Source organism: Camelina sativa, chromosome 9 (genome assembly GCF_030686135.1).
Source record: "Camelina sativa cultivar CO46 ecotype springtype chromosome 9, ASM3068613v1".
Taxonomy (NCBI): domain Eukaryota; kingdom Viridiplantae; phylum Streptophyta; class Magnoliopsida; order Brassicales; family Brassicaceae; genus Camelina; species Camelina sativa.
This window is the reverse complement of record NC_141888.1, coordinates 22779490-22851029: the sequence shown is the minus strand read 5'-3', so window position 1 is coordinate 22851029 and position 71540 is coordinate 22779490. Positions and strand designations below refer to the sequence as shown.

Here is a 71540-nt window from a genome sequence, read left to right as displayed (position 1 = left end):
CAAGGAATTATGCACCTCCAGTTCAGGGCCGTGAACCTTTCCCTTTGTCAACTCCACGGAAAAGTTGTAACTTGGCCAAAGTTGAAGGGTCAAGGACTTGTGCACCTCCTGTTCAGCACCAAGAGCTGCCCACGCTGCACAAGGAACCGGTCCAAAGAAGAGTTAGTGCCAAGGACAGACCAAGCCCGGAAGTGTCAAGAACGGGTCTTAGGCCGTGCAGCAAACTAGCTGAGGACGTCTCCTCGACGAAGCAATCTGAACATTAGTCGGATTATAAGGAGCACAACTATGGGGCAGGTGGTTTCGTAAAGACGCCAGCCAAGCCTCCCGATCACCAATCACATGCACTCGGAGGAGCTAGCATCTACCATTATGTGGACCAAGACCAAGTCATCATCCTTTCTGACCAAGGCCGACTTGACGTTCATCCACCACCCTCGGAGCAGGACGTGTTCAAAAGCCTTCTTTCAGAAGGCGTGACAACTCCCTAGGCGAGACCAAGGAAGAGTCAGGCCGCATGTTCAACTCCACAACCGGCGAAGGCTTGTTCAAACAAGTTGATATGATCGTGGCAAGCAAGGAGCCAGAGGCTGCAGAGCAACTGGAGGTGGTGGGAAGGATCACTCGTTCAAGAGCTAAGGAGAGGGCTAAGAAAGCTCATGCACTCATAGTGACGGGTCATTCAACCTACCAAGGATCCAAGTCTTCAACATATCCAACCTGAAGACTTCACCCGGTAATGATGACTAGGTAACTTAGGTGAGAAGTTTGTACTCTTTTTCCCATAGCTGAGTTTTGTCCCAATGTGTTTTCTCAGCATGGTTTTTAATGAGGCAAATGGATCACTACGTCGAGTTTTCTAGAAATCATTACCAAAGGGGGAATAATGTACAAGTCACCAGACTTCAGACTTTAGTCACCAGACTTCAGTATTGTGTCACCAGACTTCAGTATTGTGTCACCAGACTTCAGACTTTAGTCACCAGACTTCAGAATTAAGTCACCAGACTTCAGTATTAAGTCGCCAGACTTCAGTACCTGATGTTTTGCTGTTTTTCTTGTTTTCCTTAAAACGTCTTGTTGTTTTATTTTGAACTTCCTGTTGTTTGGAGTGTCAAGCCTAGGGTTAATTATAAAGCCCCATAGCCACGCCTCCTTGTTCTTTAGCGAAGAATGATGTTGTAACATGAATTGTTGATCTTTCTTCCTCAATTTGATTTCTTGAATGCGTTCTTGAATTCTGGGTTTCTAAACACTTTGTGATACAGAAACTCTTCACTTGTTTCGTTCCATACAACCACCTAAACATCTATCTCCATCAAACCATTGTTTTCTTCCTTCGATCTTCACACATCATCACCCAAAATCATCCGTTCATCATCACCTTCCATCCACATCACCTATCACTCGGTTATCAGCCTTCATCAGAGTTCAATCCTAGGGGAAATCCTATCATGTGGTATCAGAGCCAACTCTGTGCCAAGGCTAAGCGATTCTAAGAACCCTAATCTCTTGTGTGTTTTTTTTTTAATTTAGTTTGTTTAGTTTTAGGGTTTGAATTTTTGAGTTTCGTTTGTGTCTAGATCGAGTAGGGTTTACTTTATTGTTGATTCGTTTGAGTCTAGGTCAAGTTTTGTGAGTTTAGGATTTAGTTTTGTGTTGTTCAAAATTAGACTGCAAATTAGGGTTTGTTTATTTCGAGATTGTTCATTATAGGGTTGGTATTGATCGATTTCTCTTGTAGTTTTGTTCGATATTAGGTCTATATCCGTGAGTCTATTGTTTAAAATTCTGAGTCTTAGAGTTTATTTTCGTTTTTCTCATTCAAAGAACAAGTTACTGCGAGTTTCTTCTTTAATTTGCAGGTACAATGGAGCTTTCTCCAGAGGCTATGGAAGCTTTGAACCAAGCCATGTCTAAGCAGATAGATGAAGCAAACAAAACAATGTCTACTCAGTTTCAGCAACAGATGGAGCAGCTCAGTAACAAGTTTGAGAAACAGTTCAAGGACATAGCTCACGCATCTAGTGCTTCAGAACAGAGTTCTTCAGACCCACCAAGTCCGAATGAAGCTCTCCGCTTAGCTAAAGGAAAGGCACACGTGGGAGCTTCCTCCAAGCACACACAGATTAGAACAGTTAATACACTTACTGCAGGGAGAGAGACTTGTTTCAATCAGAGGAGAAGCACTCAAGGTACAGAAAGAGAGCATCGCAGAACGGGCAGAGATCACACACGCCCACGACGAGCTGAACAAGTAGTTGGGCATCAGATATACATTGATTCAGAGAGAGATTATTCTGAAGAAGAAGAAGTTTCAGATCATAGTCAAGAAACAATGAGGAGAAACCGAAACAGAGATCATGGTAGGGAATATGATCCTTTAAGGCAGCAGCTGAAACATCTCAAGATTCAGTATCCTTCTTTCCATGGAACCAATGATCCAGAAACTTATCTAGACTGGGAAAGGAAGATGGAATCCAACTTTCAGATTCAAGGTACTTATGAGTTGAATAAGGTGAAGATAGCCATATCCGAATTCAGTGGTTATGCTTTGTTGTGGTGGGAGCAGTTGGGACTTACTAGACATCGACAGAGAGAGCCTACTATCACTACATGGGAACAGCTAGTCACGCAGATGAGGAAGAAGTTTGTGCCTACATACTACCAGAGAGAGATTCTTAACAAGCTGAGGCGTCTCACTCAAGGCACTAAGTCTGTAAGAGACTACTATCAGGAGCTGGAAACACTTATGATCAGAGTTGATTTGAGAGAAAGTGAAGACATGGTTATGTCTAGGTTTCTTGGAGGTTTGAACAGAGAGATTCAAGACAAGATAGAGCTGCAGAACTATGAAGATGTGCAAGAAATGGTACATAAGGCAGAGCTGATTGAATCACAGATCAAGAGAAAGGGAGTGAGGTCTACATTTACGCCTGACCTGCCCAAGCCGAGAGAGTTCAGTAAACCCGCCTTCACCAAGGACAGCAAACCCGTGACAACCATAGTCAAAGAGGAAGTTAAAATCAATTCCAAGCCCAAGAGTAGCACCTCTACAAGTCATATCAGGTGTTTCAAATGCCAAGGAATGGGGCATTATTCCAGAGACTGTCCTAACAAGAATATGTTTCTTCTTCAAGATGGAGGAGAGATTGTGCTAGTAGACAGTTCAGAGAGTGAACCAGAGCCTGAACTAGATGAAGAAGGAGAATCCGCAGTCATGGGAGAGATGTTACTAGCACGCAGAGCTTTAAGTGTTCAGATGCATCCAGATGATAGAGGTCAGCGTGAGAACCTATTTCACACCAGGTGTAAGGTTCAAGACAAGGTCTGCACTTTGATTGTCGATGGTGGTAGCTGTACTAATGCAGCTAGTGAAGAGATGGTACAGAAGCTTAATCTCAACACTACTTCACATCCAAGACCTTATCAGCTACAGTGGTTGAACAACAAGGGTGCTTTGACAGTCACGCAGCAAGTGATGGTGAAACTAGCGATTGGGAAGTATAAGGATGAGCTGCTTTGTGATGTCATTCCAATGAAGTCAAGTCTTATCCTTTTGGGAAGACCATGGCAGTTCGACAGAAGAGTGTTTCAAGATGGTTACACCAACAAGCAGTCATTTGAGTTCAAAGGGTGCAAGGTCACTCTTCTACCACTTACACCCAGTGAAATCTACAAGGACCAGCTTCACATGCACCGCAAGGATACAGAGAAAGTGTCTCACAGCCTGTACATCAATCACTGCGAGTTCAACAAGCTATTTGAGCCAGAGATGACCACATTCAAGTTTGGGTATATAGAGACACTCACCAGCACTAAGCCAGCAGAAGAGCTTCCACGCGAGATCATAGAGGTTATAGAGGCGTACAAGGATGAGTTTCCAGAAGAGATATCTCCAGGCTCGCAGCCACTACGTGGGATAAAGCATCAGATCGAATTGGTACCAGGTTCAGCTCTATCGAACAGACCAGCTTACAGCACCAATCCAGTAGAAACTAAAGAGCTTCAGAAGCAAGAAGAAGAGCTGATGAGCAAGGGACACATTAAAGAGAACCTCAGTCCAAGTGCAGGTAAGGATAATGTAGTCACAGATGCATTATCCAGGAGATACACTCTCATTTCTACTTTATCTTCTAAGCTAGTAGGACTTTATGAGACTGACCTCGATTTTGCTGAGAGCTATGGCAAATGCCATAAGTTTGCTTTTGAAAATTACTATAGGCAGGATGGTATCTGTTCTTAAATGATAGAATGTGCATACCAAGAGGATCCATGAGAGAGATGCTGATCAGAGAAGCTCACGGAGGTGGACTAGCTGGACATTTCGGAGTGTCAAAGACTCTACTTGGACTGCAAGAACACTTCTATTGGCCTCAAATGCATAAAGACATTGAGAAGGTTTGTTCTAGGTGCCATATCTGCAAAATGGCGAAGGGTAAGGTACAGCCTCACGGCTTGTACACTCCTCTACCGAATCCTTCTCAACCTTGGACTCATATTTCTATGCATATTGTTCTTGGCTTACCTCGAACCAGAAATGGTAGAGATTCTATTTTTGTTGTGGTTGACAGGTTTAGCAAGTTGGCTCACTTCATTGCAAGTCACAAGACGGATGATGCTGTTATTGTAGCTAACTTGTTTTTCAGGGAAGTCATAAGGAGGATCAATGACAACGCATATCAGACTGATCTTCAAGGTAAGTATACCATATCATCAACAGTCAATGTTTCTGACTTGCTCTCTAACTATGCAGATTCCGATTTGAGGACAAATCCTTTTGAAGAGGGGAAGGATGATATGATCGTGGCAAGCAAGGAGCCAGAGGCTGCAGAGCAACTGGAGGTGGTGGGAAGGATCACTCGTTCAAGAGCTAAGGAGAGGGCCAAGAAAGCTCATGCACTCATAGTGACGGGTCATTCAACCTACCAAGGATCCAAGTCTTTAACATATCCAACCTGAAGACTTCACCCGGTAATGATGACTAGGTAACTTAGGTGAGAAGTTTGTACTCTTTTTCCCATAGCTGAGTTTTGTCCCAATGGGTTTTCTCAGCATGGTTTTTAATGAGGCAAATGGATCACTACGTCGAGTTATCTAGAAATCATTACCAAAGGGGGAATAATGTACAAGTCACCAGACTTCAGACTTTAGTCACCAGACTTCAGTATTGTGTCACCAGACTTCAGACTTTAGTCACCAGACTTCAGTATTGTGTCACCAGACTTCAGACTTTAGTCACCAGACTTCAGAATTAAGTCACCAGACTTCAGTATTAAGTCGCCAGACTTCAGTACCTGATGTTTTGCTGTTTTTCTTGTTTTCCTTAAAACGTCATGTTGTTTTATTTTGAACTTCCTGTTGTTTGGAGTGTCGAGCCTAGGGTTAATTATAAAGCCCCATAGCCACGCCTCCTTGTTTTTTAGCGAAGAATGATGTTGTAACATGAATTGTTGATCTTTCTTCCTCAATTTGATTTCTTGAATGCGTTCTTGAATTCTGGGTTTCTAAACACTTTGTGATATAGAAACTCTTCACTTGTTTCGTTCCATACAACCACCTAAACATCTATCTCCATCAAACAATTGTTTTTTTCCTTCGATCTTCACACATCATCACCCAAAATCATCTGTTCATCATCACCTTCCATCCACATCACCTATCACTCGGTTATCAGCGTTCATCAGAGTTCAATCCTAGGGGAAATCCTATCACAAGTTGAGCCAATAAAGACGACCATCGAAGGGAATCTCCACTCAGCCTCTTCCGTGACTACATCGAGGACGCGAGCAGAACGACAATCAGGTAAAGAAGGGGACGTCTATAGAGCTGGAGAGACAACAGAAAAGCCAGCCAAGCCGCCTGACCACCAAGCTTGCATGTCCGGAGATACAAGCCCCAACCAGAGCGCGGATCAAGGCCAAGTCGTGACAGCCAACGATCAAGACCGAACCAATTCACGACCGCCGCGTCCAGAGCCAACCATGGTACATGTTTCCACAACTGATACGCGTACTAAGAAATTAGGCGAGGCCAAGGAAGAATCTTCCCGCGCAAATGAAGTCATATACGGTGTTCCCTTGTTAATGGGGAGTTTCAAGCTCAAGGAGCCACCGGAGATGGCCATTGAAGGATGTTCGCACTCGGTAATGTTCATGACTACCTCAAGTAGTAAGCTCCAGCTGCGAGTCGCCTACACCGAGCCATCCTTCCCCACTCGTCGCGCCAAGGCCGTTACCGTACAAAATCCTATGGCGACGTGTTCTTTCGGCTTTGGTGCGGACCAAACCTTTGTGTGGCATCCAGGAGAGTCTCAGCAAGCAACCACGTTCACAAGGGGATCACAGCTCTCAACGCCACTGGTCTTACCGGGGAAGTCTTATCCTTTTCCCTCAAGACCTTACTGTTTCCTTTTGATCCCGGTAAATTAAATCGGGGATGAACTTTTGATGCTGCTGATTTTTTGGTTTTTCCTTGTTGATCCAGGTTATGAGCACAGCTTTGAGGACAAAACTTCTATAAGAGGGAGGGAATAATGTGATCACGGGATCGGTCCTTCGGCCAAGAACACTCGCAGCCCTCAGACACTACCCGGCTACCACTCGGACGCCTCTCAAACTCTCGGACAACCTGCACTGGCGACCAGGAGCTAGCGTAGGCGACCAAAGAGGCATCATTCAACCCCCAAAGATCATCAAGGCAGAGCAAGACAAGCCACCAATGGACATTTTAACCCAAGCTCACCCCCCCCCCAATGGCTCATGGTTAGCATCACCAATGAAGAGCCTTGAGTCTTGACCAGCTTTGGGAAGCTTGATTCGCGTGTCTTCACCGTCACACTAGTGTGAAGACACCCCTAAGCCATTAGAAGGAGCTGTACTCTTTTTCCTACTTTGGGTTTGTCCCAATGGGTTTACCATAGAGGTTTTAACGAGGCAGCAAACTCTAGTGCATCTCCACTTCGATCCCACTTGGCTCACGATTTGGAAACATATTGACATGCTTAGGAGCCAAGGAAGTGAAGATTCAATCACCACGTCTCAACCAATGACGTGGCGACCCTACCCCCCTTCCTTCTTTTGAATTTAGTCTAGACTCTTCTATGACCGTTGTTTGGTCATTGCCTTGTTTTATCTTTTGCTTTTACTTTTGTTGACAAGTGTATGGTTTAGATCATGGCCACGTCTCTAGGGTTTTAGAGTCTCCTTATGTAAGCCTTACTATATAAAGGCATAGACCCTCATTTGTAAAGGCAGACTTGAAAGAAATAGAAATTTCACAAAGAGAGATTCTTTGTTCTTGTCTCACCTCTCTCCTTAGCCCAAGTCCGGGACTTGGCTCATGAGAAACCCTAAGAGATTCTCGAACCGGGTTCGTAATCTCTTAGTTGACCGTATCAAGAGGAGAGCCAGCCCTCTTGTGTCGTCGCATCAATCCATCTCTATTCCATCTTTTCATCTCTTTCGTTCCACCTTCATAACCTCGAGCTCTCTTCCACAAGCTCTCGAGTTTATCATCAAGCCCACTTCAACAACCTCGAGTTCTTAACCATCAGTCCTCGAGACTCCATCACTTCTGCATTGCCGAGAGCCGTTTCCGCAGTTTACCTTCAAACTCCGGAAACCGATTTCCGCATTGTTCGTACCGTTCCATCCTTCACCAACCTCGAGTTCTCTGCTATCAGTCCTCGAGTCCTCATCTTCCATCTCATATCATTCCACCTCATCAGCCATTGGCCGTATCCGTTCAGCCGCATCCGTACACTCCGAGAAGGCTTCACGACCATAACAACGAACCGTTCGTTGGAATCACCTCATCTCTCGTTTCTGTTGATTGAATCCTCCTTGGATTCGTCTCATTGAAGCTTGGCCGAGGAAACTCCCACCGATTCTAACTTGACCGAAGACTCACTCCTCCATCGATCCATAGCCGCGTCCGCGGGTCACATCACTCAGCCTCCAGAGACATAAGCATTATTTTCTGAGACTATTTTTGTATTGAGAGCTGGGGGAGAAGATCTCTAATCCTTATTGACACTTTGGAGATGATTTCTAAACCCTATTTTCTATTCTTTTGCAATTCAATTATGTTATCTTCATCATTGATTTGTTGTTTCTGTTTCTCTATGGCTGAGTAATTTCACAGTTGGGTTTAGGGTTTCAGAAAGGGTTTTTATGATTTATTGATGCTAGATTTGTTAGATTAGGGATTGATCTTATTGTTCTTCATCTATTGTTGTTCTTAATGCTTAAGCTAGACTGATCACCTAGATTAAGATCTTAGGTTTAATTCATCGTGGCACCAAAAGTGTTGTTGAGTTGCTAGAAAAGAACATAGGTGAGCAAGGTGGACCTTAGCCAACGAAAGTTGAACTTGAGGCATCTTGTGAACTAATCAAACCTGAACTTGTTATTGCTTGCTTGGTTTGCTAGATCCAAACGATGGTTTAGGGTTTAGTGAATTCATTGCATAGATAGTTAATGCTGCGAAAGTAGGTTAGCTTTACAACCGTGATTTGAGTTCAAGAATTGTGTTTAATGCATCCCTATCTAATCATCTAAATTCGTGATCATAATCCCTAATGATTCCTTGCACCCAATATTTCTTTTTTGATTTAAAACAACTTATTTACTTTCCGTTTTTGATTTGTTACTTGTTTCACAAACTTCCTATTTTTGCCTTAGCTATATTCGGTCTTCATAATTTCATAGTGCATTGTTTGGTCTCTGTGGATTTGATCCTGAAGTGTTACAACGATACCACTAGATCGTGGTGGAGTACACATTATGTTTTAATTGACCTGTTGATCAAGAAATAAGGGAGTTCTGAATCTTCTCTGAAGGAGTCTTGATTCTTCTCTCCTAAAGCTCTCTAAAAATCTCTTAGGATTTTGCCAAAGTAAAGCTTAGGTCTAAACAATAACCTAAAAATCATATATATATATATATATATATATATATATATAATGTAAAATAGGATCTTAATTGCAAATAAGAAAAACTTCTGGGCCGAATTTGGAAATGTTCTGAACTTCAAAAAGATGGGATTTTTAATTCCCGTCAGAATGACACGTCACTCGACACAGAGTCTGCATCAAAACTTAAAAAAGTTAAAAAAACCTTTCAAAACTTTTTTAGAAACCTTTATTTTTTTTTTAATCTTGTAATTACAAACTTCTAAAAATCTTTTAAAAACTTGTAAAAGATGTAAAACGTATTTTAAAAGGTTAAGAAGAAATTATTCTTAATCCAAGTCTGATCAACCTTTAGATTTTATATTTTATCCTAAGGATTTTGAAAAAATTTTCTCATAAACAGTTTGCTATCTAAGGCCATCCTTAGTGGGGCAACACTTCATGTGTTCTAAGCCCGTTTAAAATATAAAAAAAATGGAATAGTGGACTAAGATCAATATTTTGGGTCTTAAACTAGAACAGTTTTAAGCCCAGTTCTGGCTTACGTGTCAAGACGTGAGTTGTCGTGTTTTTTTGGTGTTGAGACATTTTTTCATTTCTCTTCCTCTTCCATATACTCGACTAGGGTTTGCGAAAGACAGAGAGAAAACGACAAGAGCTTCGTTTCCTTCATCCTCACCGTATAAACACGAAAATCTTCCGATTAAAACACCCAAATCGAGAGGTCTAGTCAGTTGAAATCGATCTTTGCAAAGGTTTCCCGACGAATCCGTTTAACTTTTCATTTATGTCGATTGATATGTCCGGCGAATCGAAATCTTCTTCCTGATCCGTTGTGTCGTCGTCTCCTTTCTCTGGCATAGATCATCTCCGGCGATATAGAGGTAGTCCCGTAGTTTACTCTTTTAGTCATTGTTTGTCGGATGTTTCATCGATTTAGGGCAAAATTGAAATCTGTGAATTAGGTTTTGGTTAAGTAAGATGGTATAGGGTTTGTCTCATCTATCAATTAACGGTTTTGATTAATCAATCATGGATTTTAGTGAGCTTTTTCTTATGACTGAATTCCGAGTTTTCTTATAACAGTTTTGAAATCGACCTTAACACTGATTAAGTTTATTTGTTTTTGCTTTGTTGCGGAGGCTTTTAGGTGAGGCTATCCAGGGAAAATTAAATCAAGGACCATCAACAAACCTGCATTTGCTCGAAATTAAAAGGTAAGTCACATTGTTAAGTGATTTGGTATGAGTTTTTTTGGATGGTCTCGGATGTTTGTGTAGTATTGTTGTGGTTTGTTAAGTGTTGTGGTTTGTGTATTGTTGTTGTCATTAGACTGTAGTGTTCTGGTTTGTTAAGTGTTGTGGTTTGTAAAGTGATTTGGTTTGAGTGGTTTATGATGGTCTCAGATGTTTGTGTAGTAGTGTTGTGGTTTGTTAAGTGTTGTGGTTTGAGTGGTTTTTGATGGTCTCGGATGTTTGTGTAGTAGTGTTGTGGTCATGTTCATGTTTGATGTATGATGGTCATGTTTGATGGTCTTGTTCGCATATGGTCATGTTCTAGTATTAATTGTTGTGATTGTAGTTTTGTTGTTTTAGGTGTGAGTTGTCTCAAAACTTTAAAAACTTATTTAAAACTCGAAAATTTTAAAACTTTTGAAACTCTTGAAACTTTTAGTTAAATAAAACTCAATGACCCTTAGTTACTTCTGATTTGACTGAAGTAGGTGATGGTTATTGAGAATTAAAAGTCACCAAACTTTTGATTTAATGATCTCCTAACTTCTCTTTCATATATCCGAGTATTCTATCAATCTCTCACACTCTCTCATTACTTCTCTTCTATCATCCTTGTTTGCGTCTTTCTTGCAATCTCTTAGAAATCTCATTACTTCTCTTCTATCAGCCTTGTTTGCTTCTTCTTTCTCAAATTCTGATTGCTATGGAATCAAACAAAACCCCTAACAGTCAGTCTCAACCCTACTTTAGCCTTCTTAACTTCCCATATGACAGCTTTTTTCCCAATGTAAACATTGGGAGCTCTCAAATCCCTCCTTTTAGTTCACAACCCTCTTCACAGCCGAGTCAACCTCCTAGTCAATCAGAAGAGACAGCAGAGCAGCGTAGGGAGAGACGGTTATGGTAGACACAAGATGACTTAGTCCTAATAAGCGGGTGGTTAAACACTTCGAAGGATGCAATAGTTGGGAATGGGCAAAAGGCAGGGTCCTTTTGGATTCGTGTAGGAGACTACTATGAAACAAGTAGTCATGTCCGTGGTGGTGCTGAGCCTAGGCGTCCTGACCATTGTAGACAAAGATGGCAAAAAATTAGTAAGGAAGTGAGCAGGTTGTGTGGAGCGTTTGCAGAGGGAGAGAGTGAGAGAGCTAGTGGGATGAACGATCTAGATGTTTTACAAAATGCTCGCCAAATCTACACTAACTTGTACAAGAAGAAGTTCGGTATGGAGTATGCTTGGAATGTGCAACGCTATGAACAGAAATGGACAAGTCTTGAGGCTATGAACCCCACTCCGAAGACAACCAGTTCTAACAAGAGAAAAGCTGATGATGCTGCACCATCTACGGGTTCTGTCATTGGTGAGCACGAGAGCAGACCGCGGGCATCAAGGCAACGAAAAGAGTAAGGAACAAAGGCAACGAGAAGGCTGCACCATCTGCGGAGTTTAGTCACATGTGGGAGATAAAACAAAAGGATTTAGAGGGCATGAAACAACTCCAAAAGATGTCCATTCTTGACACTCTCATTGCCAAGAATGAAACCCTAGACGAAGATGAAAAAGCATTGAAGAAGAAGCTAATGGCGGAACTGCTTTAACTATGTTTTTTTAAACTATGTATGCAGATGTTTGTTGTTTGTCCCATCTTGTTTGTTGTTTTTTGTTTAGAATGAATCTCGGATATTTGAATCCATGTTTAACTATGTATGGTCTCTATGTTTTTCATGAATCCCATCTTGTTTGTTGTTCAATGTTTAGAATGAATCTATGCTCTATGTTTTTCATTAATGTGGATGTTTTATATTTGTTGGGAACTTATATATGTGTTTCGGTTTCAGGTTGAAGAAGTCATGGACCGTGAATACGACTATGGTATAAACAGCCCATTAGACTATAGTACTGAGTCAGAAGAAGAGGAGGCTGAGACCTGTTACTATCCTCCGGAACCAGCTCCTGCGATTGGATTCACAAGTCTTCGGAACCAGGTCCGTGAAGCTCAACGACCAAATGATCCAGCTCAACTGAACCAGCTCAACGAACAAGTGATCCAGCTCAACGACCAAATGATCCAGCTCAAGGTACTTGTGATCCAGCTCAAGGATCAAGTGATCCAGCTGTCGGACCGAGTGATCCAGCTGACTGACCAAGTGAACCAGCTCAAGTAATGATCAACCCGTGATGTGTGGATGTTGTTGTTTGATTTTGGATGTTGTTTGCTTTCGGATGTTGTTGTTTGCTTTCGTATGATCATGGCATGATGTGTGGTTGTTGTTATTTCTTTTCGAATGTTCACTCCGTGATGATTTGTTTGGATTTTTGTTTAGGCTAGTTTGATAGCTTTGTGAACCCGTGATGTTTGCTATGTACTCGTGAATGAACCTGTGATGTTTGCTATGTACTCGTGAATGAACTCGTGAATGAACTCGTGAATGAACCCGTGAACCAATTTTTCCAAGAGCAATTTAATAATCAATTTGAAGCTGCTGAAGAGGAAATTCCGGAGGAAAAGAATACACGTATTTTTTGTATTCACGAGGCACCGGTAAACCAACAATTGTTTTGGAGGCGGTAGCTTCACAAGATCTCTGGATATGGCATGCATTTTTTGGAGCTCCAGGTACTTGTAACGATTTAAATGTTCTTGATCAATCACCAGTATTTAATGACATTATTTACGGTCGAGCTCCCGAAGTTACGTACTATGTCAACGGAAATGAGTATAATTTGGCTTACTATCTGACGGATGGTATTTACCCGGAATGGGCAACATTTGTTAAATCCATCCCACAACCACAACATCCGAAGCATCGTTTGTTTGCAGAAAAACAAGAAGGTGCACGAAAAGATGTTGAGCGTGCATTTGGAGTCCTGCAATCTAGATTCGCAATGATTAAAAATCCATCTCTTTTATGGTCAAAGGGTAAGATTGCATATATTATGAGAGCATGTTTCATACTCCATAATATGATTGTCGAGGATGAACGAGATTCATACACACTCTATGACGAACAAGAATTCCAACAAGAGGATGGAACCAGAATTACTCCGGATCTTTCGTTTTCAGTATATATGTCTACAAATCTTCAGGGTTTAGGTGATGGTCATAAAATAATTCGTGATAAACAAGCACATCAGAAATTAAAGGAGGATTTGATAGAGCATATATGAAATAAATTTGGACATTAAACTATGTATTCATTAAATAAGATGTTTATCTGCTATAAATAATTAAGTAATATGTTTTTTTTTTTTTACATTTTATTTACAAGTGTATAAGTAAGCAATTTAAATGTTATTTTATAAGTTTTTATAATTTGTAAAATATTTATGAATATTATATTATTAAATGTTATGATCTTAAATATGTTCTCCCAAAAACTAGCTTTTTAACATAAGATCTTAACTACTGATCTTACATTATTTCACTATATCTTTATTCTAAGAACACCATAATTAGTTCCCCCATTTTTTTTACCTATGATCTTAACAACTGATCTTACATTATTTTCACTATATATTTAATCTAAGAACACAAAAAAAAGTTCTCCCATTAATGATGCCCTAATATGGAATGTAATGAAAAAAAATGCAATGGATGAAAGTACGATTGGAGACTACCCTGGACGTGAATTGAATTGATCCATTTCTTTTGGCAAGGAGACTGCAAAGCGTGTTGAAGAAGTGAATTGATCCGTTTCTTTTGTTCCTTTGTGCTCATGTATCTTAATAGTTTCTAAAGTTAGAAAAGAGGTTATGGTAACTTTAGCTCAGTTCCGGGCCTACCCCCTTTTTCACAGAAGATTTAAGCTTCTCTTTTTAAAGAAGGGCTCTCTCCTACATCCCAGCACCTTTGTCGTCCACGATCAACCTCTTCACAGCGCTCTCAACCTCTCCTCTATCCACTTTACCTTCAAGTAAAGTGTTTTCACATGTTGGAATCATTGGAGATACATGTCCTTGCGCCACACAACCTTTCTCCTCGCCTGCTTTTTTAATACCTCAATGTATTAGTTATTGGTTCTAGTTTGATTCAATGTTAGGAACAACTAAGAAATAGTCTTCTCAGCTCCATGCTCTGCGATTTTGTGTTACTCTTGTCCTCAGCATCTATGAGATTCATACAAAGAAGGATATTTCTGATATAAATAAATGCCATAAGAGTTCTTACTTGTGGACACTAGTTCATCCGTATTGGTATGTTTAGTTAGCTCTCTTCACATGTGACATGTAGTAGATGGTGTATGCGAGTAGTTACATCGATCTCTTTATCTTGTTAGAGAGTAATCAAAGACAAAAGAAAAGATGTTTTTGTCCTCGTCTTTTTTCTGATGCAACAATTCTATATTGAGAAAACTGCAAAGAGGGAACTATAAGGAAAACATAATTCAAGCTGTAAACCCAACATCGAATACAACTTTTATTTGCATAAAAAAAACCACACACTTCTAAATTTTGCAAGATCAAGCTTGATCTATACAATTCAAGTGTCTTTAACAATACATGAAGATGAACAGTTTCACATTGTCTTCAAGTACTTGACAAGCTCATCAAAAGCGTTGTATGAGGTACCCCCACTTTTCATAGAGGCTTTGAGCTTCTCTTTTAGAACAAGGGCTCTCTCCTGCATCTCGGCTCCTTCTTCGTCCACCATCAACCTCTTCACAGCTCTCTCAACCTCTCCTCTATCCACTTTACTCCCTTCCACCTGAAACCCTATCCTCCAAACACTTTCTATATACATAGCGTTCAACTTCTGCTCGCCATGAAAAGGCCTACAAATCATTGGAACTCCTTCTGCAATGCTCTCGAGTGTTGAGTTCCATCCACAGTGGGTCCAGAATCCTCCCACCGCAAGATGTCCAAGTACTTCTATCTGCGGTGCCCGTTTCACAATGTATCCTCTTTCTGAAATCATCTTACTGACTTCTTTTGGCAATGACTCTATCCCATTGAAGCCAGGGCACGAACGTGGTCGGATGACCCATAAAAATGGTTGGTTGCTGTTACACAATCCCCAAGCCATCTCCAGAACTTCCTTGGTTTCCATTTGAACTACAGTTCCCATGCTTACGTATATCACTGACCTTGGTTTCTGCCTGTTCAGCCAATCAATGCAGCTCCTGTCATCTTCAAGTAAACTAGAAGGTGCTGAATCTGTCATATTGTGAAGAGGGCCTATAGCGTACATCGGAATTCCAATTTTTTGTTCCAACCATGACAGAGACGAGTTCTCTAGACAGCTCACCGTGTTGATGATAACAGCGGAAGCTGTTCTTTTGTTAGCTACTTCCCTACATAGCTCAAAAAGGTCTTCTAGTGGCCCGAATCCTGAAGTCGGTAGGTCTTTGTATCGTAATGGTGGATACAAATTTTCCACCATCTTTTCTTGCATTCCAGGATCTGCAAAACAAACAAAAAAAGAAATTTTTTTACAAAGTTTAAGTGAAACGAATGGTTTTCGGATGTGTTATTAATAATGTTTTGGGCACCTTCCATATCAACCGAGAACTTGTCAGCATTGAGTTTACTTAGTACACAGCATGAAACGTAATTTGTAGCACTTTCGGTGCTGAAGATGACACTGGGAAGGTTGAACTCCTTGGCTGCAGCTCCACAGAAGTACATGAACTCGTCGTAGATGATACAAGCAATATCACTGCCTTGTTGTAGCAGCAACTGAACTATACAGTCCTTGAAGCTTGCCTCACTGGTTTTGTTGAGCTTTATCATAAACCCGATTCCTCCTTGATCAGACTCTCGTAAGCTTTCTTTAATGGTGACAAACTGAAAGCCAGGGAAGTGTTGAGAAGATGAGCTAACTTGATTGAAGTGTCCCTCAACAACTGTAATTGAGAAGCCCTTGGAGTAAAGGGCTTTCCCAAGTTGCAGCATTGGAGTAACATGACCTTGTGCTGATATTGGAACTAACACTATTCTTCTCCTGGCTTCCCTTTTCTCCATTGCTTATTTGCTTATTACCCTCTTTCTCTCTTGTCATCATCTCTCAATGCGGAACACATCTAAATAATTGATCCAAATAATTATTAAAATCCCATTTGCATTGAAAAGTTTTTGCAATCGTCCAAATATGCCATATTATATAGTAAAGTCTTCCTCGTGTGGCACAAACTCTTTCTAAACCTCTCTACACGTTAAGGTGACATTTATAATAGTGACATTAACTCCAAGAATAACATGTTGGTTGTTTTGGAGTTTTAAATAATAATTAAGATGTCACGAGTGTCTTTACTTTTATAGTAGTATCCAGATATAACAAAATTTCCTCAGAAGTGTTTCACCGAATTTGGTGCAATTATTCCAACAAAGTCCAAAGAGTTGGTACGTAATAACAATATATATATATATTTTTTTAAAGTAGCTACACGTTAATGTGACATTTATAATAGTGACATTAACTCCAAGAATAACATGTTGGTTGTTTTGGAGTTTTAAATAATAATTAAGATGTCACGAGTCTCTTTACTTTTATAGTAGTATCTAGATATAACAAAATTTCCTCAGAAGTGGTTCACCGAATTTGGTGCAATTAGTCCAACAAAGTCCAAAGAGTTGGTACATAATAACAATATATATTTTTTTTAAAGTAGCTACAGGTTAATGTGACATTTATAATAGTGACATTAACTCCAAGAATAACATGTTGGTTGTTTTGGAGTTTTAGATAATAATTAAGATGTCATGAGTCTCTTTACTTTTATACTAGTATCCAGATATAACAAAATATCCTCATAAGTGGTTCACCGTATTTGGTGCAATTTTGTTTTAAAAATCTCCGGTTAACACCGATTACGTCCCGCAAAATCGCTAGATCCACTTTCTTTGTCTCGATTAATGACTAATTTCCGCCTAGAATCAATTATCTAATTATACCTGTCTAATTTGATTATAACCCGTCTAATCCGATTACTTCCCGCTTAATTGTTATTTAAACATTTAAATTAAGAGTTTATGATGTTTTACAATAACTAATATACAAACTTTTAATGAAAATCATAAATTTTCTTTTAAAATTACGTTTTTATGTGTTTACCGTAATTTTAAAGACAATGCTATAGTTTTATATTTTATTTGATATTTTTATTTTAACATAAACAGAATTAATACATATACTTAATAATATATATCTTTATTTTATTAGTAATTTAATAAAAATAATCCTAAAACTAGACCCCGATTAATTTCCGTTTAATCCCCGATTTTCTTGCTAGGCGCTAGGCCCACCCCAACCGCCCAACTAACGCCTAGCGATTTCTAAAATAAGGGTGTAATTAGTCCAACAAAGTCCAAAGAGTTGGTACATAATAAAAATATATTCTTTTTAAAAGTAGCTACACATATGGTTCTCCAATCAGTGGCGGATGCAGAATTATTTTATGTATGGGGCATAATATATATTTTAATAACATTATTGTATGTTTTGAAATATATATATATATATATTGTATTTTAATAGATTAAACTGAAAATAAGCCAAATTTTTAAAAGTACTGTTTACATTGTTTATAAATATACTTAATTACATTACATATACTATAGATATGTTTAATTTATTAATTAGAAAAATAAACATTTATAAACTTACAATTCACTATAAAATATAAATACATACATTTAAATTTATTTATCTAACCATCTCACACAAATTTTTATTTTAAAAAATTAATAAATTAACTATAAAAGTGATAATATATATAGTTTAATTTTACTAATTTAATAGATTTACTTACAGTTTTCAGTAAGCTATATGTATACTATACAATATAAATATATGAATTTAAATTTGTTAAAGTTAAGCTGGAAATAGGAAAATAAAATATAGCTGGAAAGCCCATAATTTTATTTAAGAAAAAAAGTGACAAAAAATAAAGAAAATGTGGAATGTAATAAGTTTAAGTGTTCAACGACATATTCGAACCTACAATCAAAAGGTTGCATAAGGTGTTAATTATCCAACTGAGACAAAGAGTCTAATTGAACATACATACTAGCAAAATTTTAAAACTCAGTTGAGACTTCTCTATAATCGCAAGACCACTAACAAGGTTACTGTGCAATGAGAGAGAGTTCAACTTTGACGAAGATTGTTTGAAGGCTTTCAACGAGATCAAGGCAGCCCTGATTACAACTCCAATTGTTCAAGCTCTAGATTGGGATTACCCACTGATGATTATTCACTCTACCTTACTCGCTTGGACCTATGTCTTTTGATAGGTGTCTGTGTGATCTTGGCGCTTCAGTTAGTTTTATGCCACTCTTTGTGGCTAAGCAGTTGGGTTTTACAAGGTTTAAAGCCTGCAATATATCTCTCATCCTCGCAGACAGAACAGTGAGGCTTTCACATGGTATGTTAGAAGACTTACCTGTCATGATTGGAGATGTAGAAGTGCCAACCAAAAACATCCTCTGATCTTAGGAAGACCACTCCTGGCGACTGCTGGAGCCATCAATAATGTCAGAAATGGCAAGATTGATCTTAATCTAGGCAAGGAATTCACTATAAAATTTGACATCAAACATACCAGAGTCAAAAGAAAAAGTGGAGACAAAAAGTACTATGCATATCCCCTCATCACTTACCACTCCTTTATCTTTTCTTTCTTTACTTCTCCTCCACAAAATTATCTCTCTCTCTTCTTATCTACTCTTATCCTATCCTCTCTTGCTCCCTCTCACCAAACACAACACTCTCTCTTTCTTTCCCATCATCTATCCACCATCCCTATCTTCACTATCCCCTCTCTTTTTAAACGATCTTTAATTCCACTCCTTCACTCCTCACTCTTTAATCTCTTTTTCTCTTTGGTTAATTTTCACAACTCTTTGACCAAGGACGAAGGCGCTGCGACTCGACCTGGAGAGCTCAACCACTGCCACTCGACCGACGAAGGTGCTGCAACTCGACCTAGAGAGCTCAACCACCGCCACTCGACTGATGAAGGCTCTCACATGACTCGACCCGCTTTTCTCACTACGGGTCGTCTCGTTTTGCTATAACTCGAGCACTCGCTGTTCCACTCGATCCGTCAACTAGATCCGTGCGACTCGACCGCCGGCGCTTCCATTCAACTCGAGTTGACACGTTCCGACTCGACCGCCGGAGATGCTTCTCATTTGATCCGTTCAGTTACGTCCAGCTGACTCGAGCCTTGGGAGCTGTTCTCTCGTCATCACCCATGACCCAGTTCAACTCGACCGGAGCAACTGTGTCCCTCGAGTCACTGCACTGCCACTCGACCGCCATCCATCCTCATCGTCCTGCCAAGCTTACCGTCTGATGTGTGTGGAATTTCACTCCAAATCTTTTACCTGAAAAGACCATACGACGACTGAAAGTACACAGTTAATCAATGTAGTATTTTAGGATCGATCCCACAGAGAGTAATAGCTAACACAAATTGAATTATAAGAGAAAGACGTATGGCTATGACTAAATAAGAATTGGGGTTTTGGTTTTCCTAATATCTATTGCAAATAAAAAAAGCTTAAATAAAAACGGTTTAAAAATATAAGACTATGGGGTTGGGCATTTTGGGAGTCATCTTAGGGTTTTCATGGTTCTAAGCAATATTAAGTGCCAAGATCTAACAAGTAAGTACTAATTTTGGTCTAGGTTCTCAACTACGAAACACTAATGAACTAACAAGATATTGTCATAGAATGAAAGTCTAAAGTCTTCATACTCCGTTACTCAACTCACGCAGGCAACGACGCATGTCAACCAGCTAGTAAAACAAGTTTGATACATTCACCAAACTCCGCAACTCAACTTACACAGGTTACGAAGTGAGGTTTCGGTATAACACTAGTTCTTGGTGATCAATACAAGCACATGCGTTAAGATAAAGATGTCCCAAAAGAACTCTAATATAGAACCGAAAATAAGATCTAACAACCTAATTGTAGCGAACCATGAATTCCCCTTGAATCACCCCATAAAACCCAACAAAGAAAACTACTTGCTCATGATGCAAAGAAACGACATTGATATTATAAAGTATAGCATCAAAAACAAATCAAATAACAAAAAGGGTTCAAAGGAAACTTCTATATTTGTCACAAAAGTAACTTGATCCCAAAAGCAATGAAAGTATGAAAGAGATTAGAAAGAGTAGAGATTGGTTACTTTGGCGATGGCTTCTAAGAGGAGCAGAGAGAAGACAAGCTTCTACGGCTGCGGAGGAGTCTCTGTTCGTCTCCGCGACTGCTGCTGGAGGCGTGGATGATGAACTAAGAGGTACAAAGGAATCACTTGAAGTCACACTTTGAAACCCTATGTTTTTGAAAAGTATTTATAGAGTTTTGTCTTGGATTAATGTTTTGTAAGGGTAGAAACGTCTTTTACTTTATTCTTGAGTGCAGGACAAGGGGCAGCGGGAGAGGCTTCTGGACCGTGGTAAAGGGTTGGACTGGGCCGCCGTGATGTTCGCTGGACAGGCCTTCAATAAAAGCCCATCGGCTGGATGGTTCTCCTTACGTCGGTTTATAACACATCTCGGTAAATCGGGCATATCTTCCGGATGACTGAACGGATTGACTTGGTTCCACTTCGAGGAGAAAGATGACTCTTTCCGCTTTCCATAGACACCAAGCACGTCAAAATATAAGTTCTGGATGTTCTTCAAAAGTGGACCGTACTGAAGAGCTCTGAATCTGTCTTGAAACATGTTTTCCTTGTCTTTTGGTCCTTTTTGCTATAAAACCTGTAAAACCTTCTTGAAACCTGAAATACTTGATAATATACCTTTTATACATGAAATCTCATCAAACTCTTCCTAAATACATATGAAAACTATAGCTAATATGGGTAAAATAATGATGTTATCACCGTGTCACTCGACCGGTCGACTTGATCAGTGCTTGTCGTGTTAGTCATCCGACGTTTGTTCTTACTAGATCCGCTTCCCTTCACGCGTCATCGTCTCACTCAGACACCGCCATCGTCTTTGGCCATCAACGCATCTCACTTGACCACCGGAGCTGTCCCACTCAAGTCGACCTGCTACCACTTGATCCCTGCGACTCGACCGGCTGCCGCTATGTCTCCCGATTCGAGGTCAATCCACTCGACCCATCAAGCGTGCGACTTGATCACCGTCTCAACCGGAGCACTCGAGTCAAGGTCTGATAACTTAATATACCTGCATGCACCATCTATATCCGCTACCATAGTTATCGTATGGTTGTAGGGCTGGAGAACGCTCATCGCCTAAGTCTATGGAAAAACGATTTTTGGAAATGAAGAACTTGGTAGGAGAAGCTGTTGAGGGTTTAGCACAGTTACACGATCAGGATGTGGGGTCGAGTAGAGCAGTCAAGCAATCAGCCAAGAATAAGAGTCGTGGAAAGAAACCAATACAAGTTCCTGAGTTGAGAGATGAGGATAATGATTACGAGATGGAGGAGTCTCAGCTGCGTTAAGAGAAAGCGCCTAGGAAATCAGTGAGAAGAAGAGCAGTTGAGGTGAGGCTGACTCCCAAGGAGTACTATGATCTGTTTCAGCAGCTTGAGTTCATTGATACGAGGTATCCCCATGCTGAGACACTGGAGAAACTCGGGATAGCTGAGGATTTGCAGTATCTGTTTAGGCAATGTCACCTAGGGAGGCTTATGAACACTCCCAAGCATGGATACAGAAAGGAAACCATCCAATTCCTCTCTACTCTCCAGTTTTCATTTTGTTGGCTTAGTTTCGTTGTATCTTATTTTTCATTATGTATTTTCATTGAGGTTGTAACGATTATGACATTTTATGATTAATAAGATGAGTATTTATTTATTTGACTGGTGTTGTCATGGAAAAAGAAATAGCTCAGAGTTTCTATAAATGAAAAGTTTCCATAAATAAAAAGTTTCTAAAAATAGAAAGTTTAATGGGAGTTAGAACCTTGCTATGTTTGGAAAGTGTTGTGATATTTGTGGTGATCATTCGGGATGTTTACATGGATGGCAGTCTTAGTGACGTTAGTACCCTGACAAGGGTCTTGGTGATGCTGTCAGTGGTAGTGGTGTGGGTTACGCTGGATACATTGGTGGTGGTCCTTGTGATGTAGGATACCATGGTGGCGTTCATCCTGTTGACGTTTGTTTTGCCTTGGTGGCGGTCTTGTTGGACATTGTTTGGCCTTGGTGGACGTCCTTTTTGACATTTGTTTGGCCTTGCTGGCGGTCCTTATGGACATTTGTGTGGCCTTGGTGGTGGTCATGCGGGATATTTCTATGGTCTTTGTGACGTTTTTGTAGCCTTGGTGGCAACCCTTGTGACAATTGTTGGTCGTAGGACATTACGATATTTCTGCGTGAGCCTTAAAGGTAATTCTGTTCAGTGTGGTACTCGGTCGAGCTCAGAATTATTGCTCTAGAGATATGATATCTCAAACAACTCATGAGGAGATGGTTAGGTTCGTGTGTACCGTTATCTCGAAGGACTTTAGGAACTGAGGGTATAATTGGTATATCAACTTCGGGTGACGATCCGAAAGCATGGTGTAAGGTGATAACCCGAGAGCAAGATTAAACTTCCTGGATACCGTAGCTTGAAGGTCGAGACCTGAGAGCAGAGGAGATGCAAGATTTGAGAGCGATTAATATTGGAGTTGCGGACTATTGGCCAGATAGAGTTCTCATGGATTAGTCGGAGGATGTGCGGGCCATAGTGTTGGTTGCACGGAATATCCTTGACCATTGGTCATTGTGCTAGATTCGAAGACGAATCTATGATAGTGGGGTAGAATTGTAATACCCGTGATCCATTTTTGGGATCCTGGAGTGGGTGTCAATCGACACCAGCATTTCCCATAGCGGACCAACTTAAGTTAAGTGCACGTTTTGTTGTGTTTTGGGTTTTGGAAACCGTATGGGTCGAATATAAAAGGGTTATTTCGACGCCCTTGGTCGTGTTTAGTCACTTTTACTTGTGCAAAGAGAAAAAATTCATGAGAGGTTTATGTGAGTATCCTGTGGAGTTTGTGCCTATTCTTGAGAGATATGTGCTTGTGGCTGGAGATCTGAGGCTAAAGACGTGAAAGGAGCTTGCTGTGGTGCTTTTCTGGTCGTTGGTTGGTCGAATCTCTCTGTGTTGCAAAGGTGAGTGCATAACCATGCATGGCTTATCTAAGCTAAGATCTCTGTTTATATGACTTTGTTTGTTGGGTGATTGATTTCTTTGGATGTTTCTTTGTGTTTCGTAACTCATGTGGCTTGGATTCACTTCTGGGAATGCCTTGGACGCGTGTAAGGTGTTTGGATCTGTGTTTTTTTTTTTAAGAGAAGATATAGAAACTAGAGATCATCTCTTCTACTCTTGCAACTATTCAACGTAAATATAGTCAATCCTCACTGAAGGTATACTCCGAAGCATATTCACAACAGTTTGGAGTTCACTTGTTTCTGTACAGACTATACAGAGCCGTGCCTCAATAGAAACAAAAGAAACTTTGGCCTACGACCACATATTTTTAAAAAATCAATGAATTTAGTTTTCTTAATTAAGCCCTTAATGTTTACTTCAACCTCATAGTTTCTAATTGTTATGCTCACATAATAGCCACGTTCAATTTAAAGAATAAGTCAATTAAAAAAAAACTGAATAAATATTATAAAATTAGAGTAAACATACTTTTTCTACATGCAGTTTTTTCTAAATTGATCACACGAAACAGAACAATCCTCATCTCTCTCGCTCTCTCATTGAGTTGAGTGCTGTTACTATTTCTATACATGAAGTCTACAGAAGCACCTGGTTAATGATTGATTTTAAAAATTTGGTTAATGATTTTTTTAGGGAAGAAGGGAAGAAAAATTTCAGTTTAGACTTTTTTTTTTGTTTTTAAAGTTTGTTGTTTCTTTTGTTATATGACTAGAATTTACCGTTCTTGACACTAAATTTTTTTATGAATCGGAACAATTTTTTTTTACCGCCTCCGGCCACAGTTTACGTTTGCACGGTTCTGAGACTATACTCCTTGATTCCTCTTAACACTGTGTTCAAAAATTCACTCTAGTTTTATGTCTTCCAACTCACAATCACTGGCGGACCTATTAAGGTAGAAGGGGGTTCAATTGACCCACCATTAGCAATGAAACTTTAAGTTTACAATTTGACAGAGGTTAAAGGATTTTCTGGATCCGCCAATGCTCACAATTCATACATAGTTTGTGGCTGGAATAAAATGGTAGATGGCATAGAGATCTTCCAATGTCGGCAAAGAACATATCGACGAGGGGATACGAAACAAATTCAGTTTGTTTAAAAAAAAAAAGAGTTTATCCAACTATAAAAATAGCTTTCGTTATTGGTTTCATATTCGAGCCATTAATACCAACTAATTAATGTAATTTCCTTCATTCTCTATCAAATTCTCCTAATTCTTTTTGTTGTCTTTAATTGTAAAACCATTTTTTAAATGGCAATTGACAAAAATAGCACACATTTAGATTTTTGTTCCAAAGTTAGCACATAGTCTAATATTTTGCAGAAGTAGCATACGGGATACAACATTAATTTCAGAGAAATAATTAAAATAGGAAAATATTGATAAAATTAATAAAATCAGAAATGGAGACTTTTAAGATCCAATTTTCACGGGGACGAGCTCTAATCAGAGAGCGATAGAGCAGTTTCACAAGCTAAATAAGCTCGAAACGAGACGAACAAATGATTCCCATGAGCCAATCGAGCCCTTACTCTCCTAAGATCTTGAAGCATCCCAGATCTCTTTCCAATCGATTTCTCATCTTCGATATGTCATCATGATAGTCGTGTTCTCGCCGACGTGTTTGCTTAGTCGTGTTCTCGCCGCCGTGTTTGCTTAGTCGTATTCTCGTCGCCGATCTGTCCTCACCTTGCTGATTTCGTCGCCTGGCCTATTTTAACTTTTGTGAATTAGATGAGATACGATGGAGTCTTTCTCATTCTTGCTAAAATCAAAGACTTCCAGTTTGGCTTGCTAAGGTATTTGGCAAGTGCTCTCTCTTTCTCTCTCTATGTTGGCCTTCATTACGATTTGATTCATGATCATGATTTTGTTTTTAAAATGGTCTTCCACATACTGCTACTATGTAAATTCATTAAGATGGTTTCAGTGTATTTGAGGATTGACAAATAACTCTATTTTCTGGATGCAGATTTTAAGGTGCTTATAGTGTGAAGCAAGAAGTAGCAGACAAGGGGGCATAAGAATGCTAGGTTCTAGTAACAATTTGAACAGGGGTACCACATGATTGTCATCTGATACCCCGAATTTTTCTCAAGTCTTGACTTTGGAACCGATTAGATAGGCAATCAAATCTATACTTGTTCAAGAGAGCTTAGAATGGTTCTTGGTGTCCCTTGTAGGGCTTTGTTAGAAGGTAATTCTTTTGGATGTCCCATCCTAGACCTTCTCCAGCGGTACCAACTGAGGAGCTGAAACACTTTAAAGAGAGTGTGCTAGATATTTTTCGTTTGTGATTATGCCTTTCGAAGAGGCTGGATATGTATTTTATTGCTTTCTTTCTTACTTGGATTAAACAAGTAAGAGAGTGTGCTCATTTTTGTTGCAAAAAAATTATTTAGGAAGGATCTTTTAAATTCATGATGGTTTTCATAAAAAACATTAAAAAGTGAGTTTTTTTGGCATATGTCAAGATTAGAACCTTATGCCTTTAGGAATTTTATAAGGGAGTGTAACAAATAAGCCAAGTTGTTCATTCATGAAAAGTATAACAATTAACATTAGGTAAAACACCAGGCTGGATGCAAACAAAACTATTTCAAGAAAGAGTGAATGATATTTAGGAAGATTATTTAAAATTCAGGATGGTGTTCATAAAAAAAAAAAATGTGAGCAGTTTGTCATATGTCAAGATTCAAACCCAAAAACTTTACAAAATGTCTTAGAGAACGTAACCAAACCAAGTTGTTCATTCATTGGAAGTTTAACAATTAACACTACTATCTTATTGTTACGTAGTATCTCTTATGTTTAGAGTATTAGATTTGTTTGAAGTGCTCTTAACAAGAACCTTTAATCTGTTTTTCCTTTTGTTTAAGTTCTCTGTTTTTTAGAACTTCTTCTTCTGTTCTTGCAACTTGAAACACCAAAACCTAACATCCAGCACTCCTTGAAATTCCAGGAAGGATTTCAGGAAATTCAGGAAAACTTTTTTAAACTTCAGGATAACCTTCATTAAAAATTTAGATTTTAGGATGACCTTCATAAAAATTCTAGATATTAGTAAACACCCAGATATGCACAAAAATTGATATCATTACCCTTCACTTATAGAGTAATCTTTACATATTGAGGCAAAACATCAAAAAGAGATTTAGAAACACATTTATTTCAATTTTGGAAATATGAGATAATGTTTATGAAGGAAACATTAAACTTCAGGATAGCCTTCATAAAATATTTATAAAGACACAAAATCAAATTATTACTCTTCTATATCTAGATAAAATATCAAGAAATGCACAAAAAAAAAATCAAATCTCTCACTAAAAATAGAGTATGTGATACATTATGGCAAAAATAAATTCAAAATTCAAAAACTCATTTTTTTAGATTTATGAAAAAATTCATAATATTTAGCAAAACATCCTTATAATTTAGGAAGCTATTCATAAAAAAATCAGAAATCTAAAAAATGGTGATTACCAAAACCAGAAAATCTTCCCCCACTGTACTCTGCCTCATCAACACTACTACCCAACTCCGACGAAGTACAAGTCGAAGAGCACATCACCATGATGCACCAAGATTAAGAGGAAAAATAAATGAGTAATCATTGAGAAATAGATGATGTAAGAAGAAAACATTAATCCAAGCTGCAATTTTGTTCTGAAGGAGGTCACTGAAACAGTTCTCATGACAATAGTAGAGAACATCAAAAAGTCCAATTGCAGTGGTTCTGTATAAATTACAGAGTTGTAAGGCATTTTGAAGAGTGAGAGCAATTGAGATTCCAACAAAACCACCTCTATGAAAATCACCAATGAGGACCTTGTCTTCACCGTTTCGCTAGCTGAAAAACAGTTAGCTATCACACACACAACAAACACAAATCAACGACCATTCAAATCAAATAAACTAACAATTAAAATTATACCTTCACCACTATCCCTAGAAAATCTTAATACTTGATTTCTTTACCTGGAGTTTGACCAACTGTGAAAGATTTCTTACTCTGCTCCTCCTCATCCGTCTCTGTTTCATTTCTTCATCTCTAACGCCTTCTTCACTTTACTCGCAGTTGTATGAAGTCAAAGATCTATGAAGCTTGTGACCTTGGACAGGAGCATCACCGTTGTTGCCTTGGACATGAGCATCGTCGGATCCAGATACATTGATGGCCTTGGAACGGCTATTGTTGTTGATCTCGATCTGTAACTGGACAGATTCATCAACATCGAAACTTCGGGAATTCTTAGATCTGATGGATGATTGGTGATTGAAGAGTTTGTCTCCGCTGTTAGAACTCACCGGAGAAAATTAGAACAACGTCGGATATTGTTGTTTCAATTAAAATCATAAGCTTATATTAAATTTTGAGATAAAATAATAATAATATACTAATGCTAGTTTTGGAACATTCCAGCGTGCGTGCTAGTTTTGGAACAAAAACTCAAATGTGTGCCATTCTAGGTATTTCTCTTTTTTATAAACAAAATTTTACATTTATACGAAAAAATATCTTTAAGTTTACGAAAAAATTTATAAAAAGCTTTTAATTCACTGATTTACTATTTGTTTGTGGATATGTGAAAATATTTAATGTGTGAAAATGGTTACCGTATAATTAAACATCAATCCCCTACTTTTTTTAATAAATACCACAACTTAAAGTATATTGTTTATAATATTATAAATATCTATACATCATTTTCTTATAAGCAGATGCACATCTTAACAAATTTCTAACCAAATCATTTTTTTTATACCTAATTATTTTCACAATATTAACAAATTTAATAAAATAAAAATATACAGAATAACATAAAAAAAATCTGGATATATCCATTAAATTAACAAGGTAATAATCAGTTATACCAAATCGACATACATAAACATATTTTCATGATATATAATAAAAATAACAATTTAAAACTTATAACAATATATATGATATATATATTTAAAATTTTCAAAAAATACAATAAACATACCAGCCCGTGATCTAGCACGTATCTTATTCTAGTTATTTTATAATTTGTGTCAAAATATGACTTACTTACCGTTATATAACTGAATTTACTATTGGTTCATCGTTATTTTTTTACCAGTCGAAATACTTAAATCGTGTACCAACCCTTTGATCGAATAAGTGCACCAAGATTGGAGAACCATACGTGTTGCTACTTTTAAAGGAAAAATATTGTACTTGTATACCAACTCTTTGGACTTTGATGAAATAATTGCACCAAGTTTGGAGAACCACTTCTGAGAAAATTTTGTTATATATTTGGATACTACGTACTACAAGTCAAGCCTCATGACATCTTAATTATTATTTAAATCTTCAAAACAGTACCTAATGTGGCTAAAAACCACCAAGGCACCAACTCTTATGTGAGCCAAACAAACCAACCAACAATGTTATTCTTGGGAGTTAATGTCACTTTAACGTGTAGAAAGGTTTAGAACGAGTAGTTGCCACACGAGGACGACTTAACTATATAATATGGAATTTTTGGAAGATTGCGGAAAATTTTCAATGCAAATGGGATTATACTAATAATCTGGCTCAATTATTTAGATATGTTCCTCAGTGAGAGATGAGACAAGAGAGAAAGAGGCTAAGCAATGGAGAAAAGGGAAGGCAAGAGAAGGATAGTGTATTCCAATTCCAGCACAAGGTCATGTTACCCAATGATGCAACTTGGGAAAGCCCTTTTAATAAGAGACGATATACACAAATATTAGGAGGATTAGGATTACTAATATTTGTTAGATTTGATCTTATCTCTTTACTTAAGGCTCAAGCAATTGCTAGCCTATATATATTGTACTCTTCACAATTGATAAGCAATACGAAAACATTCAGAGCAATTCTCTACTTTGACATGGTATCAGAGTCTACCTTTGACCTTTACTAAAAGTTTTGCTCTCGAAAAAAAAACAAAAAAACAAACCAAAAACAAAGAAATTTTTCCTAATCCTCGACGAACATGTCAGGCGATGATACAAAGAAAGAACCTGTCTTGATCTCACCTTACCTGATTCAACCCGGTGAACACAGCGGTTAGATTTTAACCGCAGTGTTGTTGAATGGAGAAAATTATGAGCGATGGTCGAAGTTCATGATGAACGCTTTCCGTACAAAGAGAAAACTGGGTTTCATCAATGGAACCTTGAAACGACCTGAAGATGGTAGCAAAGATGCAAAACGATGGGATATGGCGAATTCCCTAATCATTGGCTGGATCATGGCTAGTATAGAAGAAAAACTGCATTCATCTATCTCTATTGTTGATGATGTTTCTGTCATGTGGGAGAACATCAAAACGAGATTCTCGGTGAACGATGGCACTCGTGAACATCAACTTCATGATGATATACGAAAGACTAAACAAGACGGACAATCCGTGGAGGAATACTACGGCAAGTTAAAGATGCTTTGGGATGATCTTGCTGCTTTTGATAGAGGATTTTCCTGCTGCTGTAAGAAGTCAAGCTGTACTTCAATGGTGCAGTTTAACAAGAAACAAGAAGCGATTCGTATCCATCAATTCTTGATGGGTTTGGATGGTCGTAAATTTGGAACTACTCGTTCGAATTTGCTAGCACATTTACCTGATCTGGACATATGGCAAGTGTGCTCGCAAATTGTATAAGAAGAACGTCATCTTACAGTGACAAGGGAAGAGGAGATGCCAAGCACAGCAATCGGCTTGTCGGTTTCTGTTTCCAAACAATCTCTTCTGTGCACTCACTATAGGCATGTTGGTCATGAGAAACAAAAATGCTTTAAACTTGTTGGTTATCCCGAATGGTGGCCTGATCAAACGGCTTCAAACAAAGGGACTGGTGTTGGTTCTGGCCATGGGAAGAACTCAACACGCAGGGAGACAAAGGACGTGGTTCACAAGCAATTGCTAATCAAGTCAGAACAACACCTCCTGCTGGCATCCCATCCCTAACTCCGGCTCAATGGACCTCGTTTTGATTTGATCATCAACTCTGGTGCGAGTCATCATATGACTGGCGACATTACGTCGCTCAGTGACCTTACTTCTATTGCTGTGTGTCCTATCAAACTGCCGAATAATGGTCTCACGTGGGCTACACGTCGAGGCATCTTAAACCTTGGTGGAAAGATGATTCTCCGAAACGTGTTCTATGCTCCTGATCTACATATTACTCTAATATCAGTCTCTCACTTACTTGATGACATTGCTAGCTCTATGATATTTACCAAATAGTTTTGTTTGATTCAGGGCCAAACTTCAAGGACTTTGATTGGTGCGGGTGAAGCACGGGACGGGGTTTATCATCTGACTGGTGCGGTTATTCCTCAAGCAAGCTGGATTGGAAAGATAGATACTCGTGATTTGTGGCACAGGAGAATGGGACATCCCTCTTCTAAAGTTCTTACTTTATTATCGGGTTTTGGCAATTTTTCAACTGGTGTTAGTGATTTAGAAGCAACTTGTGATATTTGTTGTCGAGCAAAACAGACTCGTTTCTCGTTTTCTGAAAGTTCTAATAAAGCTGAGTATTTGTTTAGTTTGATTCATTGTGATGTTTGGGGTCCATATAAAACGAAATCTACTTGTGGTTCTACATATTTTCTCACCATTGTTGATGACTTCTCTCGTGCGGTATGGACACATTTGTTGCGTGAAAAATCAGCAGTCACAACTGTGCTCAAAAAATTTGTCTCACGAGTCGAACGTCAATTTGGGAAGCAGGTTAAGACGGTTCATTCGGATAATGGCACTGAGTTCCTACCTTTGCGTTTGTATTTCACATAACATGGTATAACTCATCACACTTCCTGCGTTTATACGCCACAACAAAATGGAAGGGTGGAAAGGAAACATAGACATATACTCAATATAGCACGAGCTCTGTTATTTCAATAACATCTTCCTATCAAGTATTGGGGAGAAAGTATTCAGGCTGCGTGTTTTCTCATCAATCGGACGCCTTCTCTGCTCCTTGATGGCAAGTCTCCATATGAAATTTTATATCAACGACCTCCTGATTACACTACTCTTTATATTTTTGGTTGTCTCTGTTATGCAACTCGGACACCTAAAGCTTGTAATAAGTTTGAAGAACGGAGCTCTCGCTGTGTATTTCTTGGTTACCCTTTTGGTAAAAAGGGATGGCTTGTTCTTGATCTAAATACACATGCTGTCTTTGTTTCTCGAGATGTTCAGTTCTATGAAAATGTGTTTCCGTTTGAAGTCTCACACTCTTCTCTGACAGTGACACTTTGGGCCGTGAAAACACTACGGTGATCTCTCCTGATCAGTGTTTCATTGACGTTCCTGCTGTGGACGCTATTCTTGAGGGGGCGTCTACTTCTCCTGCTGAGGACGCTATTCTTGAGGGGGAGTCTACTTCTCTTGATCTGCTGCCACCTCAACCCCCAATATTGCCTGATCCGGCACCGGTTTTAATTGATACTGTCCCGGCAACGCAGACACCACCTGCTGTCGTAGACGAACCACTTGGTCGTGGACACCGCGTTAAACGTCCGTCAGTTTGACTTGAACCGTATGTCACCAACACGGTTGCTGTCAATGATAAACCTCCTCCCTGCGCTTCTCCTACAGTCACTAAGTCTTCAAGTAAGTGTCTCTATCCTTTGTCAGCTTTTATGACTCTTGATAGATTCTCTGCTTTGCAGAAAGCTTTTTTGGCTGTTGTTGATGCATATACAGAACCGAGAACTTTTAAGGAAGCTATGCAACATGAGCATTGGCGCTTATCTTCCAAGGATGAGATTACTGCTTTGGAACAACTTTGAAAGTGGGATGTTGTTGATTGGCCTCCAGGTAAAAAGGCCATTGATTGCAAATGGGTTTTCGAAGTTAAACTCAAATCTGATGGCACCATCGAAAGACATAAATCACGTTTGGTTATCTGTGGGAATCGACAAAAAGAAGGCTCGGACTATGCGTGTCTTTCTCAAATGTTCTGCTGCTAATGACTGGGAATTATACCAAATGGATGTTCATAATGACTTCCTTCATGGCGATCTCAAGGAAGAGGTGTAAATGAAACTTCCTCCTGGGTATACTTCCAGTGATACGAACAAAGTTTGTCGTCTGCGTAAATCTCTTTATGGTCTCAAGCAGGCTCCGCGATGTTGGTTTGCCAAACTCTCTGATTCTTTGCTCCAGTTTGGTTTTGTTCAAAACAAGAAGGATTACTCTTTGTTCTCTTATCATCGTGGTTCGTCATGCATCTACGTTATCGTTTATGTCGACGATTTGATTATTGGTGGTAATGATTCCGCTCTTATCTCGAAATTTAAGGCATATCTTAGTGACTGTTTCCTTATGAAGGATCTCGGTGTACTCAAATATTTTCTTGGCTTGGAAATCTCTCGCAATAACGATGGTATTTATGTTTGTCAAAGGAAATATTCCTTGGATATTGTCACTGAGTGTGGACTGACTGGTTGTTGTCCTTATGATACTCCGTTGGAACAAAATCATAATCTTGCTCGCGACAATGGTCCGTTGTTTGATAATCCCTCTCGTTATCACCGCTTAGTAGGATGCCTTGTTTATTTATCGGTTACTCGTCCAGACTTGAGTTACGCTGTTCATCTCTTTGCTCAGTGTCTTGCTAAACCACGTGCACGCCATTGGATTGCTGCACTTCGTGTTATCAAATACCTTAAGGGTACTCTTGGTCAGGGCTTTTTTCTCAGTTCCGGTAAGGAGCTTCATGTCAATGCTTATTGTGACACAGCTTACTCGGCGTGTCCACTCACTAGGCGCTCTATCACCGGCTATGTTGTTCTTTTGGGCGATTCTCCGGTGTCCTGGAAAACTAAGAAACAGAAGACTGTTTCTCGTTCCTCTGCTGAATCTGAGTACAGAGCAATGTCTTTCACCTACTCGGAGATTCAGTGGCTCATGGAATTGCTTCCTGTCTTTAACATTGTTCATAAGGAACCTGTTTCCTTTTACTGCGACAATGAATCAGCCATCAAGATTTTGAAGAATCCGGTTTTTCACGAACGCACAAAGCACATAGAAAATGACTGTCATATTATCCGTGATGCATTTCAGGCTGGTGAGCTTACTCTGGTGTCTATCTCCACTAAAGAACAAGTGGCCGACTTCTTGACGAAAGCACTAGGACGGGCACAATTCATATATCTACTTGGCAAGATGGGAGTTTGAGATATCCACTCGCCATCTTGAAGGGGAGTAATAAAAGACTATATACACAAATATTAGGAGGATTAGGATTACTAATATTTGTTAGATTTGATATTATCTCTTTACTTAAGGCTCAAAAAATTGCTAGCCTATATATATTATACTCTTCACAATTGATAAGCAATACGAAAACATTCATTGCAATTCTCTACTTTGACACCTTTACTCCAAAAGCTTCTCGATTACGGTTATTGAGGGACACTTCAATCGAATCACTCTAATCATAATTTACATCAATTACACACTAACACCAAAAAATTATAATATAACTAATTAAATAAATAAGAAATAAAATTTTAAAAACTTTATCAATGAGTGCCAGCACGGGTTATCAATCTACTTTGGTTTACAAAACAATTGGTTTACTTTGTAAGCAAACGAAATTTAAAAATCAAATACGTGGTTTGCTCAAGATAGAATTGTTGCATCACAAAAGAAAGAAAAAGACAATTATTTTTGTTTTTGGACCTCTAATTAAATGATAGAAGAGACGGACCAAGAAGACTTGAAGGAACTTTCGTCCGTTGCTGGTTACTTTCTAACAAGATAATTAAATCACCATATTGTACGCGCTTTCGCATCTACCACAAGAGTTAGCGTCCACAAGTCTGATAATCTAATATTTATTTCAGAAAGATACTTCTTTGTATAAATCTCATATAGACATTCAAAGAAACTGGACCAGGGTAACCAAAACTCGCAAAGCCAGCACGTAACTGAGACACTGTTGACAAAAAAAAAAAAAAAAAACTGAGACAGAGTAAAGTTGATAAACACGTGACATAGTAGATGAAGCTTTGATTTTTGTATAGATCTAGCTTGATCTTGAAAAGTTTACAAACTACCTGGGTTATTATGCCAATAAAAAACCATTCAAATCAAATACAAGTATTCTTTATGCAGTTCTGTGAAGACAAAAAATGACCTCTTATGAAAAAAAAAAATGACCTCTTATGGCATTTTTGGTGTTAAACATTTCCATTTAATAATTTAGAGATGAAAGAGATAGGGAGAGAGTAAAACAACATTTATGGTAGTATTTTTTCCAAGATGGGGATGCAAAGGTGGTGCCTAGACATTGCTCTCACGTCTAACATATATAAGTGTTTCTTTGTAAATTGCAAAATAATATATTTTCAAAACTTAATTAGATTTTTAGTACATTTATTATTTATAATTAGAAAAATGGATGAGTTTTATTAATTTGCGTAATAAAAGAATGTGAGATAGATGAGAAATGAGGTAGAGTGTAGTAGTGTGAAATTACAAAAAGGTAGTTCCACAAATTGGCATATGTACAACTCATTTTGTGTAAAGAAATATAAATATTTCATCCATATTTATTGGAGATTTATTGTACTCTATATCAGCTTAATTTGATAAAAGTTTTACAAAAGTTGAAGTAGGTTAATTTGTAACTTTTATAAAATTTAATAACTTAAAAAATATTATTAATAATTATTCAATATTGTTAATCATTAAAGTATTTATTTTAGCTATTTTAATCATAGATATAAGAAAAATTAAAAGGTTAGGGATTACTTTGCAAATAAAAAAGTTCAACTATATTAGACGAAAAAATAAAGTTCCTCTGTATATATAGAACAAAAAAATAACAATTTCTTCTATTTTAGATGTGGATATAGAATAGAGGTGGACTGGAGTAGATTTTTCTATAAAATAGAGTTTAGAGGCAAATATAGAGGTGAGTTATAGATGCTCTAAATGTCAATATAATTTGGATACCTTATATATAGATGGTCCGCGTTGCACGACATGAAAGGATAGAGAGAAAAAGAGAAAGACGTGAAGCAATGGAGAAAAGGGAAGAAAAGAGAAGGATAGTGTTAGTTCCAATTCCAGCACAAGGTCATGTAACACCAATGATGCTGTAATTTTGTGATTTTGTGTGATTTTGTGATTTTGTGATTTTGTGTTTCATGTGGCCTGGTGAGACTCATGTGTGATCTTTGATTGGGGTTGGTGCGATTGGGACAGGAGATCTAGCATGGAGCTTCAAGGAAAAGGATGCTTGGCATCAGTGTCGGTTGACATCAGGAGGGTGTCGGTCGACACCAATGCGAGGACGGCGCGAAAAACCTAATAAGTATTGATTTCACACCTTGTGGAGGTATCGGTCGACACAAACTAGGGTTTTCGGGGGATGTCGAGCAGGTCTTGGTCGACACCAGGAGGGTGTCTGTCGACACCAACCTTCGCCAGGTGTCAGTGTCGATCGACACCAACCTTGAACATCGGCTGAACTTTGTTTATTGCCTGGTTTGATTGTGTTATTTGTTGTTTGTTGATTGGAGATCTCAATTGCTTATGTGTATATAGCCTAGTAGATGGAAGGATTGCCTCACTGAGTATTTGTGATAATGCTCACGCATCTCAATTGTTGTTTCTCGTGCACGTAAAGGCAAAGTATGATCATGGAATCAAGGCAATGAAGAGGAGGATGTTCTAGTGGCCCGACTTGGTTATTGTCTGGCTTATGTTATATTGCTAGAGTTGAGTCGTTGGAATCTTGCTAGGTTACTGGTTTAATGCTTACTGACTTTATTGGATAATCTGTTATTGGTTTATTAGTTATTGGATTAACTGAAGTATTTCTCGTTTAATGTTGTTATTTAATTCCGCTGTTGAATTGATTGGGGTTAGGATGTTATTGAGTATGAGATCACTAGTTAATTATGGTATTAAAAAGAAAATACTTAGGTTCACTCCTAGGGTGAACCTTCTTGTTCACTTCTTCCTTTTCAACCAATCAGAATCTTCTATACATTACTTTATTTAAAAGAATAAATCAAAATTAAATTCAAAAGCAAAACAGATTAAGGAAACAAATTCTGTATAATTTTTTTAAGGAAAGTTAAATATTGGCTTGGTTTAGATTTTACAATTAGAATAAAATGATGTATCGGTTTGGGTTTACAAATAAGGTTATTAGGGTTTAGATTTTACAATTCAAACAAAATTATATGTCGGTTTGGGTTTACAAATAAAGTGGTTAGGGTTTAGATTTTACAATTAAAACAAAACTATATGTCGGTTGGGTTTACAAATGAAGTGGTCAGGGTTTAGATTTTACAATTAAAATGAAATTATATGTCGGTTTGGGTTTACAAATGAGATGGCTAGGGTTTAGATTTTATAATTAGAATAAAATTATATGTCGGCTTGAGTTTACAAAATGATCTGGTTAGGGTTTAGATTTTACAATTAGAATGAAATTATATGTCGGTTTGGGTTTACAAATGAGATGGTTAGGGTTTAGATTTTACAATTAGAATGAAATTACATATCGGTTTAGGTTTATAAATAAGCGGTTTAAGTTTTTAATTTTACTGATTTTGTTTCCTTATTTTATAAGAAGGTGAATGATTAAGTTCTTAAATTCATTATGACATGTCAGATTTTCATTGACTGGGATGTTATTGGATGGGTGATTTCTAAATCCATATGAAATTGTAAATTCTAGAAATCAAAATACATGGATTTTAAAATAACATGTTTTATCCTTGGATTTGAATCCTTCTATTTTACACTTTCAAATCCATACAAATCCATTTAAAACATAATGTGGATTTTGAAATCTAAAAACAAATCATAAAATGAATAACATGGGGTTTTAACAAGTATTTGTAAATCATAGAACCAATAACACATCATTTTGATAAGTATTTTAAAATCAACGATTGAATCCATTAAAATCATAGAACCATTAACCCCCTCTAAAATAATGAGAAGTGAACAAAGGGGTTCACCTTAGGAGTTAACCCAAGAATTGTTCAAAAAGAAAAAAGTCGGATCGTTTTAAATGCAACTTGGGAAAGCCCTATACTCCAAGGGCTTCTCAATTACAGTTTTTGAGGGACACTTCAATCAAGTAAGCTCTTCTTCTCAACACTTCCCTAGTTTTCATTTTGTCACCATAAATGAAAGCTTACCAGAGTCTGACAAACTAGGACAAATGGAGTTGCTCATAAAGGTCAACAAAACCAGTGAGGTAAGCTTCACGGATTGTATAGCTCGGTTGTTGCTGCAACAAGACAATGATATTGCATGTATCATCTACGACGATTACATGTACTTTTGTGGAGCTGCAACTAAGGAGTTCAACCTTCCCAGCTTAAAATAACCCATTCTGAAATCACTCCTTTCACTTAACCTTGGATTTTTATTTTTTACTTTGTAGATCATGAAATGCAAGAACAAGTGGTGGAAAATTTGTATCCATTACGATACAAAGACCTACTTGCTTCAGGATTTGGGCCTATAGATCGATTCTTCAAGTTCTGTAGGGAAGTAGCCAGAAAAAGAACAGCTTCTGCTGCTATCATCAACACTGTGAGCTGTCTAGAGAGCTCGGATTTGTCATGGCTGGAACAAAACATTGGAATTCCGATGTATCCTATAGGTCCTCTTCACATGCCAGCTTCCCCATTTTCTAGTTTACTTGACGAGGACAAGAGGTGCATCGAATGGCTAAACAAGCAGAAACCAAGGTCAGTGATATACATAAGCTTGGGAAGCATAATTGACATGGGAACTAAAGAACTTTCGGAGATGGCTTGGGGGTTATGTGATAGTAACCAACCTTTCTTATGTGTCATCAGACATGGCTCCGAGTCAATACTAGAGGAAGTCAATACGATGGTCTCAGAAAGATTAGGATACATTGTGAAATGGGCACCGCAGATTAAAGTACTTGGACATCCTGCAGCGGGAGGCTTATGGAGCCACTGTGGATGGAACTCAATACTTGAGAGCATAGCGGAAGGAGTTTTGTATCCATGCATTACAAGAACAAGTGGCAGAAGATTTGTATCCATTACGATAGAAAGACATACTAACTTCATGGTTGGGGCCTTTAGATCGATTATTCGAGTTCTGTAGGGAAGTAGCCAACACAAAAACAGCTTCCGCTGCTATAATCAACACTGTAAGCTGTCTTGAGAGCTCGTCTCTGTCATGGCTGGAACAAAAAGATGGAATTCTGATGTACCCTATAGGTCCTTTTCACATGACAGCTTCCCCAACTTCTTGTTTATTTGAAGAGGACACGGGCTGCATTGAGTGGCTGAACCAGCAGAAACCAAGGTCAGTCATACACATAAGCGTGGGAACCGTAGTTCAAATTGAAAACAAGGAAGTGTTGGAGATGGCTTGGGGGTTGTGTAATATAGCAACCAACTTTTTTTATGGGTTATCCGAGGAGGTTACATCATTGGCAATAACATGATAGACTCATTTCCAGATGAAGTCAATAAGATGATCTCCCAAAGAGGATACATAGTGAAACGGGCACTGCATATAGAAGTACTTGGACACCTTGCAGTGGGAGGTTTCTGGAGTCAGTGTGGATGGAACTCAATACTCAAAAGCATAAGACCTTCTCCAATGGAAGGTTGTTATTTTGAGGATGTTATAATTTTTTAACAATAAATTTTGTACTTTTTAATATAAGAACCTTAATAAGTTTAATTAAAATTATCTCTCTCCAATGGTAAAACTTTTATTGGAGTTCTTATTGAGCAAAAAATATGCAGCCTGCAAATGAAATAAGAAGAACTCAAAGTCTTCACTAATTCTGTTTTGCCATTCACTCAACACATATTCACTTGCTTTGTATAATATACAATAGCTTCTGTACCATGTTCCTTCAAGCTTTATCTATTTACCGTGTACCATACAGGCGATTTTGGTCTCAGGCTCAGCGAAGGGTTACCATCTGATGTCTTCTTCTTTTTGTTGTCCTCTTCTTCTTCTTCTTTAGATCTCCATTAACCCTCAACAAAAACAGTAGAACAAATCAAATTGATGAAAAAAGCGTAGAAAATTGAAACAGAACATAATACAAACCGATCCAAGCTTTCATCAAAGAACTTAACAGAACAGAAACGGATCAAAGAACAAAGCATAACAATGATAAAAACAGAACATAACACAAATCGATCCAAGCTTTCATCAAAGAACATAACATAACAGAAACGGATCAAAGAACAAAGCATAACATTAATAAAGAACAAAACATAGCACAAACCGATCCAAGCTTTCATCAAAGAACAAAACAGTAGAATGGAGAATCAGACTATAAAACCTTAGAACTCTGAAATTAATCACAGAGAGGGAGAACAAAACTTTGCACAGACTTATGAAACAACACCAAATTATGTAGTTGTACTACTTAAGGTGTCAATCCAAATGGTATGTTGCTAGCAATCAATATGCAATAAAAAAATCACAAGTCAAGCCAATTCAAAAAGAGTGTTTGTCTAACAATCCTAGAATGATCAGAATGCAAAACGGAAATGAGCTACAAAACTAGAAACGAAAATGTATGATAAGAAGTAAGCGTGAGTAAAAATGAAATCGAATCTAAGCAAGAATTAAATAGCAAGATGAAAAACGGTTTCATGAATGCAATATCAATCAAAAGATAGAAGTCCTAAGGATGGGAGTAATTGATGTTGGTGGGGTATCCTAGTCTACAGAGTGTTTAACATGCCACAAGTAAACTATCCCTAAACAATGAACATCACTGACTTAGCTAATCCAATCTCTTGACAAAAGCTACTCAGACTCAACCACTTCCAAACCTAGCTCTCGCTAGAGAAACATGATCAAGCAGGCATGACAAACAAGTTCATTCACGTCAACGAACATTCTAGACAACTAATCTCTTAGGCTAGGAATGTAAGTCTCTGGCACTAGTTGGTCAGACATTTCATTAAACACCTTTTGGATGCAGAAATGTCTAAGACCTAGTTTCAGTTGATCAGAGAGAAACTAGTATTTCTAACTCTAGTCCAGAAGAGAATCATACAAATCAAAGCTTAAACACCCTACATCCTAAGATACTCCACCTAATCTATCACATCCTCAAGAACTCTAACACTACTCAGATCCAGAAATCAACATCAAGGAGACAAACTCAGAAAACATTGAATCAAGCATCATTAGATAGATAAAAATGGGAAGAAAAACTTTGTAGAAGAAATCAAATGCAAAAACTGAATAAACTCAAAGATATCGGAATACAAAGTCTGAGAACGTTTTTGGTGGCTAGGTAAAACCTTAAGGAAAAATAACAAAAACGAGATAAAAGATGTCTCAAGCCAAGACTTAACAAAATGTATTTATAGTAAAAACATCCCTAAAACTTAAAACAACAAGATAGAGCGTCGGTTCGGGAATCGGGTTGTCCAAGTCGAGTGTCGTTAGTCCTGGGAGTGCGTCGGTCGAGCTGGGTCGAGTGGAGGGGTGTTGGCTCGACCCAGAGTGGTATTGACTCGACCCAGAGTGGTGTTGGCTCGACCCAGAGTGCTGTTGGCTCAACCCCGAGTGGTTTTGGCTCGATCCAGAGTGGTGTTGGCTCGACCCCGAGTGTTTTTGGCTCGATAGTCATCAATACAGCATCATCAGTTTCTGTTTGCAAAGAAGTAGGTTCTCCAGAAATATTTCCCCTCGAATTTACTTTTAGAACATTGAGCCACAAATGCTTTGGTTTCTTTATGTATGGGTACGAAATACAAAAAACTTGATGGGCTTGAGATGCTGTTTTGCAATCAACGTGGAAAGGTTACACATATTATATATGAAGGTGATAGTGACAATATATACTTAATGTGGACAATTATATACATACCTAGAATAAATGGTTTGTATTTATTGTACTTTCTGGATGAAAAAACGTCTACAACGCCACCATTACTTATGTGAGTGCCTCTACCAATAACAAGGTCATACCACTTGCGCTTTAATAGTGTGATCTTCAACCCAAGCATCCCCTCATACTCAAGTTCTATGATATCAGTTAATGTCCCGTAGAAATCTGCAGCATCAGATGCTTTCGCATAATTTTCACCTTTAACAGAGACCCCATAGTGACATGTCTTTCGTCCAACACCGTGATTCTTTGTATAAAACAAATAACCTCTTGTAAAATACATTGGCCATGTTTTAGCATTGTTCAAAGGTCCATGCACAATCTCTTGAACCCAAGTAAGAAATGGATTTGAGGCGTTCCAATAACTAACATGCATATATATAAGTTCCGTTATGTTAAATAATAACAATAAGTACAATATGTATATCACAAAAAATGGTTTAACATACATATTCTTTAACCCAAGAATGATATTCGTCAGCTCTTTTCGCGGAGAGTTCTTTCTCGGTAAGTCCTGGATATTTTGCCGAAATATAATCCTCAAACATACTAAATATAGAAAGACCAGATCACCACAAATGTATATGAGAAAATATGGTGGAATTAGATATCTTAAAATGTAACTAATTTGTGACATATAACTAATTATATACCTCTCAATTGGTTGAAAATAGTCACAATTCCGTAAAACATATGTGTTTGCGCAATGATAGTTATCACCTGAAAGCCATATTTCATTCATTTCTCCACTGGGACGGCCAACTTGAGTAAATATAGAGGGTACTCCACGGACATGATATTCAGACGCTTCACCTTCATCAAATCTTGTTAATCTGACCATAAAATTAAAAAGTAATTATTATGACTATTAAATTAAATATCACTTTAAAAATATTTACTCTTAATTTCTCACCTTGATTTTGTTTGTATGTTCGCAGCAAAGTAGTGCTCAGAGAAATAAGCAATCTCGTCATTGATATATGATTCAACAATTGATCCTGCCACATATCTTTTGTTCTTTGCTTTTCCTTTCAATTTTTTGAAAAACCTTTCAAAAGGATACATCCACCTATATTGGACAGGGCCTCCCAGTTCAGCTTCGTAGGGAAGATGTATAGGCAGGTGCTCCATGACATCAAAAAAGGATGGTGGAAATATTTTTTCCAAATTGCAAAGGATTAAAAAAATGTTCTGTTTTAGAATTTGAAGTCGACTTGTTTGCAAAGTTCTCGAGCATAAGTCCCGCAAAAATGCTCCAACCCCTACAATATTATATTTATTCAAACTTCATCATATTAATTTCGGAGAAACCTTTACTCACTTCATATATATATATAGAACTTTAAATAATTAATTAATATACCTGATAACGCAAGATGGACATTCCGGTCAAGGAGATCTGCAAAGATAAATGGAAGTAACCGCTCCATGAAAACATGGCAGTAATGGCTCTTCATGTCTGAAAACTCTCCATTTTCCATATCAACACAACTAGCTAAGTCTGCTGAATAGCCATCTGGGAATTTAACCGAGTATTTCACACATTCCAATAAGCTTGTTTTGGCTTCGTCTGTCAATGTATAGGGCAGGAAAGGTGATTTACCCCTACTATCAAGATGTAAGTGTGGCCGAGAACAGAACTTTGCTATATCCAACCTTGACATGACGAATCTTTTGATTTTTCTTTCACACGCATAAGAGTGTACATGATGTTGTCCAAAAAATTCTTCTCTGTATGCATCACATCAATATTATGCCGGAGATTAAAGTCCTTCCAGTACGGTAGCGACCATAAAATGCTTTCCTTGTGCCACTTATGGTGCTTTCCATATCCATGCATCTTCCTTTCATGACCATTCCCACCGACGTCTTTGGTTCTTGGTGGATTTACAGAATTCAACCGCTCATAATTCTGGTGGATACTCTCTTGTAGCGTCTTTTCGCTTCAGGAAGTCTTTTTTATTTCTCCATAGAGGATGATCAGGAGGAAAAAATCTCTGATGACAATCAAACCAACATGTCTTCCTTCCGTTAGGTAGATAAAAGGACTTTATATCATCCATGCAAACGGACAAGAAAATTTACCATGTGTTGTCCATCTAGATAACATGCCATACGCCGGAAAGTCGCTTATCGTCCACATCAGCACTGCTTTTAGGTTGAAATTTTGGCCCAAGGACACATCGTATGCATCGACTCCAGTAGACCACAACTCTTTTAACTCATCAATAAGAGGTTGGAGAAAGACATCAAGACTATCTCGCGGATGGTTTGGACCAGAATTCAGAATTGTAAGAAACAAGTACTCAGCATCCATGCACATACCAGGGGGTAGATTATATGGCGTCAATATCACTGGCCATAATGAATGGTGACGAGACATCCCAAATGGATTGAACCCATCAGTACACAATCCCAAATACACGTTATGGAGTTCTTCAGCAAATTGAGGATTTTGTTCTTGAAAATACTTCCACACCGCTGCATAAGACGGATGACTCATTTTTCCCACCTTTGCTTGGTGCTCAGCATGCCATCGCATTGCTGCTGCAGTTTTCTGACTCTGATACATTCTCTTCAGTCTATCACCAATAGGTAAGTACCACATACAACTATATGGTACTTTGGTTCTGCGTCCGTTATTCTTAGGCTTCCATCTTGGTGCATCACAAAACAAACATTTTTCTTCCTTTTTATCATATTTCCAGAATAACATACAATTGTTTATACCAATATCAATTGTATGATATGGGAGTCCTAAATTGCACATCAATTTCTCTGTCTCGTAATGAGAACCCGTAGCCTGGTTTTCTTCTGGTAAATAATCACTCAACATTTCACATACTAAATCCACTAACTTTTCACTCATATTATAATCCGCTTTATTTTGCATAAATCTAGCAGCTAAAGATAATTGTGACTGACCTTCACGACAACCATCATATATTGGACTTTTTGCACTTTCTAGCAAGTCATAGAATTTTTTTGAATGGTTAAATACTGGTTCTTCTACACTCTGATAACCCCCATCCCATTGATAGTTATCATCAAAACCCACATTAGAAGGAAATGCATCATTCACCATATCCACATATCTATCTTCTACTTCATTACCCACTTCCTCACTCCCACTTATAAATGTCAGATCAACAGTACTCGTTCCTATATCTATATTAATTTCTTCCCCATGCTTATACCAAACATAATAATATGGCATAAACCCATAACTAAAAAGGTGATTCCAAATTCTAGTCCCTAGAAAATGCTTCCCGTTTTTGCACCTACTACAAGGGCAAAAAAACTTACCCCCGTTTTCTTGTGCAAAAGGCTGGCTATTTGCAAATTGCATGAACTGCTCCATCCCGGCTCTGAACTCTTCTATAAAATTTCCCGTCACCTCATCGATCCTCTTGTACATCTACTCTCAGAAAATACTATAATTGTAACTTCCTAACATTATTATAAATCTCTATGATCTCGTTTTTTTTTTGTGTTGCTTTGTGTTTTTGTGAGTGACAAAAAACGATTGGTGAGCTCAATTTATATAGGCATATTTAGCGACTAAAAAGTGACTATATCACGTAGTCACCAAATACAGGTACACCTACTCCGGAATGCAAAAAACGTGTTTTAAACCAACTTTTAGCGACTATTTTGCGACATTTGCAGCGGGTCACAAATTTTTGTCACAAAATAGTCGCCAAATTTACGACAACACAAGCAACTACACAATCAGTCACTAAATTAGCGACTATTTTGCGACAACATTCACAACTTCCTTACTTCGTCGCTTTTTAGTCGCCATTTAGCGAATAATTTAGCGACTCAATATTTTTGTCGCAAATTAGCAACTAATACACGACTATATAAGATTAGTCGCAAAATAGTCGCTAAGTAGTGGGTAATTTGTCGCTAAATTTAACGACTACGCATTTAGTCGCCGATTGTAGTCGGAAAAACCGTGTTTTCTTGTAGTGAATTCATCTAGGCATCAAAAGTGTTGTTGAATTGCTTGAAAAGAACATAGGTGAGCAAGGTGATCCTTAGCCAACGAAAGTTGAAGTTAAGGCACCTTGTGAACAAAATCAAACTTGAACTTATTGCTTGCTAGGATTGCTAGATTCAAACGACGATTTAGATTTTAATCAGTTCCTTTCATATATAACTAATGCTGCGACAGTAGGTTAGTTTTACATTCGAGATTTGAGTTCAAGAACGGTATCTAATACTTTCCCAATCTATCATCTGAATTAGTGATCATAACTCCTAATAGACTCCAGACGCCCAATACTTTTCTCTGAATTTCAACACTCTTTTTTTTTCATGTTTAGATAAATACTTGTCACACAAATTTCCTTTTGCCTTAGCTAGACTTGATCTTCACAATTTTATAGTGCATTGTTTGGTCTCTATGGATTCGACCCTAAAGTGCTACGACAACACAACTAGATCGTGGTTGAGTGCACCTTGGATTTTAATTGACCTTTGATCAATTTGGCGCCGTTGCCGGGGACCAAAAACGCTGCCTTTGAAATTTTAGATTCACGTTTAGTCTAAAGTTTATTTTATTTTAGTTTACTAACTAGTTCTTGCGATCTTATTCCTTTGTTTCAGGTGTATGCATACAAGGAGCAACAAGAAAGCTGATTTGCATATACTAGGAAACAAGGAATTAGCACAGCTTGAACGCGAAAACCGGAAAGCAAAAGCCCAGACCAACCCTATGGCTGACGGAGAAGAAGCAGGGGCTTATCCACCCAACCCTCAGCTGGGTATCGTCCAAGACCAGCAGAGGCAGTACCAGCAAGAGCAAGCTGCACCAAATCCGCCAGCAAGGCAAACGACCTTGAGGGATGAAGATGCTCAAAACAGGCTGTTTGCAAATCGATCTGCGATTCAACCACCCGCTCCTGCGAGGCAAGACTATGAGATTAAGCATAGTCTAATCAATTTGGTTCATAATCGTGTGTTCCATGGGTTCCCATCGGAGAGTCCTCTAGATCACATCGAGGCTTTTGAAAGACTGACTAGTACGACGAGGTCCAATGGTGTCCCCTATGACTACCTCATTCTGACTCTGTTCCACTTCTCTTTGGCGGATAAGACACTGAGATGGCTGAATCTTCTAGATCCTGGATCGCTCACCACTTGGGCACAGTGTAGAGCCGTTTTCCTGAATCACTTCTACACCAAATCGCGCTCAGCCAATCGGCGAAGCAAAATTACCACATTCTCTCAAGGAGGCATGGAGACATTTTGCGAAGCATGGGAGAGATTCAAGGAATATCTGAGAGACTGTCCTCACCACGGTTACACCCAAGAGAACCTGATGAACATTTTCTATGGGGGTATCGAACAGAAATACCAGATGGCGTTAGACACAGCTAGCAAAGGAGATTTCTCCACCAACACCGCAAATGGGGCCAATGCACTGATAGTAATTCTTGCGGCAAGCAACAGCAATCACGGCACAGACTATGATCGTACGGTGCGGGTCAATGTTGTCGAGACTGATGCTATTAAGGATCTCACAGCCAAGGTGAATCTCTTACTGAAAAGAGATCACCAAAACGTTTACTTGTGCGAGGAACAAGCCGGGGGCTATGCAGATTTCAGAGTTGAGACATATCTTGAGGGTACGGTGGAGATGAACTACATAGGAGGACAAGGAAATTTTCAGAATCGAGGCTTTAACCAGAATTTTAGGAATCATCCTAACTTTTCCTATATGAGCAACAATGTTGAGAATCCACAAGACCAGGTCTATCCACCGCGACCCCAACAGAGCGGCTTTGCACAAGGATTTCAGAACAAAGGGACATGATTTGGAGGGTCGAACTTCCAGCCGAAACCTCAAGGTAATAACTTCGCACAAGCCTATCAAGCACCTCCACCTCAGCCAGCAGCTCCGCAAGAAGGCAAATTGGAACAGATGATGCATGCGCTGATGGATAATCAGAAAAAGAATGCCACTGAGGTAAGTGTCAAGATCGATAGCATGTACTGAGGGCTGAATGGGAGGATTGAGACGCTAAACACTCACATGCGGGTCCTAGAGAACCAAGTAGCACAATCAGCAGCAAAGGTTAGAGCACCTCCAGGTACACTGCCGGGCGAGAATGAGGCTAATCCAAAAGAATTCTTGAATGCTATTACCCTTCGAGGAGGCAAAGTGCTAAAGGAACCTCAGCAGACAGCAGAGACTGACCAATCCCGTGACAAGACTGGCAAATCCTCGACATCAAAACTGAAAACCAATTCTCGAATACTGACCGATGAAGCTGAGTATGACATTGCAATCCCCAACCGCCTTATGTACCCAAACTCCCTTTCCCTACGCGTCGCAAGTCCAAGATGCCAGAGCGAGAGTATGAAAAGCGTAGGAGAACTTTAGGTCAGACTCCCTTTCATCGAAGCAGTAAAGATGGTACCGTCCCTTAAGAAGTACATGAAAGAAATCCTCACCGATAAACTCAGCCTGCAGAAAGGAGTCATGTATCTCACACAAGAATGCAGTTCCATTCTTCAAAACTGAATGCCCAAAAAGTGTGGGGATCCAGGGCCATTCACACTACCGTGCACAATAGGAGATCTCAAGTTCAGTAATTGCCTTTGCGATTTTGGAGCTAGTGTGAGCCTAATGCCGCTGAACGTTGCTACGTGACTTGGACTGTATACCTTCAAGCCCACTCAAGTGACTCTAGTCCTAGCTTATCGCTCGATTTGCCGTCCAAAAGGGTTGTTGGAGAACTTACCAGTCTGCTACATACCCACTGATTTCATCGTTTTGAAACTCGACGAAGAGTCCCAAGACCCCATCCTGCTAGGAAGGCCCTTCCTAGCAACCGCGGGTGCAGTGATAAATGTCCATGAAGGAAAAATTGATCTGCACATGGACGATTTGGTGCTGAGATTCAACCTGGAGAAGGTCGCTAAGAAGCCTACCATCGATGGTCAAACATTCTTGGATTGACACTATAGAGGAACTATCGGAAGAAATTTATGAGGAGGTATGCTCAAATGACCACCTAGCCGTAGCTTTGACAAAGGAGGAACCAGAGCTGGGATACCTGTCTGAGGAGACTGTGAAGATGGCAGAGACACTCGATGTTGCAGCAGTTCTGGAACATGAAGTCCTTTTCGTCAAATTGCAAACTGGACTGACCGATCCGGAAACTGGACTGACCAATCCTCCACCTCCTATGGAAATAACCGATAAAAGCGATGTATTGACCATTCCTAAAAATGGATCAACCGATCCCGAGACCTGCTCTGGGACCAAGGAGAACCATGAGGACTGGAGCGAACTCAAGGCTCCAAAGTTGGACTTGAAACCACTCCCTGAAGGGCTAAGGTACGCTTATCTTGGACCAAACTCCACCTATCCTGTTATTATCAATTCTAACCTGAATAATGTTGAGACCGCACTCTTGCTCTGCGGGTTAAAAAATATAGGAAGGCTTTGGGCTATTCCTTAGATGATATTTCAGGTATATCGCCGGAGTTATGCTCACACCGAATTCACCTTGAAGACCCTTCTAAGTCATCCATCGAACATTAAAGAAGGCTGAATTCAAACTTAAAGGAGGTGGTAAAGAAGGAGATCCTCAAGCTTTTGGGTGTCGGAGTTATCTTTCCAATCTCCGACAGTACTTGGGTGAGTCTGGTCAATGTGGTACCAAATAAAGGAGGAGTGACGGTTGTTGCGAATGAGAAGAATGAATTGATCCCTACAAGAACAATGACGGGCCATAGAATGTGTATCGACTACCGAAAGCTCAATGCCGCCACTAGGAAAGATCATTTCCCCCTACCTTTTATCGATCAAATGCTTGAGCGCCTTGCGAACCACCCTTATTACTGTTTCATGGATGGCTACTCTGGCTTCTTTCAAATTCCGATACATCCAGATGATCAAGAGAAGACAACATTCACCTGTCCTTATGGCACATTCGCCTATCGACGAATGCCCTTTGGACTATGCAATACTCCTGCCACCTTCCAGCGTTGCCTGATGTCCATCTTTTCTGACTTAATCGAGGATATCATGGAGGTCTTTATGGATGATTTCTCAGTTTATGGCTCATCTTTATCCTCATGTTTGTCTAATTTATGGAAGGTTCTTCAGAGTTGTGTGGATAGACACCTTATTCTGAACTGGGAAAATGTCATTTCATGGTCACCAATGGAATTGTTCTTGGTCATCGAATTTCTGAGAAGGGAATAGAAGTAGACAAGGCAAAAATTGAGGTGATGTCCGATCTACAGCCGCCGAAGACAGTAAAAGACATACGTAGCTTCCTCGGTCATGCTGGTTTCTATAGGCGATTTATAAAGTACTTCTCCAAGATAGACAGGCCGTTCACCCAGCTGTTGTGTAAGGACATCTCGTTTGAGTTTGATGCAGAATGTTTGGAAGCTTTCCTTACAATAAAGCAAGCACTTATATCAGCTCCAATAGTCCAACCACCCGATTGGAATCTGCCTTTTGAAGTTATGCGTGACGAAAGTGATTTTGCTGTTGGAGCAGTTTTAGGACAAAGGAAGGATAACAAGCTACATGTGGTTTACTATGCTAGCAGGACACTCGATGGGGCGCAGACCAAGTACGCCATGACAGAAAAAGAACTACTCGCCATAGTTTTTGCGTTTGAAAAATTCATGTCCTATCAGGTCGGCTCCAAGGTCATTGTACACACCGATCACGCTGCACTATGTTACTTGTTAACAAAGAAGGATGCTAAACCGAGCCTGTTACGGTGGATCCTGCTTTTGCAAGAATTCGACCTTGAGATGAGAGACAAGAAAGGGGTAGAGAACGGCATGGCAGACCACCTCTCTAGGCTGAGAATCGATGAAGATATCCCCATAGATGACCGATTACCTGAGGAGAATGTGTATGTGGTCGCAGCTTTCATGGACTGCTATAAGGAGAAGGCCGATGCCAAGGTTCTTCAACAAATAGGTAGCGACTCCCCATGGTACGCTGACATTGCAAACTACTTATGTGCTGCAGAAGAACCTCCGAACTTGACTGGATACGCTAAGAAAAGGTTCTTAAGAGATGTACGGCGCTACTTATGGGATGAACCTTATCATTACAAGCATTGTGCTGACAGCCTCTACAGAAGATGTGTTCCAGAATCAGAAGTTCAAGGCATCCTTTTACACTGTCACGGTTCCAACTATGCAGGGCACTTCGCTACATTCAAAACCGTGACAAAGGTGATCCAAGCCGGCCTCTGGTGGCCCACTCTATTCCGAGATGCACACGATTTTGTCTCCCGATGCGACTCTTGCCAGCGACGAGGGAACATAAGTAAGAGGAATGGGATGCCACAAAACTTTATCTTGGAAATCGAGGTGTTTGACTGTTGGGGAATCGACTTCATGGGGCCTTTTCCACCTTCCTATGGCAATACCTACACACTTGTGGTAGTGGATTTTGTTTCTAAATGGGTTGAGGCTTTAGCAAGTCCTACCAATGATTCTAAAGTGGTCCTCAAGATGTTCAAGCACATAATTTCCCACGGTTTGGTGTTCCTAGAGTGGTTTTAAGCGATGGGGGAACTCACTTTATCAACAAGCTCTTTGAGAATCTTTTGAGAAAGCATGGCGTGACACACAAGGTTGCTACCCCTTATCATCCGCAAACCAGTGGGCAGGTCGAGATTTCAAGTCGGGAGATCAAAAGCATTCTAGAGAAGATGGTTAACTCAACCAGGAAGGACTGGTCCTTGAAGCTCAATGATGCATTATGGGCGTATCGGACCGCCTATAAAACGCCTATTGGAACTACCCCTTCCAAGCTGGTTTATGGGAACTCATGTCACTTACCTGTCGAGTTCGAATACAATTCCCTATGGGCGACTAAGCAAATGAACTTCAACGTCAAAATGACAGTAGAGAGACGCCTTATTCAGCTGAATGAGCTTGATGAAAATTGCATGGTTGCTTATGTGAATGCCAAAATATACAAGGAACGGACCAAGGCCTTACACGACAGAAAGAATATTCCCAGGAACTTTGCTGCAAATGATATGGTCCTACTGTTCAAATCAAGGCTGAATATTTTTCCTGGGAAATTGCGTTCTCGTTGGTCCAGAAGGAAAAGAATTTACTGTTAATGGTCAACGCCTAAAGCCGTACCTTGCGGATTATGATCCGATAGAGGCCTCCCTCCCCCTGGTGGAGCTCCAAGCTGCTTAAGCAGCAAGAACAGCCAGGCTCGCAACTCTAAACAAGCGCTAATGGGAGGCAACCCACAGGGTTTGCATTTGCTTACCCTTCTCTTTGGTTTTGTTTTTCTTTAGGAAATTTGTTATTTTTGTTTACATTACAGAAGCACTCGAGAATCACGTTTGGTAGTGAGCTTTATTTTCAGGAACAGGTTCGAAATGCAGAAGATGTGAATCCCTTTCAAAGGTATGTTCCGCAGCCACCAAGATCAGCCAGTCCAATTTTGGATCAGCCGATTTCCGTTCCAGATAAGTAAACGACAGAAAAAGAGAAAAGAAGGAAAGAAATTGGTATTTCGGCTTTTGGACTTAAATTGAACCGGGTAAACCCGGTTTCATGTCCAATTTCCCAATGCTAAACCTAATTTCTTTTTCCTTCTTCCTTCCTTCTCTCTCGCTGCCCCCGACTCCTATTTGCTCCCCTCTCGATTTCTCATTTGTTTTGATTAAATTATGGGTTTCTACCACTCGGATTTTCATCCTTTATTCAACTCATTTGCTGTATCGATCAATCAAACAAGGTAAGTTTTTTTCCTTTCCCGATTTTTGTTCGATATTTGGTGGTTTCTAAGTGTAAACTTGACATCCTTGCAATTCTCTCTTCTTATTTCCAATTGATGAGCGAATTAGTGGGATTAACTGTCCTAAGGGAAATTTGGAACTAGATTTAGGCTGTTGTGGCTTGAATTTAGCATAGGCTTGTAACATATGTTGAATAGTTAGAGAATTTTTCAATTACATTCCCTTTCTCACATATTGAATTTTTTCTCACTTGCAGAGAATGCCTAAACGACGCCGCAGTGGTAAGGAGTATGCCACTCCTTCTGACGAGCCACCAACAAGGGTTTAGAATGATGAGGATGCTAAGTGGTTGAAGCTACTCGCTCATTGTAAGATGGAGCCAACTCGTTTTGTTGATCGAGAGCTTTTTGAGAACATGGCCATGCTAGCAGACTTTGATGAGTTGGTAAGGAACATGGGGTTCGGTACTTTTGCTGAGAAGGCATGGGACTTACATGAGCAGCTCACACGAGAGTTTCTCGCCACTATACGAGTGGATTTGCCAGGCGGTTCTGACGCGGTGGCTGAGCATTGTTCGATCAGTTTCTTCTTGCTCAAGAAGCACTACGTCATCTTCATGTTCGACCTCTATGACATCTTTGGTTTCCCTAGAAACAAGCTATGCAAGATGGAGAAGCTCGACAGCAGGACTGACATTTGGAAACTGATTGGAGCTGGGAATTATGTTACTCGTGGAGCAAGGCAGTCTCGCATCCGCAATCCAGTCCTTCGAATCACTGCTAAGTTCTTGAGCAACACCATCTATGCTCGGACTGAGACTAGCACATTGCAGCTACCTAAATTGTGGATGTTCTTCCATGGTCTTCGCCGGTTCCTCCATGCTCCGAGTTCCCCGATCTACCAACAAACTCATGATGTTAACTTTGGATTCTTACTTTCTAAGGAGTTTGAGCAGGTGCGAAGGAACATGGGTAATGCTAAGAACCAGAAGATCCTGATTGGCAGCTTGGTGACTCCTATCATCGAGTATTGTGGCATCGTTTTGCCACCGCTCACTTCGGTTACAAAAAGAAAGTTGCTTGACCTCAAGTATATGTTCACTAGTGAGATTCTAGTGCATCACAACTTCGTCTACCGCTTTCAGGACAAGGATGGTCACCTTCGCTACATGATGATTCCTATGCCTTTCCACACTTCACTTCGCAAAACACAGAACATCGCTTTTAAGCCTCCTGCTGACGCCCTTATCGACATCGACGAAGTCCTTTGGGCCGGGGAACGCGAACATGTTTCCACCAGATCCTGGAGCAGAACTCTTCCTGCAGTTGCCTCTACGTCTTCACATCTGTCTCACTCCCTTCCACCGTTCCCTCCATTAGATGTGACCCAGTTTGTTGCTGACGCGCCTAAGGAGGAGCCTCACTCTGAGTTTGAGAGATGGGTTTACGACACCCAGAGGAAGAACAACCTGCTTCTTATGTGACTGGCTTCTTGGCTTCACACCCTCGCACCTTCTTGTTTCGCTCAGCCACAGATAGATCCAGCTCCTGCAGGCAGTGAGGATGATGCAGCTACAGAGAACCTCCACACCACTCATTCCGCGACAGCCTCTCCCTCCAGCCATTTGGATGCCTCGACATGATGGCCACCTTTGAACATTTTCTCGGGTTGTTTCTGGTTTCTTTTTGAACTTTTTCTTGTGCTTTGTTTCATTTGTTTGTCAGGGACGCCTTTCTCTTGTTTTGCTTTCACACCGGGACGGTGTGAAGTAAGTCGGGGGGAGGGATATTCCCAAGTTACTAACTATGTTTCCTTTGGTCTTATTTCATTTGAGTCGTTTTTATCGAGTCTAAAAAAAAAAACTTGGAAATTATGAGCTTTTCTAGGAATTTCTGCTTTGATCTAACACTCTTGTGATTACATTTGTACCTCTGATTTGGAATGAAGCTTGGAATGAACATGAGCAGACTCAACACGCCCCAAAAGACACTCGCCAAGGAGGACAATAAGTTAAACCTGAAGTTGTCTCTAGCTTTGACAAGACTTAACCGGATTTAACTTCTTACCTTGGGGTTTGGTATACATCGAACAAGACTCCTCCCTTCAAGCCTCACAAGACATGCATCTCCTCGCAAAGTATGCTTTCCCTCTCTCTTCCCTTCAGTACTCAGTAAAAAAAAAAGAACAAAAAAAAGAAAGGAATAAAAGGATATAGGTTATAAAAGAAGTGAGCCAAGGGGTGTGCGTAAACCCGTGCATCTTTCGGAATTCATGGAAACATGTCCCAAAATAAAAAGAGCAAAGGATTGATTAAAAAAAAATGATACCCTAGAAAATTAGGGAGAAATCAATCCTTTGGAAGTGAGAAAAGAGAGAGTAAAGGGGGCATATGAAGGAGGTCTTGGGCGATAAGAGGTTGAAGGAGTCAATGAAGTTCAATGATCGATACTCCCATGGTAAGACCGCACCTTTTTACTAATCTGATGTAGAGAGACAACAATGGGGAAACTGAAGGTTCTCTAAGGCTGTGGAGTTCAGAGTAGGGAGTGTTGCTCCTAATCATGGGCAGAGTACAAAAAGTAGTTCTTAATTTGATGTGATGAAGAGTGCAAAGGAGAAGTTCCCAAGAATATGTGAGTTTCCATCTTCAAACCTTTTCTCTGTTCTTGAGTTTTTGTCTGTTCTTGCTTGAGGACAAGCAAAGATTCAAGTCCGGGGGAATTGATGTGTCTGCATTTTATAGGATTTTAACCATAGTTTTTGTATTTCTTTTGAGTCTTTTGTTAAGTCCAAGTGTGCTTTTAGAGTCTTTTTAGTCTTGTGTGAGTCTTTACAGGTTATAGGTGAATTTGGAAGGAATATAAGCGCTTTGGGGATGAAAATATGCATCTGGAGCTAAATTGGTTGAAGACTGATCGGGCTAACAAGCAGATGGAGTGAGAGCAGAAAAAAAAATTCTGGATCGACTATCCTCGCTCGAGATCGACCAGTCCCGTCCCCGAAGCAACTTTTCCTTTTATGTTTTAAACCGACTTTTAGGGTTTTATTTTACTATTTAAGCACGAGGCTCGACCTCTAAAAACACAAGTTTTATTCTACGGAGCCTTTGAGTGCTTGTAAGCTTGGGAGAAGATCTCTTATCCTTTCTAACCCTTTGGAGAAGAATTCTGAACCCTTTTATTTCTCTTTGCAATTCAAACATGTTTTCTTCATATTTGATTTGTGGTTGCTGTTGTTCGATGTCTGAGTAGTCTCTCTGTTGGGTTTCGGGTTTCAAAAGGGGTTTTATGATTCTATGAACTTAGGTTGTTAGATTTGGGATTGATCTATTGTGTTCTTCCTCTATTGTTGTTCTTAATTCTTAAACTAGATTAGCTACCTAGTTTATGATTGTAGGTTTCATTCATCTAGGCATCAAAAGTGTTGTTGAATTGCTTGAAAAGAACATAGGTGCGCAAGGTGATCCTTAGCCAACGAAAGTTGAAGTTAAGGCATCTTGTGAACAAAATCAAACTTGAAATTATTGCTTGCTAGGATTGCTAGATTCAAACGACGGTTTAGAGTTTGATCAATTCCTTGCATAGATAACTAACGCTGCGACAGTAGGTTAGTTTTACATTCGAGATTTGAGTTCAAGAATGGTATCTAATGCTTTCCCAATTCTATCATCTGAATTAGTGATCATAACTCCTAATAAACTCCCAACGCCCAATACTTTTCTCTGAATTTAAACACTCTTTTATTTTTCCTGTTTTGATAATTACTTGTCACAAAAATTTCCTTTTGCCTTAGCTAGACTTGATCTTCACAATTTTATAGTGCATTGTTTGGTCTCTGTGGATTCGACCCTAAAGTGCTACGACGATACCACTAGATCGTGGTTGAGTGCACCTTGGGTTTTAATTGACCTTTGATCAAGAGGACAGGAGCTGCATTGAATGGCTGAACAAGCAGAAACCGAGGTCATTCATATAAATAAGCATGGGAACCGTAGTTCAAATGGAAACCAAGGAAGTGTTGTAGATGGCTTGGGGTTTATGTAATAGCAACCAACCATTTCTATGGGTCATCCGACCAGGTTCGATCCCTGGCTTAAGTGGGATAGAGTCATTGCCAAAAGTAGTCAGTAAGATGGTCTCAGAAAGAGGATACATTGTGAAACGGGTACTGCAGATAGAAGTACTTGGAGATCCTGCAGTGGGAGGCTTCTGGACCCATTGTGGATGGAACTCAATATGAAACTGTTCAACTTCATGTATTATTTGAGACAATTGAATTGTATTGATCAAGGTTGATCTTGCAACATTTACAAAGTACGTGCTTTATTTTTTTTTGTATGCAAAAATCAATAAGAGGTTGTTTTAGCTTTTTTTTGGAATATTATCTTGCACTAGAAAATTATTTATAATTTGAAATTCTGAATTGAGAGCAATTTGTTTTTTCAATCATATGTACCAAGCATCCGAGAGTTTGTTAATATTATATATGCATTAAAAACGCTTAATCAGAACCTAAATCATCAACAATTTTGTTTATATTGGATTGACAATAACATACACTAATTAATCTAATCTCTCTAATCATAATTCACAAGAACTACACACTAACACCATCAAAAAAATTATAATAAAACTAATTGGTTAAATAACAAAAATAAATCATTTATCCCTGAGTGCCAGCACGAGTTATCAATCTACTTTTGTTTACAAAACAAGATCAAGCCTCTATGAGTAGAAGAAAAGGTAAAGTTGTCAAACTTCGTGTATAAATCTACTTTAGTTTACATGAGTAGATGTCAAGCCTCTATGAGTAGAACAAAAGGTTACAAAACAAGATAACCGAATTTTCATAAATCAAGCATCATCTTGCAAAATTTAAAAATCAAATACTAGTTTGCTAAAGATAGAATTGTTGCATTACAAAAAAAAAAAAGGACAATTATTTCTGTTTTGGACCTCTAATTGAGGACCAAGAAAAGATTTTACATGATTTCAAAGGTTTCTAAATTTTTTTTAAAGGTTTTACAAGATTTTTAAAACTTTTTATATAGAAATCATAATTTACATTCACTACACACTAACACCAACAACAAATATTACAATATAAGTAACTGATTAAATGAAAATAATTTTTTTTAACCTTTTTACCCCCGAATGCCAGCATAGGTTATCAATCTACTTTAGTTTACCATAAAAGAATACAAGATCAAAGCCTCTATGAGTAGAAGACAAAGAAAAGATGTCGAACATCATGTATTATTAGAGAAAATTGAACTTGCATAAATCAAGCTTGATCTTGCAAATTGAACATCATGTTTTAAGTTTTGCTTACTACTATTCTTTTTTTTTTTTTGAATAACTAAGAAGTTTTAGGCTTACGGCTCTTAATTAGCCTATATTAATAATTCATTTCTTTGCACTGGAATAATTATCGAAAATTGGGAGCAAGTTTCTTTGTTCAATCGTATGTACCGGGACCTAAAACACCAACAATTTTGTATATATTGGATTAACAATACATACAGTATAATCCAATCACTCCAATCATAATTTACATCAATTACACACACTAACACCAACAACAAAAATTATACACCCTCTAGTTTTTTTTAGTTGTCATTCTGGTTTTTTTTGTTTTAGGTTTCCAATGCATATGTTTGGTAAAAATACCAATTTTATCTCAACTATTTTAATACTTTGACTAATAAAAAAATTAGAAAATGCATTAAAGAAAGATACAATAAAACATTGATCTATTTTCTTAATTTGTGTGCAAAGGTTTAGAACGACAAGTAAAAAAACTCGAAGAGAATAATATAACTAATTAATTAAATAAGAAATAATATTTTAAAAACTTTATCAACGAGTGCCAGCACGGGTTTACAAAACAATTGGTTTACTTTGTAAGCAAACGAAATTTAAATATCAAACACGTGGGTTGCTAAGATAGAATTGTTGCATCACAAAAGAAAGAAAAAGACAATTATTTATGTTTTTGGACATCTAATTAAATGATAGAAGAGAAGGACCAAGAAGAGTTGAAGGAACTTTCGTCCGTTGCTGGTTACTTTCTAACAAGATAATAATTAAAGTGTTTTCGCCTCACTATATTGTACGCCCTTTCGCATCTACCACAAGAGTTAGCGTCCACAAGTCTGATAATCTAATATTTATTTCAGAAAGATACTTCTTTGTATAAATCTCATATAGACATTCAAAGAAACTGGACCAGAGTAACCAAAATTAGCAAAGCCAGCACGTAACTGAGACAGAGTAAAGTTGATAAACACGTGACATAGTAGATGAAGCTTTGATTTTTGTATAGATCTTGAAAAGTTTACAAAGTACATGGGTTATTATGCCAATAAAAAACCATTCAAATCAAATACAAGCATTCTTTATATGCAGTTCTGTGAAAACAAAAAATGACCTCTTATGGCATTTTTGGTGTAAAACATTTCCATTTAATAATTTAGAGATGAAAGAGATAGGGAGAGAGTAAAACAACATTTATGGTAGTGATTTTTTCCAAGATGGGGATGCAAAGGTGGTGCCTAGACATTGCTCTCACGTCCCTCTGATATATATAAGAGTTTCTTTGCAAATTGCAAAATAGTATATTTTCAAAACTTAATTAGATTTTTAGTATATTTACTATTTACTATTTTTAATATACAAGTTTTATTCATTTGAGTAGTAAAAAGATGTGAAATAGATGAGAAATTACAAAAGGGTAGTTCCACAAAATGGCATATGTACAACTCATTTTGTGTAAAGAAATACAAATATTTCATTCATATTTATTGGGGATTTATTGTACTCTATATCAGCTTAATTTTATAAAAGTTTTGTAAAAGTTTTACAAAAGTTGAAATAAATGGGTTAATTTGTAACTTTTATAAAATTGTATAACTTTAAAAATATTATTAATAATTTCAAAGATCATTCAATATTTTTAATCATTAAAATATTTATTTTAATCATGGATATAAGAAAAATTTAAAAGGTTAGGAATTACTCTGCAAATAAAAAAGTTTACCCTATTAGCCGAAAAGAAAAAGTTTCTCTATATATATAAAACAAAAAAGTAGCAATTTCTATTTTAGAAGTGAATCTTATTACATAAAGTTGAGTTTTGAAAGTTAGCCACTAACATTATTTTGACATGTGTCAAGTTATCAATCTTAGATTTTGACATGTGTAAATGTTAATATTTAATAGGAGGAATTTGATTACAACAAAAATAAAATATTTTGTTTTTAAAAATATTAATAATGTAAAAAGATAATTATCAAAAATTACAGAATTTATATATAAAAAAAAATAATAATTATAAGAAGATTATATATATATATATATATTTCATAGAATTTGAAATTATAATAATATTTACTTATTTTTAATTTTAAGTTATTAATTCTTCAAAAAATAGAAAAAGAGATTAAGGAAAATATACAGTTAATTATTCATTCTAAATTTTTGTAAATACGCACTTCTATATAAACATAGATCGTCTTATATTTAAATAATTTATTCAAAAACACTGCTTTCAAGTTTGTTTAATTGAGAAATTTTTTTCAAATGGGAAGGTAAATTTTTCTTATTTTTTTAAACCAAAATTTTCTCCTACTTTCTCCTTTTTTAGTTGGAAATAGGTAAGATTAATATGTTGACCCAAAAAAAAATTAATATATGCGTCTTCTTTTCCCAATATTGTCGGAACTATGCGAGTGAGGACAAAACACAGGAAAATATCATTTGTTGATTTGTAGAGTCGGTAAACAAGTTTTTAAAGCCTCCTAGACGTAACAAATCGGCCATCGAATATGGGTGGGTCCACGGGTTGGGAATAGATGTAGGGCCCACTTAGGAAGGTGGGTCCATGGACTGAAAGTGAGCATGGGCTCACTAAGCAAGGTGGCGGTTGATGCGTTACAGAGACAGATGCTACATTATGGTGTGTCAAAGACACTTTCACAAATACATTGGGAAATTTAACATTAGTTACTATCAAACGATTTTGTGACGTTGGAAAAATGTTTTAACTTTCATTGGTTGTTGGAGCAAGCCATTTTGAGATAGCAAAAAGACGTGAACATGTTCTCTCCACACAGAAAGAGGGCAGAACTGAGGTTCTCTCTATAGTGGAGAAGGTTGGACACAAGGTTATCTCCCCAAGGGAGGAAAGTGGAGGAGGTTGGACGCAAGGTTATCTCCGCAAGGAAGGAAGGCGGAGCCAAGGTTCTCTCCATGGTGGAGGAGGTTGGACGCAAGGTTCTCTCCATAAGGGATGAGGGCGGAGCCGAGGTTTTCTCCATGATGGTCATACATTATTGTGATAATACATCGTGGATTAGTATATTATGTAATATATTTTAATTTAAAATGTTTTTTGAGTTAACAATTTTAGTAATTAAAAAGTTATGGAGAAGTGAAAGTAAAATAGTTGGTTTAATGTGTTCATATAGACATTTTATAGGTAGGTGATAAAGAATAAATTTGTAACATAGAGTATATTTAGGTGTAAAAAGTATACTTTTAATGGTAACATACATAAAAAATATGTAAATGAATATAAATCATTGTATTATAACAAAAATAAAATTTATAAATAACGTACAAGAAATTTAATATAATTTAGTATAAAATAAAGATAGGATGGAGTTTTTCTATAAAATAGAGTTTAAAGACAAATATAGAGGTGGGTTGCACATGCTCTAAATGTCAATATAATTTGGATACCTTATTAATACATGGTCGCGTTGCATGACAATATGACATGAAAGGATAAAGAGAGAAAGAGAAAGAGGTGAAGCAATGGAGAAAAGGGAAGATAAGAGAAGGATAGTGTTAGTTCCAATTCCAGCACAAGGTCATGTTACTCCAATGATGCAACTTGGGAAAGCCCTATACTCGAAGGGATTCTCAATTACAGTTGTTGAGGGACACTCCAATAAAGTAAGATCTTCTTCTCAACATTTTCCTGGCTTTCAGTTTGTCACCGTAAATGAAAGATTACCAGAGCCTTAGAAACTAGGACCAATCGAGTTTCTCATAAAGGTCAACAAACCAGTGAAGCAAACTACGACGAGTACATGTACTTTTGTGGAGCTGCAACTAAGGAGTTCAACCTTCCCAGTGTCTATTCAGCACGCAAAATGCTATAAACTATGCTTCACGTTGTGTACTAAGCAAACTCAATGCCGAGAAGTTCTTGGTCGACATCGAAGGTGCCTAAGACCAGCTTAAAATAACCCATTCTGAAACCACTCGTTCCACTTAACCTATGATGTTTTTTTTTTACTTTGTAGATCCTGAAATACAAGAACAAGTTGTAGAAGATTTGTATCCATTACGATACCATTACGATACAAAGACATACTGACTTCAGGATTGGGGCCTTTAGATCGATTATTCGAGTTCTGTAGGGAAGTGGCCAACAAAAGAACAGCTTCCGCTGCTATCATCAACACCGCGAGCTGTCTAGAGAGCTCGTATTTGTCATGGCTGGAACAAAACATTGGAATTCCGATGTACCCTATGGGTCCTCTTCACATGACAACTTCCCCACCTTCTTGTTTACTTGAAGAGGACACGGGCTGCATTGAGTGGCTGAACCAGCAGAAACCAAGGTCAGTCATATACATAAGCGTGGTAACCGTATTTCAAATGGAAACCAAAGAAGTGTTGGAGATGGCTTGGGGGTTGTGTAATAGCAACCAACTTTTTTATGGGTTATCCGACCAGGTTCCATCCTTGACAATAACATGATAGACTCATTGCCAGATGAAGTCAATAAGATGATCTCCCAAAGAGGATACATAGTGAAACGGGCACCGCAGATAGAAGTACTTGGACACCCTGCAGTGGGAGGTTTCTGGAGCCACTGTGGAGGGAACTCGATACTCGAGAGCATAACAGAAGGAGTTCCAATGATTTGTAAGCCCTTTCATGGTGAGCAGAAGTTGAACGCAATGTATACAGAAAGTGTTTGGAAAATAGGGTTTCAGGTGGAAGGTAGTAAAGTGGATAAAGGAGAGGTTGAGAGAGCTGTGAAGAGGTTGATGGTAGACGATGAAGGGGCCGAGATTCAGGAGAGAGCCCTTGTTCCAAAAGAGAAGCTCAAAGCCTCTGTGAAAAGTGGGGGTACCTCATACAACGCTTTTGATGAGCTTGTCAAATACTTGAAAACACTGTGAAAATGTTGAACTTTTATGTATTATTAGAGACAATTGAATTGTATTGGTCAAGCTTGATTAAAGAATCTCGTACTGGCAGCCAATTAAAGAATCTCGTACTTTTTGTTGCAGACTATCTGTAAAGTGAGCATATGGTGAACCAGTCTGGAAGCCCATTCAAATTGGAGACAGTTGAACTGTAACAAGACACCCAGTCGAGATTGATAAATCTCGGCCCATTCATCCGACTCGAGAGCTTTGTAGAGTTCATCAAACAGCTTCGTATCGTTGCTGTAATAGCCGATGGTTTTTTGAGGAAGCGGCTCTTCACCTTTCGTGTAAAACCTCCGAGGAAATTCTGGTTTTCTCTCATCCATTCTGCAAGATAAGATTAGGTTTGGCGGGGAAATTAAAAAACGAGAGATTGAGAAAGAGGAAGACTAATCCAATTAGTCTATACGTCAAATTTGGAAAAGAAGGCTACTATCAAATTGCAAAAGAAGTCAAACTTCAGTTTGATTGAAGAGGACAACGGTGGCGAAGACGATGCGGCGAAGATGAAGCTGAAGTGGCTGGGTTGAAGAATACAAAGTTCGTCGAGATCTGGTACAAATAAGTTAAACAAAGTAAGTAAACTGACAATCCGAAAGATAAAGATTTAGATTTAACATGAACAAAAAAAAATGGAAAATCAACCGTTAGTGATAAGCGATAGAGATAAGCGGCAGAAATAAGCGGAAGCGAAGAGTTTTCTAGTTCCTTGAGGAAGAATTAGAGATATCTATCCTTTGTAAAAATTAAAATAATTATAATAATCCCGGTTTTATAAAATCAAAACCGTTTTATTAGAAACAGTACCGGAAAATTATAAAGAAATTGTAAAGAAACCGATTAAAACCGGATCTCGCGTATCGTTAAATTAAGCATATAAATATTACCGCCAACTAATGTCAAATCAATTTATACCTTGTAATGATTATGTTGACGACTTCTCTGGCAGACTTCGCCACGGAAAACTGGACCGTCTGCAAATCCATCAAATCAAATTAATTTTTGTACTATTATGCTGAAGACTTATCAAGTAGACTTCTTTCTGGGGAAACTAAAACATACTTTAAACCGCAAAACTATCAAATCAAATTTAATTTTGTACTATTATGCTAAGACATATCAAGTAGACTTCTTTCTGGGGAAACTAAAACGTACTTTAAACTGCAAAACTATCAATTTGTACTATTATGCTGAAGACTTATCAAGTAGACTTCTTTCTGGGGAAACTAAATTGTACTTTAAACTGCAAATCTATCTAATCAACCAAATTAATACAGGGACAAAAGTTGCGTGTGATTATAGAATTCTACACTTACAAGTATAAAGTGATATGATATAGAATCTTTCTAAGAATGAAACAAACGTGAAGTGGTATAGAGAAAGTTTCAATTACCCAACTGTGATCAGTCTCCAATTAAGCGTGGATGATTTATATTGACCGATACAAGACTTTCAATCACCAATTCTCCGTCGTCTAGATGAACTACGTACTATTTTTTTTTAAGAGTAAAGAAATGATTGACTGATAACTTTTTTAGTTGCAGTTTTAAAATAATCAAAAGGCCTCGGGCTGGTTTATATATACGAGACGAAACGGTTACAATGAACAGTTACATAATTAATAACGCAAACCGTCGCGTCGTAAATCATTAACGAGTAGACTTCGTCGACTTACTTCTTAATGGAGAAGTCTACTAAATAGGTCAAATAATGAAGTCAATTATATCATCCAAATATTACAGAAACTGAAGCAAGTTTAACAGATTACAGACATAAATGCGCCATTCAAACAAACGGCCACGATAAAGAGAGGTTCACAAATTTTAATTGAAAGATCTACAAAGCAAAAGAGATTAATACAACATTTAAGATTATACCGGCGATTAAGACATTCTCGACCACCCCGCGTACACGACGAATTGACAGACGTAATTCCTTCATCTGATCTTTCACCTTGTCTAGCTCCTGCTGAACCCATAGCATTTCATCATTTTCCTGGATGGCTGTAATAGAATCCCTTTGGTCAGCAAGTCCACCTCTCATTGCTTGAAGTTCTTGCATAATAGCCTCATCCCACCATTTCATAATATGGTCCTCTCCATCCTATACCGTACCATAGAAATAAATATACCATAAGAATATTATCTATACTCAAATAATTATTATACCAAACGAATAAATCATCATACAATCTAACAACCTCATGGTTATTGCATCCAAAGAAAATCCTTCCAGGATTGTTGGCTGTGGTGGAACATTTCATAGCGGTTTCCCTTCCGCAGAAACATCTGTCAGGAATTCCAACTGTCAGGCCAAGAAAGTTTACTTCGGGTGGACCTTCACTCCATACTTGCAAAGAACTAGAAGATGGCTGAGTGTAGCTGTGTAACCCCATATCTGTGTGCAAAATGAACAAAAAACTATGAGAACATATATATTCTCGAACATAATTAGCTAAAGCGTTACAAAAGCAAATAGCCGACTTCCTATGATGAGAATACATATCTGAGATGTCCTTGAATTTCAAAGACGATAAATGATGAGGATATAATCTGAATTTTTGAGAGCAACATATCGGAATTTTAGAGAGAGAAATTGTGGAGAGAGAGAAAGCACATACAAACTAGGGTTCACCTACAGAAAGAAGTATTTATATGGTTACCGAATCCGGTTAGGTTAAAATCAGGGAATTGGTACGCATTCGGTTAGGTTCAGCTATCGGTTTGGTTAAATTGTCGGTGAGCTTAAAATAATATAATATTAATAGTTGATGGCATTACAAAGTCAACCACCAATAGTCTACAGAGAAGTCTACTTAAGCAAACCCTATATCAAATAATTTTAACCTAATCACCCTTACCTCCCTTAATTTGACTAGTTTATATGTAAATTTATTTTATTACAATGCAGGAAGTCTATGTGGTTATTATTTGGTCAAACGGTTAACCAAATTATTTTTTTTTTATAAATTTTACAATTAAAATTTAACCTATAATTAAGGAGTAGGCTTATTTTTAAGTCTTCCGTTTGACGTCAATTTGAAATCAACTGTAAAAATATCTATTGCAGACTTCCTCGGGTTAAATCTGTCATTTCGGCTTCTGTTTTTTGTTTGGTCGTAAGGGAGTCAACTGTAATTTCACCACCCTTAATGGTTATATTTCTCGAAAAACGAATATGGGATCTAAGATTTCATTCAAATGCAAATAAGGGTACAAAAAATGCAATTGTTCCAATACTTAAATTAGTATACGTGTTGGAAATTCGAGAACCATACGTGTTACTACTTTAAAAGGAAATATATTCTAATTGAGTATACCAACTCTTTGGACTGTGATGAAATAATTGCACCAAATAAGGAGAACCACTTCTGAAGAAATTTTGCTATAAAGTAAAGCCTCATGACATCTTTAATTATTATTTAAAACTCCAAAACAGTACCTAATTTGGCTAAAAACCACCTACTCTAAATATGTCACATTAACGTGTAGAAAGGTTTACAAAGAGTAGTTGCCACACGAGGAAGACTTAACTAATATAATATGGCATATTTGGAAGATTGCAACAACTTTTCAATGCAAATGGGATTTTAAAAATAATTTGGATCAGTTATTTAGATATGTTCCGCATTGAGAGATGACAAGAGAGAAAAAGGGGTAATAAGCAAATAAGCAATGGACCAAAGGGAAGCCAAGAGAAGGATAGTGTTAGTTCCAATTCCAGCACAAGGTCATGTAACTCCAATGCTGCAACTTGGGAAAGCCCTTCAGTCAAAGGGCTTCTCAATTACAGTTGTTGAGGGACACTTCAATCAAGTAAGGTCTTCTTCTCAACACTTCCCTGGCTTTCATTTTGTAACCATTAAAGAAAGCTTATCAGAATCTGAACTCCAAAGACTCGGAGGAATCGAGTTTATGATAAACCTCAACAAAACCAGTGAGGCAAGCTTCAAGGACTGTATCGCTCAGTTGCTTCTGCAACAAGGCAGTGATATTGCTTGTATCATCTACGACGAGTTCATGTATTTCTGTGGAGCTGCAGCTAAGGAGTTTAACCTTCCCAGTGTCATCTTCAGCACTGAAAGTGCTACAAATTACGTTTCACGCTATGTACTAAGTAAACTCAATGCTGACAAGTTTTCGGTTGACATGGAAGGTGCTCAAAACAATATTAATAACACATCCGAAAACTATTCGTTTCAGTTAAACTTAGTATTTTTTTTTTACTTTGTAGATCCTGAAATGCAAGAACAAGTGGTAGAAGATCTTTATCCATTACGATACAAAGACCTACCGACTTCAGGATTGGGGCCACTAGAAGACCTTTTTGAGCTCTGTAGGGAAGTATCCAACAAAAGAACAGCTTGCGCTGCTATCATCAACACCGTGAGCTGTCTAGAGAGCTCATCTCTGTCATGGCTAGAACAAGAAATTGAAATTCCGATGTACCCTATAGGTCCTCTTCACATGACAGCTTCTCCACCTTCTAGTTTGCTTGAAGAGGACAGGAGCTGCATTGAATGGTTGAACAAGCAGAAACCGAAGTCAGTGATATACGTAAGCGTGGGAACGGTAGTTCAAATGGAAACCAAGGAAGTGCTGGAGATGGCTTGGGGGTTGTGTAATAGCAACCATCCTTTTTTATGGGTCATCCGACCAGGTTCGATCCCTGGCTTCAATGGGATAAAGTCATTTCCACAAGAAGTCAGTAAGATGGTCTCAGATAGAGGATACATTGTGAAGCGGGCACCGCAAATAGAAGTACTTGAACATCCTGCGGTGGGAGGCTTCTGGAGCCACTGTGGATGGAACTCAATTCTCGAGAGCATAGCAGAAGGAGTTCCAATGATTTGTAGGCCTTTTCATGGCGAGCAGATGTTGAATGCTATGTATATAGAAAGTGTTTGGAGAATAGGGTTTCAGGTGGAAGGTAGTAAAGTGGATAGAGGAGAGGTTGAGAGAGCTGTGAAGAGGTTGATGGTGGAGGAAGAAGGAGCTGGGATGGAGGAGAGAGCCCTTGTTTTAAAAGAGAAGCTCAAAGCCTCCGTGAAAAGTGGGGGTACCTCATACAACGCTTTGGATGAGCTTGTCAAGTCCTTGAAGACAATGTGAATTTGTTCAACTTCATGTATTATTTGAGATAATTAAATTGTATTGATCAAGCTTCATCTTGCAACATTTACAAAGTGCGTGCTTTATATTTTTGTATGAAAAAAAAAAAACAAATCAATACGAGTATAAAATGCGACTAATAAGTGTCATGGCTACGTTGAAAGGTAGTCTAAAATCTATGCAAACAATGTCATGGCTATCTATAATGTTGTATCACTATGTTTTAACCTTTTCTCAGAACAAAAAGGACAACAGCATGAGCTTGTTCCCGAGTTTCATCCCCTTAGTTACAAAGCATTTCCAGTTTCACGATTTGTATTATTATAAAGCACAATCGAATACAGTTGACAAAAGGACAGCTTCCACTGTGATAATCAATACAGCAAGCTGTCTAGAGAGCTTCATCTCTGTATTTTTTGCAGCAACAGCTAGCACTACAGGAAATGAAGGTATTCGTAGTGTCCAAAAACCGCTATCTAAAGCTACTATAGCGTTGGTGTAAACGCTGTATCTCCGTCCGTTATAATAGGTCTGACACTTTACATAGCGTTTATTCCTTTGGCTATGGTATCTTTTTAATACATAGCGGTTTTGTATATGCAATCGTTAAGTTTACAATAGCGGCTGTTGTTTGCTATATATAAAGTTAATTATTCTATTATGAATTACAATAGCAGTTAATATATGGGTATAGATAGCGTTTTCTTACGTATAGTTTTATATAGATAGCATTCGTATGAAACTATAAAATACATATAATTTTGTATAGATAGCGTTTTTTTACGTATAGTTATATAGATAGTGTTCTTGTAGAATTCTAAATACGTAAATTTTATATGTATTTTTGTACTATTAAATTATACATTTTATAAAAATGATGTATTGTACAAAGGAGTCTTTTTATAATCAATTTTTTACAAAAAAATAAAATAAGAAAATTTGTTTGTTTACAATAAATAAAATAAAGAAAATACAAAAAAAAATTGTTTCTTTACTACTTCCTAATTATTGGCCCTCATCACTTGTTTTAGGCCATAAAAAAGCTTCCATACAAAACGTGAGCCTCTTTAGCAAATTTGTAAACCAGAGCCTCTACACCTTTCCACTTCCATTATAGTTTTCCTCCACTTGTAAACGAAGTCAACCCAGAAACAATCTATACACAAAACCATGAATTAAGGGTATTATTAGCAAACAATTGTGCAGCAATAGGCAAAATCATAAATTCAATACAAAATTACTCTGAAATTTGTGGCTAGCTGAAGCAATAGGCAAAATCATAAATTCAACAAATCTGGATTCCAAATAGAATCAAGCTCAAACTAATCTGGATTCCAAAAAAGAATCAAGCTCAAACTATTCCAAATGAGAAGCATATAACTCTATCGAGAAGAGAAAGGTGAGAAAGCGTAAACACAACCGAGAGACCAAAACACAACAAAACTGCGAGTGGGGTTTACTGTCAAACAAATAAACAAGTGTTAGATTCAGTTGAACAAAACTCTTATAAACAATTTTCTGTCAATTTTTGGTTATAAGAACCCATGTAAATTATAGTACCTTCGACAGACCATTCTTCGTCTTCGTCTTCTTCTTTGGTTCTCTCAGATTCGAGTCGGAGATGGCAATGAATTTTATGTTTGAAGAAGTTGGATGCGAGAATTTTTTTCTGAATCAGCCAAGAATTAATTTTGTTCTGAATTTTGTTCTCAGTCGATGTCGAGGAGATGAAAGGATGAAGAGAATGTAGAGGCGATGAACGGATGAGATTTCATTAAACAAGATTTCATCAAAGCCTTTGGTTGGGCGATGAAAGGATGAGATTTCGCCATGTCATGAATCCAAGTATTACTTATTGATTGGATTGAGTAAATTGATCATGTATTAGATCCGATGAATGGCTGAGATCTCGCCACATCAGCAATCCGAGTGAAACATTATGAATGGCTTATTTTGTTTATAGGCATAAAAATGTGTTTTTACTATTTATATAATTTTTTTAAAATATATATTGACGAATTAATATGTTTATGAGTTATTTACATGATTAGATATTTTTTTCGCAATTTTAAAAAAATATTTTGCAACATTTTTAGAAATTTGAAGGTAACACATATGATTGCCTTAGAATACATGTACACTAATCTTCTTATTGTGTAAATCATATTGTTGAAACACATTAATGATGTTATAACTAATAAAATGATAGAATTCATTTATGTTATAATAGTATACTTTATATCATTAATATTAGCTACTATTTAAAAACACTAAACCCTAAATCCTAAAACTAAATCCTAAACCCTAAACCCCAAACCCTAAACCCTAAATTATTTTTACAAATGAATTTTATTTATGTTATTATTTGTTATAATTAATATTATTACTATTTCAAACAAATATAATCCAAAAACCTAATCCATACATTTCATACCCTAAACTCTATACCCTAAACTCTTTAAAATTATAACTTTGTTATTATTTTGTAATTATTAATATTATAATTATCTATTTATATATTTTTGAGATATTTGGTTATATTTGTTTTTATCTCCTATTTTTTTAACTTTTCTTTTACAAAATTCGAAAATCATTTAAAAATTTTAAAAATCTTTAAAATCATTTAACTTGAAACCTATAGTACATGCCTAAAAATAATTAATTCAATTTTCCAATTAAAATGTTTTAAGTATTAAAACAGTATTGCCAAGATACAACATATAATTAGTAACATGAGAAAACAAAGTCAAGTACATGTAATAAAAGAAAACACAAAGTGTTCGACACTTAAAACAACAAATTGTTCGACATAAAGGAAAAAAACTTAGTACTTAAGAAGTTTCAGAGATAGACTATCTTGTCATTAGGCCAAGCAACAGTTGTGCCTTGTGCATCTGCGATGAATTGCACTTCTGAATTTGGCCTCCACACTTTAGCATTATCAATCATTGAAAAATCAACCCAGACCTTGCAAGCATTTGGTCCTAAGGGTCTGTTATGGACTGTCTCTGCAGGATCAGTTGAACACACTCGGCCCTCTGCAACTGTTTTTTCAGAATTTTTGCAATCCAACAGGAAGCACTTCTTGTTTCTCCCTTTGCTGGAACCAGAGTTTGAACTTGCATTCTACCACATCAATAACACAATCATAACACAATCATCAGAAAGTCATCTTTAAAATGAAATACACATCATAGCAACATCAATACTTACCCCAGACGAGCTTCTCACTGAAGGCACCTCGGCATTCTGACTGATGCGTTTTATCTTAGTAAGTGGCCATTGGATTTCTCTATACTGTGCATCAGCCATCACATGGAGTTCAGATGTTGGTCTCCACAGATAAGACGCATCCCTCAGAACAAGATCAATCTTCACAATGCAAGCATTCTTACCAATAGGAATGTTGTTTATCATTTGTTTCGGATCAGTAGAACACAAAACACCCTCAGCAATACATTCACCATCATCAGAATTCCAATCAAAAAGTTTGCATCTTTGAAGTGACTCAGCTGATATGGTATCCTAATAGTGATTCAAATATATTAGAAACTAAAATTTTGATTCTAAGTTGTGATAAGAAATTAAATAAACTATGAAGATTACCTTGGAACCAGAAGTTATGTTTGGACTTGTTGAGATGTCTTCATCCAAAATCACCTTATCACCTTGCCAGGGAATTTTGAGTCCCACAACTTCCCCAAGTGTGATAATGTTTTGTGTAGGCCTCCACAATTGTGAGCCTGTGTGTATTACAGATTTTACAATAACAGCTGCAACATTAGGACCAAGTGGAATGCGACCAATCTTGTATAGTGGATCGAAAGAGCAGAATTCTCCTTCACCGACAACGATATCTTCATCTGCAATCCAATCTAGCAGCTGACACCTAACTCCTCCACTAACATGACTTACACCAGATTGAGCTCCCACATTATCAGATTTTTTCTAACAATAAGATATGGAACTGTTAGTTAAATGCGATGTCTTCTAATAGCCTCATATATAGAAACTAGTATACTTACTGTTTTTCCAGCTAAGACATTGACCATATTCCTCAAGTCTTGAACTTCGCTACGCAATTCAGCTTGTGTTGCTTCAAGTTTCTGTACATGTGTGTCTCTAGCCTGGAGGAGAGCTAGTTTGGTAGCAGTAATCCCTCTGTACAGACCTCTAATTCTTCCAGGTTTATCTCTTCCCAACACTTGA

General features: G+C 38.0%; 5 protein-coding genes, 1 long non-coding RNA gene, 1 other non-coding gene and 2 pseudogenes across 9 annotated transcripts in view; 5 read left to right on the top strand and 4 right to left on the bottom strand.

Annotated features, from left to right (window-relative positions):
• Nucleotides 1-14271: 14271 nt before the first annotated feature.
• On the bottom strand, nucleotides 14272-18847 carry LOC104711126 (UDP-glycosyltransferase 76E6). Of its 3 annotated transcripts, none has more exons than XM_087466664.1 (4): nucleotides 18691-18847; nucleotides 18532-18605; nucleotides 15640-16170; nucleotides 14272-15550 (listed from the first exon to the last, which is right to left on the bottom strand). In XM_087466664.1, the coding sequence occupies exons 3-4, from the start codon at nucleotides 16109-16111 to the stop codon at nucleotides 14667-14669; spliced, it is 1356 nt and encodes a 451-aa protein (XP_087322790.1). In that variant the 5' UTR covers nucleotides 16112-16170; nucleotides 18532-18605; nucleotides 18691-18847; the 3' UTR covers nucleotides 14272-14666. The 3 variants fall into 3 exon arrangements, with proteins under 3 accessions (XP_087322790.1, XP_087322789.1, XP_010426110.1); XM_087466663.1 differs by having other exon boundaries at nucleotides 18532-18602; nucleotides 18691-18784; XM_010427808.3 differs by lacking the exons at nucleotides 18532-18605; nucleotides 18691-18847 and having other exon boundaries at nucleotides 15640-16374.
• A 5807-nt stretch (nucleotides 18848-24654) lies between these two features.
• On the top strand, nucleotides 24655-25949 carry LOC104711124 (uncharacterized). Its single transcript, XR_755209.3, has 2 exons — nucleotides 24655-25121; nucleotides 25295-25949. It is a non-coding gene; the product is annotated as an uncharacterized LOC104711124 (long non-coding RNA).
• Nucleotides 25950-29450: 3501 nt separating this feature from the next.
• LOC147938564 (uncharacterized) lies at nucleotides 29451-31867 on the top strand. The gene is made up of 5 exons (XM_087465676.1): nucleotides 29451-29959; nucleotides 30089-30253; nucleotides 30374-30521; nucleotides 30588-31111; nucleotides 31564-31867. Exons 1-5 carry the CDS (start codon nucleotides 29451-29453, stop codon nucleotides 31865-31867), a joined length of 1650 nt encoding a protein of 549 aa, XP_087321802.1.
• Nucleotides 31868-35371: 3504 nt separating this feature from the next.
• Nucleotides 35372-38459, top strand: LOC147938563 (UDP-glycosyltransferase 76E6 pseudogene; annotated as a pseudogene).
• Nucleotides 38460-46436: 7977 nt separating this feature from the next.
• Nucleotides 46437-46545, bottom strand: LOC147938562 (small nucleolar RNA R71). Its single transcript, XR_015567653.1, has one exon. It is a non-coding gene; the product is annotated as a small nucleolar RNA R71 (small nucleolar RNA).
• A 14263-nt stretch (nucleotides 46546-60808) lies between these two features.
• Nucleotides 60809-62190, top strand: LOC147938561 (UDP-glycosyltransferase 76E6 pseudogene; annotated as a pseudogene).
• Nucleotides 62191-65803: 3613 nt separating this feature from the next.
• On the top strand, nucleotides 65804-67471 carry LOC104711123 (UDP-glycosyltransferase 76E6-like). Its single transcript, XM_010427807.2, has 2 exons — nucleotides 65804-66375; nucleotides 66454-67471. Exons 1-2 carry the CDS (start codon nucleotides 65895-65897, stop codon nucleotides 67329-67331), a joined length of 1359 nt encoding a protein of 452 aa, XP_010426109.1. The 5' UTR covers nucleotides 65804-65894; the 3' UTR covers nucleotides 67332-67471.
• Nucleotides 67472-70172: 2701 nt separating this feature from the next.
• On the bottom strand, nucleotides 70173-70845 carry LOC147938560 (uncharacterized). The gene is made up of 2 exons (XM_087464655.1): nucleotides 70545-70845; nucleotides 70173-70457 (listed from the first exon to the last, which is right to left on the bottom strand). Exons 1-2 carry the CDS (start codon nucleotides 70746-70748, stop codon nucleotides 70173-70175), a joined length of 489 nt encoding a protein of 162 aa, XP_087320781.1. The 5' UTR covers nucleotides 70749-70845.
• A 38-nt stretch (nucleotides 70846-70883) lies between these two features.
• Nucleotides 70884-71540, bottom strand: part of LOC147938559 (uncharacterized) — a 1056-nt gene continuing 399 nt past the window's right edge. Inside the window, exons 3-4 of the mRNA XM_087465675.1 lie at nucleotides 71375-71540; nucleotides 70884-71279 (exon numbers count right to left, since the gene is read on the bottom strand). The exon at nucleotides 71375-71540 is cut by the window's right edge and continues 71 nt beyond it. Coding sequence (XP_087321801.1) covers nucleotides 70884-71279; nucleotides 71375-71540 — 562 coding nt within the window. The remainder of the gene's footprint in view (nucleotides 71280-71374) is intronic.

Excerpts from the sequence above, each read along its gene's own strand:
- LOC147938564 (XM_087465676.1), top strand. The coding sequence starts at position 29,451 with ATGATGAACGCTTTCCGTACAAAGAGAAAACTGGGTTTCATCAATGGA. Across the intron at positions 29,960-30,088 it reads TTACCTGATCTGGACATATG|GCATGTTGGTCATGAGAAAC; the intron begins GCAAGTGTGCTC and ends CACTCACTATAG. Across the intron at positions 30,254-30,373 it reads CACAAGCAATTGCTAATCAA|TGACCTTACTTCTATTGCTG; the intron begins GTCAGAACAACA and ends TACGTCGCTCAG.
- LOC104711126 (XM_087466664.1), bottom strand. The coding sequence starts at position 16,111 with ATGGAGAAAAGGGAAGCCAGGAGAAGAATAGTGTTAGTTCCAATATCA. Across the intron at positions 15,551-15,639 it reads GTTCTCGGTTGATATGGAAG|ATCCTGGAATGCAAGAAAAG; the intron begins GTGCCCAAAACA and ends TTTGTTTTGCAG.
- LOC104711123 (XM_010427807.2), top strand. The coding sequence starts at position 65,895 with ATGGACCAAAGGGAAGCCAAGAGAAGGATAGTGTTAGTTCCAATTCCA. Across the intron at positions 66,376-66,453 it reads GTTTTCGGTTGACATGGAAG|ATCCTGAAATGCAAGAACAA; the intron begins GTGCTCAAAACA and ends TTTACTTTGTAG.
- LOC147938560 (XM_087464655.1), bottom strand. The coding sequence starts at position 70,748 with ATGATAAACAACATTCCTATTGGTAAGAATGCTTGCATTGTGAAGATT. Across the intron at positions 70,458-70,544 it reads CAGTGAGAAGCTCGTCTGGG|AATGCAAGTTCAAACTCTGG; the intron begins GTAAGTATTGAT and ends TTGATGTGGTAG.